At 38.6% G+C, this 72,089-nt stretch overlaps 1 protein-coding gene and 1 non-coding gene across 2 annotated transcripts; both read right to left on the bottom strand.

The window, feature by feature from the left end:
• Positions 1-22,638: 22,638 nt before the first annotated feature.
• Positions 22,639-22,746, bottom strand: LOC130953732 (small nucleolar RNA R71). Its single transcript, XR_009075893.1, has one exon. It is a non-coding gene; the product is annotated as a small nucleolar RNA R71 (small nucleolar RNA).
• Positions 22,747-45,294: 22,548 nt separating this feature from the next.
• On the bottom strand, positions 45,295-45,707 carry LOC130949788 (uncharacterized). The gene is made up of 2 exons (XM_057878419.1): positions 45,551-45,707; positions 45,295-45,497 (listed from the first exon to the last, which is right to left on the bottom strand). The coding sequence occupies exons 1-2, from the start codon at positions 45,705-45,707 to the stop codon at positions 45,295-45,297; spliced, it is 360 nt and encodes a 119-aa protein (XP_057734402.1).
• Between the last annotated feature and the right edge of the window lie 26,382 nt (positions 45,708-72,089).

The following is a 72,089-nucleotide window of genomic DNA, read 5'->3' as shown; positions in this document are numbered from 1 at the left end:
CCTGAATAGTTTTGGCATCTCACTCTCCTTTGAATCAGAAGAACGTTACTGTCATATGGAATTAGAATCCGGATAATATTATGAATTCTCTGATCTTTTGTAGCTCAATTTAATCCTTGAACACAACAATTTTTTTCTTTGGTGCTTTGCACCTTGAGCCTAGCCATGACTTTAAATGTTTTTTCTTAAGCTTTACTTGATACAGAAATACCACAAGCACATAACTGGGGAACTCTCTTTAAGTTCTAAATATTTTTATTTTTATTTTTATTTTTGTATTTTTATTTTTGTATTTTTGTATTTTTTTATTTTTTTAATTATCCCCAGACATTGGTGCTCAAAGCCTTTGGCATACTCTGCAATTGATCTCGACTCTAAATGTTTTGTCTCAAGGATTACTTGACACATGAACACCACAAGCATGTGACTAGGGAAATAACTCTTTGAGCTTTTAATCAAGTCTGACCTCCCTAGTCATTGATGCTCAGAGCCTTGGACCTTGCTTTTATTTTTCTTTTGCTACTTCTTTTGCTTCAACGATTAAACTTTTATTAATTTCAGAGAAATCATAATAATTCTCTGAATTCCTGTTCCTTATACATAAACATTCTTTGATTCAAATTTAAATATGCACTATTCATATCATGCATTCAGAATAACAGAAAATACCACCACATTTAAGTAAATAAGACTACTCATAAAATTAACTCAATTTCTCATGCAATACATTATTTCTGTATTTTTTATTTGAATTCAAGCTCAATGGGTAATACATGTGACATCTTTTCAGAATTAAAGCATTTAAGGGAAAACTAAACTAGACCTAGGATTCTTACTAATGAAGGATCATGCAACAGACAAAGCAAAATAGCAGAAAACCGGAACATAACATAGAAAAAGAGGGGAGGAATAAAAAATGAAAGGAACTCAACCACCTTAGTTATCCTCATTGTTTCATTCTTCAGGTTGTGCTCCTCAGTGAAGATGATTTGCCTCCCTTTTGGTGCCATAGGAATAAACAAAAAATCCTTAAGCGAAGCGTCAACACCAAACTGAAAGGTTTGCTTGCCCTCAAGCAAAGAAGAACTGAAAATAGAAAAAGACAAATATTATGAAGAAAGAAAAGGATAAAAGAACAAGAGAGAATTAGGATTGGGAGAGGGAGAAAGAAAATTAAAAAACTGGGTGGCGAACTAGTGGAGTTGTGTGGCGCACGCGACGCGTGGGGCACAAAATTTTCTTAATGACGCGTCAACGTCAGGCACATGTCCACGTGCCCTTGGTTTTGTGCGATTCGCGTGAAGTCAGCCGCGCGCACGCACAACTCACTGTTCGCGTGGCTTGGGAACCCATATTTTCAATCGACGCGTGCGCATCATACACGCGCACGTGTGGATGGCCATTTGTGCAAATGACGCGTACACGTGAACAAGTGTTGTGCTTCTAGAACACTTTCAGCTCTAAGCCAGCACAACTCTCTGGCCAACACATATTTACGTCGAAATTCAAGGTCACGCGTACGCGTCAGTGACGCGTACGCGTGGAGTGCCAAAATCACGAATGACGCACGCGCGTGGGGTACGCGTACGCGTGGGCTTGTTTGTGCAAAAGGCCTCATTCTGGCGCCACTCCCACGACACTCTCTGTTCATTTTAATTTTTTTACGCACACTCATTTGACGCATGCGCGTCAGCGACGCTTGCGCGTCATGTGCTTTTTGTTTTTTTTTTCGGTTCCTGTTCTAAAATAGCTGCATGATTAGAAAATTAGTAAGAACTAAATAAAAATCAAATAAGTAAGAAAACTACTACTACGAAAAATAACGAAGGATACGAAATTATTGGGTTGCCTCCCGACAAGCGCTTCTTTAACGTCACTAGCTTGAGTGGACCTCTGGCGATCAATCTCACCTCTAAGATAGTGCTTCAATCTCTGGCCATTCACTGTAAATTTTCTGTCAGAATTCTCTTCCTGTAGTTCCACATGACCATATGGTGAATCTCTGGTAACCACAAACGGTCCTGACCACCGAGATTTCAGCTTCCCAGGAAAGAATTTAGCCTTGAATTATACAGAAGCACTCTTTGTCCTGGCTCAAAGATTCTGATGGCAATCTTCTTGTCATGCAGTAGCTTGGTTCTCTCCTTATAGAGCTTGGCATTCTCATAGGCTGAATATCTGAATTCATCAAGCTCATTCAACTGAAGCATTCGCTTAATTCTTGCAGCTTCTGAATCAAGGTTCAGATACCTGATTGCCTAGTAAGCTTTATGCTCTAACTCAACTGGCAAGTGACAAGCTTTGCGATAGACCAACTGGTAAGGGGACATGCCAATGGGAGTCTTGTACGCTGTCCGGTATGCCCAGAGAGCATCATCAAGCTTCCTAGACCAGGCCTTTCTTGAAACACTGACGGTCTTCTCTAGAATCCTCTTAAGTTCCCTGATGGAAACTTCAACCTGTCCACTTGTCTGAGGGTGTGATGAGCGGATAATTTATACGCTTTTTAGCATTGTTTTTACATAGTTTTTAGTATGATTTAGTTAGTTTTTAGTATATTTTTATTAGTTTTTAAGAAAAATTCACATTTCTGGACTTTACTATGAGTTTGTGTATTTTTCTGTGATTTCAGGTATTTTCTGGCTGAAATTGAGGGACCTGAGCAAATATCTGATTTAGAGGCTGACAAAGGACTACTGATGCTGTTGGATTCTGACCTTCCTGCACTCGAAATGGAATTTTTGGAGCTACAGAAGTCCAAATAGCGCGCTCTTAATTGCGTTAGAAAATAGACATCCAGGGCTTTCCAGCAATATATAATAGTTCATACTTTGCCCGAGTTTAGATGACGCAAACTGGCGTTTAACACCAGCTTTCTGCCCTATTCTGGCGGTAAACGCTTAACTCCAAGGAAGACCTCTACACATGAAAGCTTCAATGCTCAGCCCAAGCACACACCCAGTAGGCCCGAAAGTGGATTTCTGCATCATTTACTCATTTCTGTAACCCTAGTAACTAGTTTAGTATAAATAGAACTTTTTACTATTGTATTAGGAGATCTTTGATCAGTTTTATGCTATCTTAGACTTTTATGGGGGCTGGCCATTCGGCCATGCCTGAACCATTATCACTTATGTATTTTTAACGTTGGAGTTTCTACACACCACAGATTAAGGTGTGGAGCTCTGTTGTTCCTCGAGTATTAATACAAAGTACTACTATTTTCTATTCAATTCATGCTTATTCTTATTCTAAGATATTCATTCGCACACAAGAACATGACGAATGTGATGATTATGTGACACTCATCACCATTCTTACTCATGAACGCGTGATTGACAACAACTTCCGTTCTACATGAAAACAAGCTTGAATGTGTATCTCTTGGATTCCTAGTCCATGCGTTTGATTGCCTCTCCTGACAATAGAGCCTTCAATTCCTTGCGATCAGAGTCTTCGTGGTATAATCTAGAACCCATTGGCAGCATTCTTGAGATCCAGAAAGTCTAAACCTTGTCTGTGGTATTCCGAGTTGGATCTGGGATGGGATGACTGTGACGAGCTTCAAACTTGCGACTGTAGGGCGTGGTGACAGACGCAAAAGGATAATAAATCCTATTCCTACACAATCGAGAACTGACAGATGATTAGCCCTACGTAACCCGTAGCTGGACCATTTTCATTGAGAGGATGGATGGTAGCCATTGATAACGATGATCCCCCTACAAACAGCTTGCCATAGAAAGGAGTATGAAGGATTGGATGAAAGCAATAGGAAAGTAGAGATTCAGAAGGAACTACGCATCTCTATACGCTTATCTGAAATTTCCACCAATGAATTACATAAGTATCTCTATCTTATTTTATGTTTTATTTATCTTTTAATTATCAAAACTTCAAAACCATTTGAATCCACCTGACTGAAATTTACAAGGTGACCATAGCTTGCTTCAAGCCGACAATCTCCATGGGATCAACCCTTACTCACGTAAGGTTTATTACTTGGATGACCAAATGTACTTGTTGGTTAGTTGTGCGAATTTGTGAAAAAGAGTGATATTACAATTGTGCGTACCAAGTTGTTGGCGCCATTGAGATCACAATTTCGTGCACCAAGTTTTTGGCGCCGTTACCGGGGACTGTTCGAGTTTGGATAACTGACGGTTCATCTTGTTGCTCAGATTAGGTAATTTTCTTCTTATTTTATTTTCAAAAAGTTTTCAAAATTCTTTCAAAAAAATTTCTTCTTTTTCGTTTTTCCAAAAAGATATTTTCGAAAAATCCAAAAAATTAATAAAATCATAAAATCAAAAATATTTTGTGTTTCTTGTTTGAGTCTAGAGTCAAGTTTTAAGTTTAGTGTCAATTGCATGTTTTAATTTTTCTAAAAATTTTCAAAAATTTCATGCATTGCATTCTTCATGATCTTCAAGTTGTTCTTGACAAGTCTTCTTGTTTGATCTTTACATTTTCTTGTTTTGTGTCTTTTCTTATTTTTCATATGCATTTTTGAATTCTTAGTGTCTAAATATTAAAAATTTCTAAGTTTGGTGTTTTGCATGTTTTCTTTTCTTGAAAATTTTTCAAAAATAAGTTCTTGATGTTCATCATGATCTTCAAAGTGTTCTTGGTGTTCATCTTGACATTCATAGTGTTCTTGCATGCATCATTTGTTTTAATCCAAAATTTTTATGTGTTGAGTCATATTTGTGTTTTTCTCTCTCCTCATTAAAAATTCAAAAATAAAAAATATATTTTCCTTATTTTACTCATAAATTTCGAAATCTTTGGGTTGACTTAGTCAAAATTTTTTAAAATAAGTTGTTTCTTGTTAGTCAAGTCAAGATTTCAATTTCAAAAATCCTATCTTTTCAAAATCTTTTTCAAAAATCAAATCTTTTTCATTTTTTTAATATTTTCGAAAATTTTAAAAAATTGATTTTCAAAATCTTTTTCTTAATTTTATTTCATAATTTTCGAAAACTTTACTAACAATTAATGTGATTGATTCAAAAATTGAAGTTTGTTACTTTCTTGTTAAGAAAGGTTCTATCTTTAATTTTTAAAATCATATCTTTTAGTTTCTTGTTAGTCAAGAAATCAAATTTAATTTTAAAAATCAAATCTTTTTAAATTTCTTTTTCAAATCTTTTCAAAATAAATTTCAATCATATCTTTGTAATCAAATCTTTTTCAATCATATCTTTTTAAATTTTAATTTCAAAATCTTTTCTAACTTCTCATCTTTTCAAATTTGGTTTTTAAATCTTTTTCAATTAACTAATTGACTTTTTGTTTATTTTACTATTTCTTATCTTTTTCAAAACCACCTAACTACTTTTCTCCCTCTAATTTTCGAAAATCACCTTCCTCTTTTTCAAAAATCTTTTAATTTAACTAATTGTTTAAAATTTTAATTTTAATTTTATTTCTTCTCTTAATTTTCGAATTCTTACTAAATTTTAAAATAAAAAATATTTTTCTTTTCTTTTCTTCTAATTTTCGAATTTCCCTCTCTCTCTTTCTATTTATTTTATTCATTTATTAACACTTCTCTTCTCAAAATTCAAACCACTCCCTTCTCTGTGTTCGAATTTTTCTTCCTCTTCCTTCATTCTTATTCTTCTACTCACATAAAGGAAACTCTATACTGTGACATAGAGGATTCCTCTTCCTTTTCTGTTCTCTTCTTTTTTATATGAGTAGGAGCAAGGACAAGGACATTCTTGTTGAAGCAGATCCTATACCTGAAAGGACTCAGAAGAAGAAGCTAAGAGAAGCTAAAGCACAACAATCCAGAGAAAACCTTACATAGAATCTCGAAAAAGAAGGAGACATGGCTGAACCCAACAACAATGCAAGGAAGATGCTCGGTGACTTTACTACACCAAATTCCAACTTCCATGGAAGAAGCATCTCAATCCTTGCCATTGGAGCAAACAACTTTGAGCTAAAGCCTCAATTAGTTTCTCTAATGCAACAGAATTGCAAGTTTCATGGACTTCCATCAAAAGATCTTTTTCAGTTCTTAACTGAATTCTTGCAGATCTGTGATACTGCTAAGACCAATGGAGTTGATCCTGAGGTCTATAAGCTTATGTTTTTCCCTTTTTCTGTAAGAGACAGAGCTAGAATATGGTTAGACTCTCAACCTAAAGATAGCCTGAACTCTTGGGATAAGCTGGTCACGACTTTTTTAGCCAAGTTCTTTCCTTCTCAAAAGCTGAGCAAGCTTAGAGTGGATGTTCAAACCTTCAGACAGAAAGAAGGTGAATCCTTTGATGAAGCTTGGGAGAGATACAAGCAACTGACCCAAATGTGTCCTTCTGACATGCTTTCAGAATGGACCATCCTGGATATATTCTATGATGGTCTGTCTGAGTTGTCTAAGATGTCATTGGACCATTCTGCAGGTGGATCTATTCACCTGAAGAAAATACCTGCAGAAGCTCAGGAACTCATTGACATGATTGCAAACAACCAATTCATGTACACTTCTGAAAGAAATCCTGTGAGTAATGGGATGCCTCAGAGGAAGAGAGTTCTTGAAATTGATGCTCTGAATGCCATATTGGCTCAGAACAAAATGTTGACTCAATAAGTCAATATGATTTCTCAGAGTCTGAATGGATTGTAAAATGCATCCAACAGTACTAAAAAAGCATCTTCTAAAGAAGAAGCTTATGATCCTGAGAACCCTGCAATGGCAGAGGTGAATTAAATGGGTGAAGCCTATGGAAATACCTATAATCCCTCATGGAGAAATCATCCAAATTTCTCATGGAATGATCAACAAAAGCCTCAATAAGGCTTTAATAATGGTGGAAAAAACAGGTTTAGCAATAGCAAGCCTTTTCCATCATCCTCTTAACAATAGACAGAGAATTTTGAGCAGAGCCCCTCTAGCTTAGCAAACATAGTCTCTGATCTATCTAAGGCCACTCTAAGTTTCATGAATGAAACAAGGTCCTCCATTAGAAATTTGGAGGCACAAGTGGGCCAGCTGAGTAAAAGAGTCACTAAAACTCCTCCTAGTACTCTCCCAAGTAATACAGAAGAGAATCCAAAAAGAGAGTGCAAGGCCATAACCTTACTTGGTGTGGCCGAACCTAGAGAGAAGGAGAAGGACGTGAAATCCAATGAGGAAGATCTCATGGGACGTCCTCTGGACAAAAAGGAGTTCCCAATTGAGGAACCTAAGGAATCTGAGGCTCATCTAGAGACCACAAAGATTCCATTGAACCTACTTCTGCCATTCATGAGCTCTGATGAGTACTCTTCCTCTGAAGAGGATGAGGATATCACTGAAGAGCAAGTTTCTAAATACCTTGGAGCAATCATGAAGCTAAATGCCAAGTTATTTGGTAATAAGACTTGGGAGAATGAACCTCCCTTGCTCACCAATGAACTGAATGACTTGGTTAGGCAGACATTACCTCAAAAGAAACAGGATCCTGGTAAATTCTTAATTCCTTGTACCATAGGCACCATGACCTTTGAGAAGGCTCTGTGTAACCTGGAGTTAGGCATAAACTTAATGTCATTCTCTGTAATGGAGAAACTGGGAATCTTTGAGGTACAGGTTGCCAAATTCTCATTATAGATGGCAGACAATTCCATGAAAAAGGCTTATAGACAGGTAGAAGACGTGCTAGTAAAGGTCAAAGGCCTTTACATCCCTGCTGATTTCATAATCCTAGACACTGGGAAGGATGATGATGAATCTATCATCCTTGGAAGACCCTTCCTAGCCATAGCAAAAGCTGTAATTGATGTGGACAGAGGAGAGTTGGTCCTTCAATTGAATGAGGACTACCTTATGTTTAAAACTCAAGGATCTCCCTCTGTAACCATGGAGAGGAAGCAAGAAAAGCTTCTCTCAATGCAGAGTCAAACAAAGCCCCCACAGTCAAACTCTAAGTTTGGTGTTGGGAGGCCACAACCAAACTCTAAGTGTGGTGTTGAACCCCCACATTCAAACTCTAAGTTTGGTGTTGGGAGGTCCCAACAATGCTCTGAACATCTGTGAAGCTCCATGAGAGCTTACTGTCAAGCTATTGACATTAAAGAAGTGCTTATTGGGAGGCAACCCAATTTTATTTATCTATGTTATTTTCTTTTTTTAGGTTGATGATCATGTGGAGTCACAAAAACAATTGCAAAAATCAAAGAAAAATAAAAAATAGCATTAAAAAATAGCACACTCTGGAAGAGCAACTTACTGGCATTTAAACGCTAGTAAGGATAGCAGAATGGGCATTTAACGCCCAGTCTGGCACCATTTTGGGCGTTAAACGCCAGAAATAAGCACCAGACTGGCATTAAACGCTAGAAAGAAGCAACAATCTGGCGTTAAACGCCAGAAACAGGTTGTAGCCTGGCATTTAACGCAAGGAAAGGAATAAAAGCTGGCGTTTAACGCTAGAAATAAGCAGCAATCTGGCGTTAAATGCCAGGATTGCACACTAAGGGCATTTACACGCCTAATTGGAGCAGGAATGACAAACCCTTAACCCCTTCGGATCTGTGGACCCCACAGGATCCCTACCTACCCCACCTCTCTCTCTCCCTCCATCTCCTCCATTCTCTTCTTCTCCCACTTCTTTCTCTCTTCTTTTGCTCGAGGACGAGCAAACCTTTTAAGTTTGGTGTGGTAAAAGCATTGCTTTTTGTTTTTCCATAACCATTTATGGCACCTAAGGCCGGAGAAATCTCTAGAAAAAGGAAAGGGAAGGCAAAAGCTTCCACCTCTGAGTCATGGAAGATGGAGAGATTCATCTGAAGGGTCCATAGCTCAGTAATAGAGCATTTGACTGCACATCAAGAGAGCCCACTCATGGACCTCAACAAGAGCATGAGGAATTCCCTCATCAAGAAATCCCTGAGATACCTCAGGGGATACATTTTCCTCCACACAGCTATTGGGAGCAACTAAGGATAGGAGCACCAAAAGCACTAGGGATGGAGCAACAAAGGCAAGGAATAGACATTGAGGAGCTCAAGCACTCCATAGGATCTTCAAAGAAGAAGAACTAGCCGCCATCACTAAGGTGGACCCGTTCTTTGATTTCCTTGTTCTTATTTTTCTGTTTTTCGACTTTATGCTTTATGTGTTATCTATGTTTGTGCCTTTATTACATGATCATTAGTGTCTAGTGTCTATGTCTTAAAGCTATGAATAATTCTATGAATCCTTCACCTCTCTTAAATGAAAAATGTGCCTAATTACAAAAGAACAAGAAGTTATTGGATTTCAAATTTTATCTTGAAATTAGTTTAATTATTTTGATGTGGTGGCAATACTTTTTGTTTTCTGAATGAATGCTTGAACAGTGCATATTTTTTATCTTGTTGTTTATGAATGTTAAAATTGTTGGCTCTTGAAAGAATGATGAACAAAGAGAAATGTTATTGATAATTTGAAAAATCATGAAATTGATTCTTGAAGCAAGAAAAAGCAATGAATAAGAAAGCTTGCGAAAAAAAAGTGGCGAAAATTAAAAGAAAAAGAAAGAAAAAGAAAAAGCAAGCAGAAAAAGCCAATAGCCCTTAAAACCAAAAGGCAAGGGTAAAAAGGATCCAAGGCTTTGAGCATTAATGGATAGGAAGGCCCAAGGAAATAAAATCCAGGCCTAAGCGGCTAAATCAAGCTGTCCCTAACCATGTGCTTGTGTCATGAAGGTCCAAGTGAAAAGCTTGAGACTGAGTGGTTAAAGTCGTGATCCAAAGCAAAAAGAGTGTGCTTAAGAACTCTGGACACCTCTAACTGGGGACTTTAGCAAAGCTAAGTCACAATCTGAAAAGGTTCACCCAGTTATGTGTCTGTGGCATTTGTGTATTTGGTGGTAATCTTGGAAAACAAAGTGCTTAGGACCACGGCCAAGACTCATAAAGTAGCTGTGTTCAAGAATCAACATACTGAACTAGGAAAATCAATAACACTATCTGAAATCTTGAGTTCCTATAGATGCCAATCATTCTAAATTTCAAAGGATAAAGTGAGATGCCAAAACTGTTCAGAAGTAAAAAGCTACTAGCTCCGCTCATCTAATTGGGACTAAGTTTCATTGATATTGTGAGATTCATTGTATATTCTCTTCTTTTTATCCTATTTTGTTTTCAGTTGCTTGGGGACAAGCAACAATTTAAGTTTGGTGTTGTGATGAGCAGATAATTTATATGCTTTTTGGCATTGTTTTTACATAGTTTTTAGTATGATTTAGTTAGTTTTTAGTATGTTTTTATTAGTTTTTAAGCAAAATTCATATTTCTGGACTTTACTATGAGTTTGTGTGTTTTTCTATGATTTTAGGTATTTTCTGGCTGAAATTGAGGGACCTGAGCAAATATCTGATTCAGAGGCTGACAAAGGACTGCTGATGTTGTTAGATTCTGGCCTCCCTGCCCTCGAAATGAAATTTTTAGAGCTACAGAAGTCCAAATGGCGCACTCTCAATTGCGTTGGAAAGTAAACATCCAGGGATTTCCAGCAATATATAATAGTCCATACTTTGCCCGAGTTTAGACGATGCAAACTGGCGTTTAACGCCAGCTTTCTGCCCTATTCTGGCGGTAAACGCCAGAAACAAGTTACAAACTGGCGTTTAACTCCAAGGAAGACCTCTACACGTGAAAGCTTCAATGCTCAGCCCAAGCACACACCCAGTAGGCCCGGAAGTGGATTTCTGCATCATTTACTCATTTATGTAACCCTAGTAACTAGTTTAGTATAAATAGAACTTTTTACTATTGTATTAGGAGATCTTTGATCAGTTTATGCTATCTTAGACTTTTATGGGGGCTGGCCATTCGGCCATGCCTGAACCATGATCACTTATGTATTTTCAACGGTGGAGTTTCTACACACCATAGATTAAGGTGTGGAGCTCTGCTGTTCCTCGAGTATTAATGCAAAGTACTACTGTTTTCTATTCAATTCATGCTTAGTCTTATTCTAAGATATTCATTCGCACACAAGAACATGATGAATGTGATGATTATGTGACACTTATCACCATTTTCACTCATGAACGCGTGATTGACAACCACTTCTGTTGTATATGAAAACAAGCTTGAATGTGTATCTCTTGGATTCCTGGTCCATGCATTTGATGGCCTCTCCTGACAACAGAGCCTTCAATTCCTTGCGATTAGAGTCTTTGTGGTATAAGCTAGAACCCATTGGCAGCATTCTTGAGATTCAGAAAGTCTAAACCTTATCTGTGGTATTCCGAGTAGGATCTGGGATGGGATGACTATGACGAGCTTCAAACTCGCGACTGTAGGGCGTGTTGACAGACGCAAAAGGATAGTAAATCCTATTCCTACACAATCGAGAACCGACAGATGATTAGCCCTACGTAACCCGTAGTTGGACCATTTTCACTGAGAGGATGGACGGTAGCCATTGACAACGGTGATCCCCCTACAAACAGCTTGCCATAGAAAGGAGTATGAAGGATTGGATGAAGGTAATAGGAAAGCAGAGATTCAGAAAGAACTACACATCTCCATACGCTTATCTGAAATTCCCACCAATGAATTACATAAGTATCTCTATCTTGTTTTATGTTTTATTTATCTTTTAATTATCAAAACTTTATAACCATTTGAATCCGCCTGACTGAGATTTACAAGGTGACCATAGCTTGCTTCAAGCTGACAATCTCCGTGGGATCGATCCTTACTCACGTAAGGTTTATTACTTGGACGACCCAGTACACTTGTTGGTTAGTTGTGCAAAGTTTTGAAAAAGAGTGATATTACAATTGTGCGTACCAAGTTATTGACACCATTGAGATCACAATTTTGTGCACCAGGGTGATAGGGGGTTGCCACTTTATGACGGACTCCATATCTCTGCAGAAGAGAGTCCAGCTGTCTGTTGTAGAAATGGCTTCCTCCATCACTAATGAGTGTCCTTGGGACACTAAACCGGCTAAAGATATATCTCTGAAGAAAGCTCATTACCACTTTGGCATTATTGGTGGGCAAAGCCACAACTTCCACCCACTTGGACACATAGTCAACTGCCACTAGAATATAGTTATTTGAATGTGAGGGTGGGAAAGATCCCATGAAATCAATACCCCACACATCAAACAACTTAACCTCAAGAATCCCCTACTGTGGCATTTCATGGTTGGCAGGGAGATTTGTGGTTTTTTCACATCTGTCACAGTGCTTTACAAATGCTCTTGAGTCCTTGAAGAGAGTCTGCCAGTAAAACCCGCTCTGAAGGACCTTTGTAGCTGTCTTTTCACCACCAAAGTGGCCTCCATACTCAGAACCATGACAGTGCCAAAGAATCTGCTATTTTTCTTCATCTGGGACACATCTCCGGATGATTCCATCTGAACACCTTTTAAAAAGGTATGATTCCTGCCAAATGTAGTACTTTGCATCAGTCAATAGCTTCTTCACTTGTTGCCTACTGTACTCCCTTGGGATAAAATTCATGGATGGTGCACGAAATTGTGATCTCTAATAATGGCATTCAACTTGGTATGTGCGTTTATAGCTCAGCACTTTCTTCACAACCTCGCACAACTAACCAGCAAGTGCATTGGGTTGTCCAAGTAATAAACCTTACGTGAGTAAGGGTCGATCCCACGGAGATTGTTGGTATAAAGCAAGCTATGGTCATCTTGTAAATCTCAGTTAGGCGGATAATATATGGTTATGGAGTTTTCGAATAGTAATAATAAATAAACAGAAAATAAAGATAGAAATACTTATGTAAATCATTGGTAGGAATTTCAGATAAGTATATGGAGATACTGTGTTCCTTTTTTGTCTCTGCAACATACTGTTTTCTTACTTTCAATCCTTCATACTCCTTTCCATGGCAAGCTGTATGTAGGGCCTCACCGTTGTCAATGGCTATGATGCCAGGGCATCTTGGCTAGTTTTACTAGCCATTTTTTGTATGCTTTAGGATGGTTTCATGCATTTTCTTAGGAAATAAGCAAGTATTTGGGTGAAAATGCAATCATACCATGATTCAAGCAAACATTGTGAATTTTGAATAATTTCATGAGAATTATGCATGAATTGAATGATAAATTGGATGATGCATGATCCCATGATTAAGAGCAAGACTTTGATGCACTTTGTTTGATTGATTTCAGGTAACAAGAAGCAGAGAAGAGCCACGTTAGTGGCTACGTTAGTGCCACTAACGTGGCCGTTAACGTGGAAGAAAAGAGAAGCCCCAACGTTAGTGAGAAAGTTAGTGGCATTAACTTTGAAGAAGGAGAGCATGGAACGTTAGTAGTAAAAGTGAACGCCACTAACATTTGCGAAGCAAAGAAGGCCTACGTTAGCTTCCACGTTAGTTACATTAACGTGGGAACTAACGTGGAAGGAAAGGAAAACGCCAACGTTAGTGGAAAAAGTGAGTGCCACTAACGTTTGCGAAGCAAAAAGACCCACGTTAATGGCCACGTTAACTATATTAACGTGGTAGTTAACGTGGAAGGAAAGGGAGATGCCAACGTTAGTGGAAAAGGTGATCTCTACTAACGTTTTCGAAGCAAAAAGACCCACGTTAACGGCCACGTTAACTACATTAACGTGGTAGTTAACGTGGGCAAAAGTCTCACCTGGCAGCCTGACCATGCTTTCTTCAAACAAGAATAACTTGAGCCACAAAGCTCCAAATGAGGTGATTCCAAAGGCATTGGAAAGTCGGATTCTAGAGCTTTCCAAGAATATATGGCATTACATGGTGGACACTGAATTTGAGGGAGAAAACATGCCCCGAAAGTGCAAAGATGGACATAGTATCAACCTGTAGTAAGGCCAGCTGACCTCTTCACCTTCCAAGAAGTGTAACTCGAGCTGTAGAGCTCCAAATGATGTGCTTCCAAAAGCGTTGGAAAGTAGACATCTAGAGATTTCCAACAATATATAATAGTATGGGGTGGACATTAAGTTTGAGCTCCAGAACCTTGCAATATTAAGCCCCTGATCGCTAGCGTTATTGTGACTCACGTTTTCCAGTAACGCTAGTGACTATGCCAGCGACCATGTCCACTTCAAAGGAGCATAACTTGAGTTACAGATGTCCAATTGAGGTGATTCCAGTTGCGATAGAAAGCTGACATTCATAGCTTACCAAAGATATATAATAGTCTATAGTGGGCATGAAATTGGAGCACAAAAAAGAGGCATCTTTTAAGCCCCAAAAACACCAATTGGTAACAAGTGCAACGTTAGCCACAATAACTTTGGCACTAACGCCACACTTGTAGCGTTAGTGTGGCTATCGGTAGCACTAACTTTAGCACCTAGACCTCAACTTGATTCACTTCTCTTTCAACGACCACCCAACCTCAAGGAAGCAAGCCCACAAGTGTCAACCAATCAAGGCCACAAGAAGCATCTAGAATAGGAATTTTCATTTAATTGTAATTTGCTTTTAATTTCATTTTGTAATTTAGGAGAGCCTATATAAAGGCCTTAGTTTGTACATTCAAGGGAGGCTGGAGATTGGGGATTGAAGAGGGGTCTTCGGACTCCCTCCCCTCACACACTTTTTCTTCTCTTTCTTTTCTTTGTACTTTTCATTTGTGAATTTGGAAGTTTCAATTTTAGTTTTAATCTTCATCTTTACTTTTCTGCATTTTCTTTTTTTTCTATTTTGGTAGAGCAATGATCAACTAACTCTTTTCATTGAGTTAGAGAGCTCTATTGTGATTCAATGGATCAATTGTAGTTTTTATTCTTCTTCTTCTTTCTTTTCTCTTGATTTTACTAGAGAGCTTTTGATCTTCATCCAATTGGGTAATTATCTTGGAAGAGAAATTGCTCATACTTGGATTTCCTCGGAACCTTGGAAGAGGAATGAGGAAATCAAGCTAGAAATGCTCTCTCACATTGGATTAGGTTGGGGGTTGGATGGATATTGTGACATTTAATCCTACCAATACTTTGATCTATGAATGTGTGTGGTATAATCAGTGACCAAACTTCATCTCTTCCCATGAGCAATTAAATCAAGGAATTGGGAAATTGTTCAAGCTTAGAGAGATTGGATTGCCAAGGAATTGGGATCCAATCACTTAAGATTGCAGAGGAGATCCATGAATGCATTGATTGAGGAAGAGATGAGAATGAACTTGATCCGGAGGATTCAATATCTCTTTTTTAGTTCTTACATTTACTTTTCTTGCCATTTTACTTTTCTGCACTTTATTGCTTTCTTTACTTTTATGCCATTTACATTTTTTTGTTACTTATCACTCCAATATGATTCGTCTAACTAGGATAATCAATTAACCATTGATTGCTTAATCCGTTAATCTCTGTGGGATTCGACCTCACTCTTTTGTGAGTTATTACTTGACGACAATTCGGTATACTTGCCGAAGGGAAATTTGTTGAGAGACAAGTTTTTATGCATCAGGCTACATCCCATTCTCTCAGTGAAAAAGGTCCAAATGCTCTATCATAGCACGGCTAATCATCTGTCAGTTCTCGATCATGGCGGAATAGAATCCATTGATTCTTTTGCGTTTGTCATCACGCCCAACAATCGCGAGTTTGAAGCTCGTCACAGTCATTCAATCCCTGAATCATACTTGGAATACCACAGACAAGGTTTAGACTTTCCAGATTCTCATGAATGCCGCCATCAATTCTAGCTTATACCATGAAGATTCTGATTAAGGAATCCAAGAGATATGCGTTCGGTCTAAGGTAGAACGAAAGTGGTTGTCAGTCACGCGTTCATAGGTGAGAATGATGATGAGTGTCACGGATCATCATATTCATCATGGTGAAGTGCAACAAATATCTTAGAACAGGAATAAACTGAATTGAATAGAAAATAGTAGTAATTGCATTAAAACTTGAGGTACAGCAGAGCTCCACACCCTTAATCTATGGTGTGTAGAAACTCCACCGTTGAAAATACATAAGTGATGAAGGTCCATGCATGGCCGAATGGCCAGCCCCCATGAATGATCAATAGTCTCCTAAGATGAATAATGGAATAAAACTGAGACCAAAGATGTCTAATACAATCGTAAAATGTCCTATTTATACTAGACTAGCTACTAAAGTTTACAGAAGTAAGTAATTGATGCAGAAATCCACTTCCCGGGCCCACTTGGTGTGTGCTTGGGCTGAGCTTGAGCTTTACATGTGCAGAGGCTTCTTTTGGAGTTGAACGCCAAGTTGTAACATGTTTTTGGCGTTCAACTCTGGTTCGTGACGTGTTTCTGGCGTTTGACTCCAGAATGCAGCATGGAACCGGCGTTGAGCGCCAGTTTATGTCGTCAAATCTCGAATAAAGTATAAACTATTATATATTGCTGGAAAGCTCTGAATGTCTACTTTCCAACGCCGTTGAGATCGTGCCATTTGGAGTTCTGTAGCTCTAGAAAATCTATTTCGAGTGCAAGGAGGTCAGAATCCGACAATATCAGCTGTCCTTTGTCAACCTTCTTATCAGAGATTTGTTCAGGTCCCTCAATTTCAGCCAGAAAATACCTGAAATCACAGAAAAACACACAAACTCATAGTAAAGTCCAGAAATGTGAATTTAGCATAAAAACTAATGAAAACATCCCTAAAAGTAGCTAGATCCTACTAAAAACTACCTAAAAACAATGCCAAAAAGCGTATAAATTATCTGCTCATTACAACACCAAACTTAAATTGTTGCTTGTCCCCAAGCAACTGAAAATAAATTAGGATAAAAAGAAGAGAATATACTATAAATCCCAAAATATCAATGAATATTGGTTCTAATTAGATGAGCGGGACTTGTAGCTTTTTGCTTCTGAACAGTTTTGGCATCTCACTTTATCCTTTGAAGTTTAGAATGATTGGCATCTCTAGGAACTTAGAATTTCAGATAGTGTTATTGATTCTCCTGGTTAAGTTTGTTGATTCTTGAACACAGCTACTTTTATGAGTCTTGGCCGTGGCCCTAAGCACTTTGTTTTCCAGTATTACCACCGGATACATAAATGCCACAGACACATGACTGGGTGAACCTTTTCAGATTGTGACTCAGCTTTGCTAGAGTCCCCTGTTAGAGGTGTCCAGAGCTCTTAAGCACACTCTTTTTGCTTTGGATCACGACTTTAACCACTCAGTCTCAAGCTTTTCACTTGGACCTTCATGCCACAAGCACATTGTTAGGGACAGCTTGATTTAGCTGTTTAGGCCTGGATTTTATTTCCTTGGGCCCTCCTATCCATTGATGCTCAAAGCCTTGGATCCTTTTTACCCTTGCCTTTTGGTTTTAAGGGCTATTGGCTTTTTCTGCTTGCTTTTTTTTTTCTTTCCATTATTATTTTTTTCGCCACTTTTTTTTTCGCAAGCTTTTGCTATTCACTGCTTTTTCTTGCTTCAAGAATCAATTTCATGATTTTTCAGATTATCAATAGCATTTCTCTTTGTTCATCATTCTTTCAAGAGCCAACAATTTTAACATTCATAAACAACAAGATAAAAAATATGCACTGTTCAAGCATTCATTCAGAAAACAAAAAGTATTGTCACCACATCAATATAATTAAACTAAATTCAAGGATAAATTCGAAACTCATGTACTTCTTGTTCTTTTTGTATTAAAACATTTTTCATTTAAGAGAAATGAAGGATTTATGGATTTATTCATAGCCTTAAAACATAGTTACTAAATACTAATGATCATGTAGGAAAGACACAAACATAAATAAACATTAAGCATAAAATCGAAAAACAGAGAATTAAGAACAAGGAAGTTAAGGAATGAGTCCACCTTAGTGAGGGTGGCACCTTCTTGAAGGACCAATGGTGCTTTTTGAGCTCCTCTATGTCTCTTCCTTGCATCTGTTGCTTGATCCCTAGTGATTTTGGTGCTCCTATCCTTAGTTGCTCCCAATAATTGTGTGGAGAAAAATGTATCCCCTGAGGTATCTCAGGAATTTCTTGATGAATTCCTCATGCTCTCTTGATGTGCAGTCAAATGCTCTTCTACTGAGCTATGGACCCTTGAGATGAATCTTTCCATCTCCCATGACTCAGAGGTGGAAGCAATTGTCTTCCCTTTTCTCTTTTTTTGAGGTTTCTCTAGCCTTAGGTGCCATCAATGGTTATGGAAAAACAAAAAAAGCTATGCTTTTACCACACCAAACTTAGAATGTTGCTCGTCCTCGAGCAAAGAAGAAAGAATGGAAAGAGAAGAAGATATAGAGGAGAGGGAGAGATGTGTATGTTTCAGCCATATGGGTGGGATTGGGTGGGGAAGAGATGGATGAATGTGAGTGGTGAAGAGGTGATGGGGAAGAGAGATTGAGGTGATTGGTGAAGAAGAGAGAATGTGAGTTTAGGTAGGTGGGGATCCTGTGGGGTCCACAGATCCTGAGGTGTCAAGGATTTAACATCCCTGCACCAATTAGGTGTGTAAAACGCCATCTGAGTGCAATCCTGGCGTTTAACGCCAGATTGATGCTTGTTTCTAGCGTTAAACGCCAGCTTTATGCTTATTCTGGGCGTTCAACGCCCATCTGCAGCATGTTTCTGGCGTTGAACGCTAGCTTTCCTCAGTGTGCAATCCTGGCATTTAAACGCCAGATTGCTGCATGTTTCTGGTGTTTAACACCAGATCCATGCTCTATTCTGGCGTTGAACGCCAGCCAGATGCTCTTTACTGGCATTTAAACGCCAGTAAGCCCTTCCTCCAGGGTGTGCTGTTTCTTCTGCTGTTTTTTATTCTGTTTTTAATTTTGGTATTTATTTTGTGACTCCACATGATCATGAACCTAATAAAACATAAAAGAACAATAAAATAAAAATAAAATTAGATAAATAAAAAATTGGGTTGCCTCCCAATAAGCGCTTCTTTAATGTTACTAGCTTGACAGTGGGCTCTCATGGAGCCACACAGGTGATCAGGTCAATGTTGTAGACTCCCAACACCAAACTTAGAGTTTGGATGTGGGAATTTGATGAGCGGATAATTTGTACGCTTTTTGGCATTGTTTTTAGTATGTTTTTAGTAGTTTTAGTTAAGTTTTTAGTATATTTTTATTAGTTTTTAGTTAAAATTCATTTTTCTGGACTTTACTATGAGTTTGTGTATTTTTCTGTGATTTCAGGTATTTTCTGGCTGAAATTGAGGGACCTGAGCAAAAATCTGATTCAGAGACTGAAAAGGACTGCAGATGCTGTTGGATTCTGACCTCCCTGCACTCGAAGTGGATTTTCTGGAGCTACAGAGGCCCAATTGGCGCGCTCTCAACGGCGTTGGAAAGTAGACATCCTGGGCTTTTCAGAAATATATGATAGTCCATACTTTGCCCAAGATTTGATGGCCCAAACCGGCGTTCAAAGTCACCCTCAGAATTCCCAGCGTTAAACGCCGGAACTGGCACCAAAATGGGAGTTAAACGCCCAAACTGGCACAAAAGCTGGCGTTTAACTCCAAGAAGAGTCTCTGCACGAAAATGCTTCAATGATCAGCCCAAGCACACACCAAGTGGGCCCGGAAGTGGATTTTTATGTCATTTACTCACCTTTGTAATTCTTAAGCTACTAGTTCCCTATAAATAGGACCTTTTACTATTGTATTTAGAATCTTTTGATCACTTTAGATCTCTAGATCATCTTTGGACATCTAGTTCTTAGATCATTGGAGGCTGGCCTCACGGCCATGCCTAGACCTTGTTCTTATGTATTTTCAACGGTGGAGTTTCTACACACCATAGATTAAGGTGTGGAGCTCTGCTGTACCTCGAGTATTAATGCAATTACTATTGTTCTTCTATTCAATTCCGCTTGTTCTTGTTCCAAGATATCACTTGTTCTTCAACTTGATGAATGTGATGATCCGTGAAACTCATCATCATTCTCACCTATGAACGTGTGACTGACAACCACCTCCGTTCTACCTTAGATTGGGTGAATATCTCTTGGATTCCTGATACACGATGCATGGTTGATCGCCTGACAACCGAGTGCTCGCCTGACAAACGAGCCAGCCATTCCGTGAGATCAGAGTCTTCGTGGTATAGGCAAGAACTGATGGCGGCATTCAAGAGAATCCAGAAGGTCTAACCTTGTCTGTGGTATTCTGAGTAGGATTCAATGATTGAATGACTGTGACGTGCTTCAAACTCCTGAGGGCGGGGCGTTAGTGACAGACGCAAAAGAATCACTGGATTCTATTCCGGCCTGATCGAGAACCGACAGATGGATAGCCGTGCCGTGACAGGGTGCGTTGAACATTTCCACTGAGAGGATGGGAGGTAGCCACTGACAACGGTGAAACCCTTGCATAAGCTTGCCATGGAAAGGAGTAAGAAGGATTGGATGAAGACAGTAGGAAAGCAGAGAGACGGAAGGAACAAGCATCTTCATACGCTTATCTGAAGCTCTCACCAATGATATACATAAGTATCTCTATCTTTATCTTTATGTTTTATTCATATATCACCCATACCCATTTGAGTCTGCCTGACTAAGATTTACAAGGTGACCATAGCTTGCTTCATACCAACAATCTCCGTGGGATCGACCCTTACTCGCGTAAGGTTTATTACTTGGACGACCCAGTGCACTTGCTGGTTAGTTGTGCGGAGTTGTGATAAAGAGTTGAGATTGCAATGAGCGTACCATGTTGATGGCGCCATTGATGATCACAATTCCGTGCACCAAGTTTTTGGCGCCGTTGCCGGGGATTGTTCGAGTATGGACAACTGACGGTTTTTCTTGTTGCTTAGATTAGGTATTTTTCTTCAGAGTTCTTAAGAATGAATTCTAGAGTTTCATGATGATCTGTTCAAATCTGGCTGGCTGAGAAGCCATGTCTAATCTTATTGGACCGAGATTTCAACTTATCATCACAAGAGCTTGTTGATCTCTATCAATCTTGCTATTGGAGCAATGATCTGCTAAGGCTTGGCTGGCCATTGGCCATGTCTAGTGTTTTGGACCGAAGCTTCCTTTGAAAGCTTGGCTGGCTGTGAAGCCATGTCTAATTCCTGGACCAAAGTCTTAGACTAGCATTGCAATGATTCCTGGAATCCAGATTGAGAATTCTGAAACCTTTATTTTCTATTTTCATATAATTTTCGAAAAAGCACAAAAAAATTACAAAATCATAAAAACCAAAAAAATATTTTATGTTTCTTGTTTGAGTTTAGTGTCTAATTTTAAGTTTGGTGTCTTGCATGCATTGTTTATTTGATCTTGGTTCTATTTTCAAGTCAATAGTACAAGGAACTGAAGATTCAGAACATGCAGCAGAGAAATTACACAGAAAAAGCTGGGCGTTCAAAACGCCCAGTGAAGAAGGACAGACTGGCGTTTAAACGCCAGCCAGGGTGCCTGGTTGGGTGTTTAACGCCCAAAAAGGTAGTGCATTGGGCGTTAAACGCCAGAATGTGCACCATTCTGGGCATTTAACGCCAGGATGGCACAAGAGGGAGGATTTTGTTTTCGAATCAGATTTTTTTCAAGTTTCCAAAGTTTTTTAAAATCAAATCTTTTTCAAATCAAATCTTTTCAATCAAATGTTTTCAAAATCAATTTATTTCCTTTTTTAAAGATACTTGCTAACAATTAGTGATTTGATTGAACAATTCAAGTATGTTGCCTTTTCTGTTGAGAAAGGTTTAATGTTTAAATCATATCTTTTCTTGTTAGGCAAGTCATTAATTTTTAAAATCAAATCTTTTTAAAATTGTTTTCAAATCATATCTTTTCAATCATATCTTTTTAAAACCATAATTTTTCAATCATATCTTTTTCAAAACAGTCTTTAATCATGTCTTTTTGATTTCTAATTTCAAAATCTTTTTCAAAAATTACTTGATCTCTTTCTCACTCTTGATTTTCGAAAATCAAATTAAAGTTTTTCAAAATGTTTTTAAAATCTTTTTAATTAAATTTCGAAAAAAAATCTCTTCCCCTCTTCTCACATCCTTCTATTTATGGAGTACCACTACTCCTCAATGCACAATTCGAACTCTATCTGACTAAGTTCGAATTCTTCTCCTTCTTCATTCTATTTTTCTGTTCCTCTGACACCTCAAGGAATCTCTATACTGTGACATAGAGGATTCCATATTTTCTTGTTCTCTTCTCTTTCATATGAGCAGGAACAAAGACAAAGGCATTCTTGTTAAAGCTGACCCTGAACCTGAAAGGACCTTGAAGCGAAAGCTAAAAGAAGCTAAGGCACAACTCTCTATAGAGGACCTGACAGAAACCTTCAAAGAAGAAGAGCCCATGGCAGCCGAAAACAACAACAACAATGCCAACAATGTAAGAAAGGTGCTGGGTGACTTTACTGCACCTACTCCCGACTTCTATGGGAGAAGCATCTCTATCCCTGCCATTGGAGCAAACAACTTTGAGCTTAAGCCTCAATTAGTTTCTATAATGCAGCAGAATTGCAAGTTCCATGGACTTCCATTGGAAGATCCTCATCAGTTCTTAGCTGAATTCTTGCAAATCTGTGACACTGTCAAGACTAATGGGGTTGACCCTGAGGTCTACAAACTTATGCTATTCCCTTTTGCTGTAAGAGACAGAGCTAGAATATGGTTGGACTTACAACCTAAAGAAAGCCTGGACTCATGGGAAAAGCTAGTCAATGCCTTCTTGGCAAAGTTCTTTCCACCTCAAAAATTGAGTAAGCTTAGAGTGGAAGTCCAAACCTTCAGACAGAAGGATGGAGAATCCCTCTATGAAGCTTGGGAAAGATACAAACAATTAATCAGAAAATGTCCTTCTGACATGCTTTCTGAATGGAGCATCATAGGTATTTTCTATGATGGTCTCTCTGAACTATCCAAGATGTCTTTGGATAGCTCTGCTGGAGGATCTCTTCATCTGAAGAAGACGCCTACAGAAGCTCAAGAACTAATTGAAATGGTTGCAAATAACCAATTTATGTACACTTCTGAAAGGAATCTTGTGAACAATGGGACTAATCAGAAGAAAGGAGTTCTTGAGATTGATACTCTGAATGCCATATTGGCTCAGAACAAGATATTGACTCAACAAGTCAATTTGATTTCTCAAAGTCTGTCTGGAATGCAAAATGCACCAAGCAGTACTAAGGATGCTTCATCTGAAGAAGAAGCTTATGATCCTGAGAACCCTTCAATGGAAGAGGTGAATTACCTAGGAGAACCCTATGGAAACACCTATAATTCTTCATGGAGAAATCATCCAAATCTCTCATGGAAGGATCAACAGAGACCTCAACAAGGTTTTAATAATGGTGGAAGAAATAGGTTTAGCAATGGCAAGCCTTTTCCATCATCTTCTCAGCAACAAACAGAGAATTCTAAGCAGAGCCACTCTGACTTAGCAACCATGGTCTCTGATCTAATCAAAACCACTCAAAGTTTCATGACTGAAACAAGGTCCTCCATTAGGAATTTGGAGGCACAAGTGGGACAGCTGAGTAAGAAAATTACTGAACTCCCTCCTAGTACTCTTCCAAGCAATACAGAAGAAAATCCAAAAGGAGAGTGCAAAGCCATTAACATGGCCGAATTTGGAGAGGAAGGAGAGGCAATGAACGCCACTGAGGAAGACCTCAATGGGCGTGCACTGACCTCCAATGAGTTCCCTAATGAGGAACCATGGGAATCTGAGGCTCAAAATGAGACCATAGAGATTCCATTGGATTTACTTCTGCCATTCATGAGCTCTGATGAGTATTCCTCCTCTGAAGAGGATGAGTATGTCACTGAAGAGCAAGTTGCTAAATACCTTGGAGCAATCATGAAGCTAAATAACAAGTTATTTGGTAATGAGACTTGGGAGAAAGAACCTCCTTTGCTCACCAAAGAACTGGATGACTTGTCTAGGCAGAAACTACCTCAAAAGAGACAAGATCCTGGGAAGTTTTTAATACCTTGTACCATAGGCACCATGACCTTCAAGAAGGCTCTGTGTGACTTAGGGTCAAGTGTAAACCTCATGCCTCTCTCTGTAATGGAGAAGCTAGGGATCTTTGAGGTACAAGCTGCAAGAATCTCATTAGAGATGGCAGACAACTCAAGAAAACAAGCTTATGGACTTGTAGAGGATGTTCTGGTAAAAGTTGAAGACCATTACATCCCTACTGATTTCATAGTCCTAGAGACTGGGAAATGCATGGATGAATCCATCATCCTTGGCAGACCCTTCCTAGCCACAGCAAAGGCTGTGATTGATGTTGACAGAGGTGAATTGATCATTCAAGTGAATGAAGAGTCCTTTGTGTTTAAGGCTCAAGGATATCCCTCTGTCACCATGGAGAAGAAGCATGAAGAGCTTCTCTCAAATCAGAGTCAAACAGAGCCCCCACAGTCAAACTCTAAGTTTGGTGTTGGGAGGCCACAACCAAACTCTAAGTTTGGTGTTGAACCCCCACATTCAAACTCTAAGTTTAGTGTTGGGAGGTTCCAACATTGCTCTGAGTATCTGTGAGGCTCCATGAGAGCCCTCTGTCAAGCTATTGACATTAAAGAAGCGCTTGTTGGGAGGCAACCCAATGTTATATTTTATCCATTTCCCTTTGTTATTTTATGTTTTTTGTAGGTTGATGATCATGAGAAGTCACAAATTCAATTGAAAAAGCAAAAACAGAATGAAAAACAGGAAGAAAAACAGCACACCCTGGAGGAAGAACCTACTGGCGTTTAAACGCTAGTAAGGCTAGCAGGTGGGCGTTTAACGCCCAGTCTGGCACCATTCTGGGCGTTTAACGCCAGAAAGGGGCACCAGACTGGCGTTAAACGCCAGAAAAGGGCAAGAACCTGGCGTTAAACGCCAGAAATGGGCACCAGCCCGGCGTTTAACGCCAGAATTGGCTCAAAATGCATTTCTGCATGCCATTTGGTGCAGGGATGACTTTTCCTTGACACCTCAGGATCTGTGGACCCCACAGGATCCCCACCTACCCCACCATCCTCTCTCTTCTTCTTCACCCATTCACCAATCACCTCAACACCTCTTCCCCAAAAACCCTTCACCTATCAAATCCCATCTTTCTCTTCACCACTCACATCCATCCTTCATAAAACCCCACCTACCTCACCATTCAAATTCAAACCACTTTCCCTCCCAAACCCACCCATACATGACCGAACCATGAGCTCCCCTCTCCTATATAAACCCTTCTTCACCCCTTCATTTTCACACAACCTAAACACCACTTCTCCCCCTCTTTGGCCGAACACAAAGCCATTCCCTTCTTCCTCATTTCTTCTTCTTCTACTCTCTTCTTTCTTCTTTTACTCGAGGACGACGAGCAAACCTTTTAAGTTTGGTGTGGTAAAAGCGTTGCTTTTCGTTTTTCCATAACCATTTATGGCATCCAAGGCCGGAGAAACCTCTAGAAAGAGGAAAGGGAAGGCAAAAGCTTCCACCTCCGAGTCATGGGAGATGGAGAGATTCATCTCAAGGGTGCATCAAGACCACTTCTATGAAGTTGTGGCCTTGAAGAAGGTGATCCCCGAGGTCCCTTTTTCACTCAAAAAGAAGTGAATATCCAGAGATCCGACATGAGATCCGAAGAAGAGGTTGGGAAGTTCTCACCAACCCCATTCAACAAGTCAGAATCTTAATGGTTCAAGAGTTCTATGCCAATGCATGGATCACCAAGAACCATGATCAAAGTGTGAACCCGGATCCAAAGAATTGGCTTACTATGGTTCGGGGGAAATACTTGGATTTTAGTCCGGAAAATGTGAGGTTGGCATTCAACTTGCCTATGATGCAAGGAGATGAACATCTTTACACTAGAAGGGTCAACTTTGATCAAAGGTTGGACCAAGTCCTCACTGACATTTGTGAAGAGGGCGCCCAATGGAAGAGAGATTCAAGAGGGAAGCCGGTTCAATTAAGAAGGCATGACCTCAAGCCTGTGGCTAGAGGATGGTTGGAGTTTATCCAACGCTCAATCATTCCCACTAGCAACCGGTCCGAAGTTACTCTAGACCGAGCCATCATGATTCATAGCATCATGATTGGAGAAGAAGTGGAAGTTCATGAGGTTATAGCCCAAGAACTCTATAAGGTGGCGGACAAGTCCTCTACCTTGGCAAGGTTAGCCTTTCCTCATCTCATTTGTCACCTCTGTTATTCAGTAGGAGTTGACATAGAAGGAGACATCCTCATTGATGAGGACAAGCCCATCACTAAGAAAAGGATGGAAACACAGAGACCCCTCTCATCATGAGATCCCTGAGATGCCTCAAGGGATGCACTTTCCTCCACAAGACTATTGGGAGCAACTGAACACCACCCTAGGAGAATTGAGTTCCAACATGGGACAACTAAGGGTGGAGCACCAAGAACATTCCATCCTCCTCCATGAAATTAGAGAAGATCAAAGAATCATGAGAGAGCAACAAAGACAAGGAAGACATTGAGGAGCTCAAGCACTCCATAGACCTTCAAGAGGAAGAACAAGCCGCCATCACTAAGGTGGACCCGTTCTTTAATCTCCTTGTTCTTTATTTTCTTGTTTTTCGAAAATTGTGCTTTATATTTGTCCATGTTTGTGTCTTATGATCATTAGTGTCTTAGTGTCTATGCCTTAAAGTTATGAATGTCCTATGAATCCATCACCTTTCTTAAATAAACAATGTTCTTAATTGAAAAAGGGAAGAATTGCATGAATTTTGAATTTTATAACAGTTTAATTATTTTGATGTGGTGGCAACACTTTTGTTTTCTGAATGCATGCTTAAACAGTGCATATATCTTTTGAATTTGTGGTTCATGAATGTTGGCTCTTGAAAGAATGATGAAAAAGGAGACATGTTACTGAGGATCTGAAAAATCATAAAAATGATTCTTGAAGCAAGAAAAAGCAGTGAATACAAAAAAAAAAGAGAAGAAGCGAGAAAAAAAAAGAGAGAAAAAGAACGAAAAAAAAAGAGGGAGAAAGAGAAAGAAAAAGAAAGAAATAAAGTTGTGATCCAAGGCAAAAAGAGTGTGCTTAAGAACCCTGGACACCTCTAATTGGGGACTCTAGCAAAGCTGAGTCACAATCTGAAAAGGTTCACCCAATTATGTGTCTGTGGCATGTATGTATCCGGTGGTAATACTGGAAGACAGAGTGCTTTGGGCCACGGCCAAGACTCATAAAGTAGTTGTGTTCAAGAATCATCATACTTAACTAGGAGAATCAATGACACTATCTGGATTCTGAGTTCCTAAAGAAGCCAATCATTCTGAATTTCAAAGGATAAAGTGAGATGCCAAAACTATTCAGAGGCAAAAAGCTAAAAGCCCCGCTCATCTAATTAATACTGATCTTCATAGATGTTTTTGGAGTTCATTGCATATTCTCTTCTTTTTATCCTATTTGATTTTCAGTTGCTTGAGGACAAGCAACAATTTAAGTTTGGTGTTGTGATGAGCGGATAATTTGTACGCTTTTTGGCATTGTTTTTAGTATGTTTTTAGTAATTTTAGTTAAGTTTTTAGTATATTTTTATTAGTTTTTAGTTAAAATTCACTTTTCTAGACTTTACTATGAGTTTGTGTGTTTTTCTGTGATTTCATATATTTTCTGGCTGAAATTGAGGGACCTGAGCAAAAATCTGATTCAGAGACTGAAAAGGACTGCAGATGCTGTTGGATTCTGACCTCTCTGCACTCGAAGTGGATTTTTTGGAGCTACAGAAGCCCAATTGGCGCGCTCTCAATGGCGTTGGAAGGTAGACATCCTGAGCTTTCCAGCAATATATGATAGTCCATACTTTGCCCAAGATATGATGGCCCAAACCGGCGTTCAAAGTCACCCTCAGAATTTCCAGCGTTAAACGCCAGAACTGGCACCAAAATGGGAGTTAAACGCCCAAACTGGCACAAAAGCTGGCGTTTAACTCCAAGAAGAGTCTCTGCACGAAAATGCTTCAATGCTCAGCCCAAGCACACACCAAGTGGGCCCGGAAGTGGATTTTTATGTCATTTACTCACCTTTGTAATTCTTAAGCTACTAGTTCCCTATAAATAGGACCTTTTACTATTGTATTTAGAATCTTTTAATCACTTTAGATCTCTAGATCATCTTTGGACATCTAGTTCTTAGATCATTGGAGGCTGGCCTCACGGCCATGCCTAGACCTTGTTCTTATGTATTTTCAACGGTGGAGTTTCTACACACCATAGATTAAGGTGTGGAGCTCTGCTGTACCTCGAGTATTAATGCAATTACTATTGTTCTTCTATTCAATTCCGCTTGTTCTTGTTCCAAGATATCACTTGTTCTTCAACTTGATGAATGTGATGATCCGTGACACTCATCGTCATTCTCACCTATGAACGTGTGACTGACAACCACCTCCGTTCTACCTTAGATTGGGTGAATATCTCTTGGATTCCTGATACACGATGCATGGTTGATCGCCTGACAACCGAGTGCTCGCCTGACAAACGAGCCAGCCATTCCGTGAGATCAGAGTCTTCGTGGTATAGGCAAGAACTGATGGCGGCATTCAAGAGAATCCGGAAGGTCTAACCTTGTCTGTGGTATTCTGAGTAGGATTCAATGATTGAATGACTGTGACGTGCTTCAAACTCCTGAGGGCGGGGCGTTAGTGACAGACGCAAAAGAATCACTGGATTCTATTCCGCCTGATCGAGAACCGACAGATGGATAGCCGTGCCGTGACAGGGTGCGTTGAACATTTCCACTGAGAGGATGGGAGGTAGCCACTGACAACGGTGAAACCCTTGCATAAGCTTGCCATGGAAAGGAGTAAGAAGGATTAGATGAAGACAGTAGGAAAGCAGAGAGACGGAAGGAACAAGCATCTTCATACGCTTATCTGAAGCTCTCACCAATGATATACATAAGTATCTCTATCTTTATCTTTATGTTTTATTCATATATCACCCATACCCATTTGAGTCTGCCTGACTAAGATTTACAAGGTGACCATAGCTTGCTTCATACCAACAATCTCCGTGGGATCGACCCTTACTCGCGTAAGGTTTATTACTTGGACGACCCAGTGCACTTGCTGGTTAGTTGTGCGGAGTTGTGATAAAGAGTTGAGATTGCAATGAGCGTACCATGTTGATAGCGCCATTGATGATCACAATTCCGTGCACCAGAATTCAACATGAAACTTAGTGTTTGGCTATGGCCTCCCAACACCAAACTTAGAATTTGATGGTGGGGGCTTCGTTTGACTCTGTACTGAGAGAAGCTTTTCATGCTTCCTCTCCATGTTTACAGAAGAACACCTTTGGGTCTTAAACACAAGGTAGTCCCCATTCAATTGAAGGACTAATTCTCCTATGTTAACATCTATCACAGCTCCTGCTGTGGCTAGAAAGGGTCTTCCAAGGATGATGCATTCATCCTCCTCCTTCCTAGTGTCTAAGATTATAAAATCAGCAGGGATGTAAAGGCCTTCAACCTTTACCAACATGTCCTCTACCAATCCATAAGCTTGTCTTACTGACTTGTCTGCCATTTGCAATGAAAATATGGCAGGATGTACCTCAATGATCCCCAGCTTCTCCATTACAGAGAGTGGCATAAGATTTATGCCTGACCCTAGGTCACACAGAGCCTTTTCAAAGCTCATGATGCCTATGTTACAGGGTATTAAGAATTTACCAGGATCTTGTTTCTTTTAAGGTAAAGTTTGCTGAACCCATGTATCTAGTTCACCAATGAGCAAGGGAGGTTCACCTTCCCAAGTCTCATTACCAAACAACTTGGCATTCAGCTTCATGATAGCTCCTAGATATTGAGCAACTTGCTCTCCAGTTACATCTTCATCCTCTTCAGAGGAAGAATAGTTTTCAGAGCTCATGAATGGCAGAAGGAGGTTTAATGGGATCTCTATGATCTCTATATGACCTTCAGATTCCTTTAAGTCCTCAATAAGGAACTCCTTCTTACTTGAGAGACGTCCCCTGAGGTCTTCCTCATTGGGATTCTCGTTGTAACGTATAGTTTCTAAACCAAACAATAATCCTTTCATACAAAAGTTGTTTGTCACTAGTACAACCCCTAAAATTTATAAACCGAAGTATTTAAACCTGGGTCGTTCTCCCTAGGATTTACAATAAGTGTCTTGTTATTGGTTGTGAATTTTTGGGGTTTTGGATAAGAAGCATGAAAAGTAAATGGTAAGGAAAATAAACTAACAACTAACAAAGCTCTTGGCAAGATGTGAGAACTAGAAATCCTATCCTAGTTACCTTTCTCAATTGTGATGAGAATGTTCATTACTACCACTTAGTTAACCTCTAACCTGGAGGAAAGTCAAGTGGATGAATCAATTTGATTCCTCAAGTCCTAATCAACTCCTAAAGGAATGACTAGCTTTAGAGCATTCAATCATTAGCAACTTCTAATTCATCAACAAAAGAATTAGATAACTCAAGAGTCCCTAATTACTCTACCTAGGCCAAGAGGAACCAAAACCTATACTAAAATCCAACCAAGCATTTCATCAAACACTTGGAAGGCAATAAAGGAAAAACATAGTAAATCACAACAGGAAAGAGTTCTAACAACAATTATTGGAAGAAATTAACAACAACAATCAAAAGAAACACATTTATTATGAATTACCTTTATTGAATTGAAAGAGAGTAGAAGGAACAATACTAAATCTATAACAAAATACAAGAACAACATAAGAGAGATTATAACAAAAGAATAGAAGAAGAATGAATGTAACTGCAAGGAATTGAGGTGTAGAAGTAGAAGAACATGAATCTAAATCTAGATATAAGAACTAAACCTAATCCTAATTCTAGAGAGAAGTGAGAGCTTCTCTCTCTAAACTAACCCTAAACTAATGGTAACTAACTAATTGTGATTCCTTGATGATATGATGATTCTGATACCTTCCCCTTAATCCTTCATCCTTTTATTCCTTTCCCTTAGCAATTGGCGCCAAAAATGGGTGCAGAAACCCTCTCAAATCGCTAGGCACGTGTTGCCTTAATGAGGTCATGTGCCGTGTTTCGCAATGTTTCGCAAATGTGCGCGCGAGCGCCTTGTGCGCGTGCGCGTGCATGGCCTGGATCAATTCTTTGGCTTTTTGTACTTTTCTCCACTTGCATGCTTCCTTCTTTGCTCCCTTGATCCATGCCTTACCTATTTCATCCTGGAATTACTAGCAAACACATCAAGGCATCTTATGGAATCAAAGAAGAACTAGAATTCATCAAAATATAAGGCTTAAAAAGCGTGTTTTTACACTTAGGCACAAATACGGGAGAGATAACAAAACCATGCTAATTTATGTGCTAAATGTGAGAAAAGGTTATCAAAATACCCTAAATTCAATACGAGATAAACCGTCAAATTTGGGTTTATCAGATTCACATCCTCTCCTTCCTCTCTAGGTTCGGCCATGTTGATTATGTCAATGGCCTTGCACTCTCTTTTTAGATTCTCTTCAGTATTGCTTGGGAGAGTACTAAGAGGAGTTTCAGTGACTTTCTTACTCAGCTGGCCCACTTGTGCCTCCAAATTTTTTATGGAGGACCTTGTTTCACTCATAAAACTTAAAGTGGCCTTAGACAGATCAGAGACTATGTTTGCTAAGTTAGAGGTGCTCTGCTCAGAAGTCTCTGTCTGTTACTGAGAAGATGATGGAAAAGGTTTGCTATTGCTAAACCTATTTCTTCTACCATTATTAAAGCCTTGTTGAGGTTTTTGTTGATCCTTCCATGAGAAATTTGGATGATTTCTCCATGAGGGATTATAGGTGTTGCCAAAGGCCTCCCCCATGTAATTTACCTCTGCCATTGCAGGGTTTTCAGGATCATAGACCTCTTCTTCAGAAGATGCCTCTTTAGTACTGTTGGATGCATTTTGCCATCTATTCAGACTTTGAGAAATCTTGTTGACTTGCTGAGTCAACATTTTGTTCTGAGCCAATATGGCATTCAGAGCATCAATTTCAAGAACTCCATTCCTCTGAGGCGTCCCATTATTCACGGAATTCCTCTCAGAAGTGTACATGAATTGGTTATTTGCAACCATTTCAATAAGTTCCTGAGCTTCTGCAGGCGTTTTCTTTAGGTGAATGGATCCACCTGCAGAATGGTCCAGTGACATCTTAGAGAACTCAGATAGACCATATTAGAATATATCTATCATGGTCCACTCTGAAAACATGTCAGAAGGACACTTTTTGGTCATTTGCTTGTATCTTTCCCAAGCTTCATAGAGGGATTCACCACTTTTTGCTTGAAGGTCTGAACATCTCTTACAACAAAGGGAAAAGCATGAGCCTGTAGACTTCAGGATCTACTCATTAGTCTTAACAGTCTCACAAATCTGCAAGAACTCAGTTAAAAATGGTAAGGATTTCATGGAAGTCCATGAAACTTGCAGTTCGTTGCATTAAAGCAACTAATGAGGTTTCAACTCAAAATTGTTTGCTCCAATGGCAGGAATTGAGATGCTTCTTCTATCAAACTTGGACGTGGGTTTAGTAAAATCACCAAGCATCCTCCTTGCATTATTGTTGTTGGGTTCGGCTGCCATCTCCTTCACTTGTTCGAAAATTTCAGAAAGGTTGCCTTTGGATTGTTGTAATTTAGCTTCTCTTAGTTTCCTCTTCAGAGTCCTTTCAGGTTCAGGATCAGCTTCAACAAGAGTGCCTTTTTCCTTGTTCCTGCTCATATGAAAGAGAAGAGAAAAAGAAAAGAAAGAGGAATCCTCTATGTCACAGTAAAGAGGATCCTTATTATTAGTAGAAGAAGAAAGGGGATAAGGATTAAGAAGAAGGAATAATCCAAACACAAGGGTAAGGATAGAGGAAGTGATTGGAGATGAAGAGAGGTGAAGAGAAGTGTTAGTAAATAAATAAATAAATAGAAGAAGATGAGGGAGAGAATTCGAAAATTAATTTTGAAAAGGAGTTAGTGATTTTCGAAAATTAAAGATGAGATAGAATTAAAATTAAAATTTAAAACAATCAATTAATTTAAAAAGAATTTGAAAAAGGATGAGATATTTTCGAAATTAGAGAGGGAGAAGTAGTTACGTGGTTTTAAAAAAGATAAGAAACAAACAAAAAGTTAATTAGTTAGCTGAAAAGATATTAAAATCAAATTTGAAAGATAAGAAGATAAGAGGTTAGATAAGATATTTAAAATCAAATTTTTGAAAAAGATAAAATTTTGAAAAAGATATGATATAAAAGATATGATAAAAGATATAAAAAAGATATGATTTTTAAGAAAAAGATATTTTGAAAAGATTAAATTTTTAAAATTAAAATTAATTACTTAACTAACAAGAAACTAAAAGATATGATTCTAGAATTTAAAGATTGAACCTTTCTTAACAAGAAAGTAACCAACTTCAAATTTTTGAATCAATCACATTAATTGTTAGTGTAATTTCGAAAATTTGAAATAAAATTAAAAAAAAGATTTTGAAAATAATTTTAAAATTTTCGAAATTAATAAGATAAAAATGAAAAAGATTTGATTTTTGAAAAATTTTTTTGAAAAGATAGGATTTTTAAAATTGAAAATTTGACTTGACTTATTAGAAACAACTAATTTTAAAAATTTTTGACTAAGTCAACTCAAATTTTCGAAAATTAGGAGAGAAATAAGGAAAATATATTTTTTTGATTTTTGAATTTTTAATGATGAGAGAGAAAAACAACAAAAATGACTCACAACATGAAAATTATGAATCAAAACTCATGATGCATGCAAGAACACTATGAATGTCAAGATGAACACCAAGAACACTTTGAAGATCATGATGAACATCAAGAACATATTTTTGAAAAAAATTTTATGCAAAGAAAACATGCAAGACACCAAACTTAGAATTCCTTAATGCATGGATACTATGAATGCAAAAATGCATATGAAAAACAATAAAAGACACGAAACAAGAAAACATCAAGATCAAACAAGAAGATTTACCAAGAACAACTTGAAGATCATGAAGAATACTATGAATGCATGAATTTTTCGAAAAATGCATAATAATTTTTAAAACATGCAATTGACACCAAACTTAAAAATTGACTCAAGACTCAAACAAGAAATAAAAAATATTTTTGATTTTTATGATTTTATGATTTTTTTTGTATTTTCTTAATAAATTTTTCGAAAATATTCTTCAGAAAAACGAAAATAAAGAAATTTTTTTTGAAAGATTTTTGAAAACTTTTTGAAAAGAAAATTACCTAATCTGAGCAACAGGATGAACCGTTAGTTGTCCAAACTCGAACAATCCCCGGCAACGGCGCCAAAAACTTGGTGGACGAAATTGTGATCATCAACAATGGCTCCAAAGACTTGGTGCTCTCAAACGTGAATCTCACTTTGCACAACTCCACACAACTAACCAGCAAGTGTACTGGGTCGTCCAAGTAATACCTTACGTGAGTAAGGGTCGATCCCACAGAGATTGTTGGTATGAAGCAAGCTATGGTCACCTTGTAAATCTCAGTCAGGCGGATTTAAATTGATAGTGGTTTTCGGAAAATATAAAGAGATACTTAATTAAATAATAAAGGATAGAAATACTTATGTAAATTCATTAGTGGAAATTTCAAATAGGTGTATGGAGATGCTGTGTTCCTTTTGAATCTCTGCTTTTCTACTGCTTTCCTTCAATCCTTCTTACTCCTTTCCATGGCAAGCTGTATGTAGGGCATCACTGTTGTCAATGGCTACATCCCATCCTCTCAGTGAAAATGGTCCAAATTCTCTATCACAGCATGACTAATTACTTGTCGGTTCTCGATCATGTTGGAATACAATCCCTTGATTCTTTTGCGTTTGTCATCACGCCCAACAATCGCGAGTTTAAAGCTCGTCATAGTCATTCAATTCTGTAATCCTACTCGGAATACCACAGACAAGGTTAGACTTTCCGGATTCCCATGAATGTTGCCATCAATTCTAGCTTATACCACGAAGATTCTGATTAAGGAATCCAAGAGATATGCGCCCGGCCTAAGGTAGAACGGAAGTGGTTGTCAGTCATGTGTTCATAGGTGAGAATGATGATGAGTGTCACGGATCATCACATTCATCATGTTGAAGTGCAACGAATATTTTAGAATAAGAATAAGTTGAATTGAATAGAAAATAGTAGTAATTGCATTAAAACTCGAGGTACAGCAGAGCTCCACACCCTTGATCTATGGTGTGTAGAAACTCCACCGTTGAAAATACATAAGTGATGAAGGTCCAGGTATGGCCGAATGGCCAGCCCCCAAAACGTGATCACAGGATCAAAAATATAATCCAGGATGAAAATACAATAGTAAAATGTCCTATTTATAATAAACTAGCTATTTAGGGTTTACAGAAGTAAGTAATTGATGCAGAAATCCACTTCCGGGGCCCACTTGGTGTGTGCTTGGGCTGAGCTTGAATGTTACACATGCAGAGGCTTTTATTGGAGTTGAACGCCAAGTTGTAACATGTTTCTGGCGTTCAACTCTGGTTTGTGACGTGTTTCTGGTGTTTGACTCCAGAATGCAGCATGGAACTGGCGTTGAGCGCCAATTTACGTTGTCAAATCTCGAATAAAGTATGAACTATTATACATTTCTGGAAAGCTCTGGATGTCTACTTTCCAACGCCGTTAAGAACGCGCCATTTGGAGTTTTGTAGCTCCAAAAAATCTATTTCGAGTGCAGAGAGGTCAGATTCCAACAGCATCAGCAGTCCTTTGTCAGCCTTCTTATCAGAGTTTTGCTCAGGTCCCTCAATTTCAGCCAGAAAATACCTGAAATCATAGAAAAACACACAAACTCATAGTAAAGTCCAAAAATGTGAATTTAACATAAAAACTAATGAAAACATCCCTAAAAATAGTTAGATCATACTAAAAACTACCTAAAAACAAAGCCAAAAAGCATATAAATTATCCGCTCATCAGTGTCACGGATCATCACATTCGTCATGGTGAAGTGCAACGAATATCTTAGAACAAGAATAAACTAAATTGAATAGAAAATAGTAGTAATTGCATTAAAACTTGAGGTACAGCAGAGCTCCACACCCTTAATCTATGGTGTGTAGAAACTCTACCGTTGAATATACATAAGTGATGAAGGTCCAGGCATGGCCGAATGGCCAGCCCCCATAAATGATCAATAGTCTCCTAAGATGAATAATGGAATAAAACTGAGACCAAAGATGTCTAATACAATAGTAAAATGTCCTATTTATACTAGACTAGCTACTAGGGTTTACAGAAGTAAGTAATTGATGCAGAAATCCACTTCCCAGGCCCAGTTGGTGTGTGCTTGGGCTGAGCTTGAGCTTTACACGTGCAGAGGCTTCTTTTAGAGTTGAACGCCAAGTTGTAACGTGTTTTTGGCGTTCAACTCTGGTTCGTGACGTGTTTCTGGCGTTTGACTCCAGAATACAGCATGGAACCGGCGTTGAGCGCCAGTTTACGTCATCAAATCTCGAATAAAGTATGGACTATTATATATTGCTGAAAAGCTCTGGATGTCTAATTTCTAACGCTGTTGAGAGCGCATCATTTGGAGTTCTGTAACTCCATAAAATCCATTTCGAGTGCAGGGAGGTCAGAATCCAACAACATTAGCTGTCCTTTGTCAACCTTCTTATCAGAGTTTTGCTCAGGTCCCTCAATTTCAGTCAGAAAATATCTCAAATTACAGAAAAACACACAAACTCATAGTAAAGTCCAGAAATATGAATTTAGCATAAAAACTAATGAAAACATCCCTAAAAGTAGCTAGATCCTACTAAAAACTACCTAAAAACAATGCCAAAAAATGTATAAATTAACCGCTCATCAATGGCCTTATAATTTGCAATGTCTGCAAACCATGGTGCCTGCTGAATGAGGAAAAATTGCTCATCCAAAAATGTCTCAGTCACAGCTGTGGATGGTTGTACTCCTGCTTCAAGCTCAATTCTGGAAAGATGGTCAGCTACTTGATTCTCTGACCCTTTCCTGTCTTTTATCTCAATATCAAACTCCTGAAGGAGCAACACCCATCTGATTAATCTTGGTTTAGAATCCTATTTGGTTAGAAGCTACTTCAAAGCAGCATGATTAGTATAAATAATAACCTTAGAACCAAGTAAATAGGACCTAAACTTATCAACAGCATACACAACAGCTAATAATTCCTTTTCTGTAGTTGTGTAATTTTTTTGGGCATCATTTAACACACGATTGGCATAGTAAATGACATGTGCAAGCTTACCATGCCTCTATCCTAAAATAGCTCCTATAGCAAAGTCACTAGTATCACACATTAATTCAAATGGTAGATCCCAGTCAGGGGGAGCTATAATGGGAGCAGAGGTAAGGTTTGCTTTCAGAGTTTCAAAAGCATGCAAACAATCAGAATTAAAGACAAAAGGAACATCAGCAACCAACAGGTTGCTTAGAGATTTTGCAATTTTAGAAAAATCCTTTATAAATCTTCTATAAAATCCTGCATGACCCAAGAAACTCCTGACTGCCTTAACATTAGTAGGTGGTGGTAATTTTTCAATTACCTCCACCTTTGCTCTATCAACCTCAATTCCCTTACTTGAAATTCGGTGTCCAAGAACAATACCTTCTGTAACCATAAAATGACATTTTTCCCAATTTAAAACAAGGTTTGATTTTTGACACCGTTTCAAGACAAGAGACAAATGCTTAAGGCAGGATTCAAAAGAATTACCAAAAACAGAAAAGTCATCCATAAATACCTCAATAAACCTTTCAACCATATCAGAAAAAATTGAAAGCATACACCTCTGAAAAGTTGCTGGAGCATTGCAAAGTCCAAAAGGCATTCTTCTGTAGGCAAATACTCCAAAGGGGCATGTGAATGCTGTCTTCTCTTGATCTTGAGGGTCCACTGTAATTTGGTTATATCCAGAGTATCCATCTAGAAAGCAATAAAATGCATGACCAGCTAACCTCTCAAGCATTTGATCAATGAAAGGCAGGGGGAAATGATCCTTCCTTGTAGCAGTGTTGAGCCTCCTGTAGTCTATACACCTTCTCCATCCTGTGACTGTTCTTGTGAGAATAAGCTCATTCTTTTCATTCTTGATCACTGTCATTCCTCTTTTCTTGGGAACTACCTGCACAGGACTTACCCAAGGACTTTCAGAAATAGGATAAATAATTCCTACTTCCCATAGTTTTATTACCTCTTTTTGGACCTCCTCTTTCATGGTTGGATTGAGTCTCCTTTGTGGTTGCACAACTGGTTTAGCATCATCTTCAAGGAGGATCTTGTGCATACACTTGGTTGGACTAATCCCCTTCAAGTCACTAATGGTCCACCCAAGAGTTGTTTTATGGCTCTTGAGCACTGAAATAAGCGCGTCTTCCTCTTCAGGCTTCAGGGAAGAGCTAATAATCACTGGATATGAGTCATTCTCACCCAAGAACACATATTTCAGAGAAGGAGGTAAGGATTTAAGCTCAAGTTTGGGGGCTTCTTCCTCTGCTTTAGGCGTGTGAACCATAGCCTTTTGGGGTGGTGAATTATCAATTTCAACTAATTCATACTCATAGATAGGATCCAGAATGTCATCAAGCACCTCAGCTTTCAGTACCTCTTGAACAAGTGGTTCAATAACATCTATTTTCATACACCCTTCAGAATTATTAGGGTGCTTGAGAGCTTCAAAAACATGAAGGACCACCTGTTCTTCATTGACCTTCAGGGTCAATTCACCGTTTTGTACATCAATCAGAGCTCTACCTGTAGATAAAAAGGGTCTACCAAGTATAATAGAGGATTTTACCTCCTCTTCCATGTCTAATATAACAAAATCAACAGGAAAGATGAATAGTCCTACTTTAACAAGTAAATCCTCAATAACACCCACAAGTAATTTAATAGAAAGATCAGCAAGTTGAAGAGAAATACGAGTGGGTTTTACCTCCTCAATTTGAAGCTTTTTCATCACTGAAAGTGGCATGAGATTGATGCTAGCTCCAAGGTCACATAAAGATCTCTGAATGGTGACATCTCCAATGGTGCAAGGAATTACAAAGCTCCCTGGATCTGGCATCTTCTCAGAAAGGTTGTGTTGAATAATGGCACTGCATTCCTTGGTTAACACCACTGTTTCTTGTTCCTTCCAATTTCTCTTGTGGGTCAACAGTTCTTTCATAAATTTAGCATAGAGAGGCATTTGCTCAAGATCCTCTGCAAAGGGAATGTTGATCTGTAGCTTCTTGAAGACATCTAAAAATTTAGAGAACTGCTTTTCTTTGGAAGCCTTCTGAAGTCTCTGAGGATATGTCATTTTTGGCTTGTATTCAGGAGCCTTTGGCAATGCAGGATACGTGTCTAAAGAGTCAGGGAACAGGTTGTCTGCATGCTTTGGAGGGGCGTGCTCCATTTTTTCCTTTTTCTCCTCTGGAGCTTTCTTTTCAACTAGCTCTTCATTGGTCCTTGTCTCAGAGCCAGTTGTTTTACCACTTCTCAATTGAATAACCTTGCAGTCTTCTCTTGGGTTCACCACTGTATCACCTGGAAATGTACTTGCAAACCTCTCAAGTATTTGCTTGCTCAGCTGGCCTATTTGCACTTCCAAGTTTCTAATGGAGGCTCTGGTTTCCTGCATAAAACTCCTCATCATCTCTCAATTAGAATCTTCCTTGGATTTAGAGTTAGCCTGCTGAGGCTGAGATTGGCAGTTATTGTAATTGTTCTGTTGGAAGCCGCCCTAAGAATTATTGTTGAAATTCTGAGGCCTTTGAGGTTGGTCTCTCCACCCAAAATTTGGGTGACTTCTCTATCCTTGATTGTATGTCTGAGAATATGGGTCATTATTGGGATTTCTAGATCCACTCCCCATGTAATTGACCTGTTCGGAAGAGGATTGAGCATAATCATAGTTATCCTTTTGTACTAAATTTCTTGCCATATCATAAGAGACCTCTTGAGGTGGATTTTGGGTGTTGACAGCTGAGACTTGCATGCCACTCATGTGTTGAGCAAGTAGATTTATTTGCTGAGACATAAGCTTGTTCTGAGCAAGAATAGCATTAAGAGCTTCTACTTCCATGACACCCTTCTTCTGAGGAGCCTCAGAGTTCACATGATTCCTATTAGATGAGTATAAATATTGGTTGCTAGCAACCAATTCAATAAGCTCAATAGTCTCCTCCGGTATCTTCTTCTTGTGCAATGAACCTCCTGCAGAATTGTCTAAGCACATCTTGGACATTTCACCCAAGCCTTCATAAAAGATATCTAGTTGAGTCCATTTAGAGAACATGTCCGGAGGGCATTGCCTCGTCAGTAGCTTGTATCTCTCCCAAGCTTCATACAGAGTTTCACCATCCTTCTGCCTGAAGGTATGAACCTCCACCCTAAGCTTAGTCAGCTTCTTTGGTGGGAAAAATTTAGTGAGAAACTCAGTAACCACCTTGTTCCAAGTATTCAAACTCTCCTTGGGTTGAGAATCTAGCCATAGCTTTGCTCCATCCCTCAGAGAAAACGGGAAGAGCATGAGTTTGTACACCTCTGGGTTCACTCCAGTTGTCTTCACAATATCACAAATCTTCAGAAAATTGAAAATAAATTTATTTGGGTCTTTGTGGGGAAGACCATGATACTGGCAGTTTTGTTGCACAAGGGTGACTAGTTGTGGCTTCAACTCAAAGTTGTTCGCAGCTATAGGAGGCACCACAATGCTTTTTCCATACAGATCTGTTGTAGGAATGGAAAAAGAGCCAAGTACTCTCTTTTATTGTTCATTCCTATTCGGGTTTGCCACATTGGCATTATCAGCATCATTAGGATCCATAGTGAATTCTGCAACCTTGTAGCGTCTTGCTTGTTGTAAACGCCACCTGAAAATCCTTTCAGGTTCAGGATCAAAGTCTAAGAGATGTTCTTTGTCTCTGTTCCTGCGCATAAACAAACAGAAAATAAGAAAGAATGGGAATCTCTACGTCAGAGTGCAGAGAATTCCCAATGAGGTAACTTGTGTAAAAAAATAAAATAAAAAATACTAATTAAAATAAATAAATTAATTTCAAAAATAAGAGTGTAATTAAAGAAAAAAATTGAAAATAACAAGAAAAAAATTAAATAGAAAAAAATAAAATAAAAACAACTAGGTAACACCAAACTTAAATTCAGAAATTAAGAAAAAATATTAGTGCTATATTTTTATTTATTAAATATTTTTTTTGAAAATTTTTTTAATAAAATTAAAACTAAAATGCCTAATGTAAGCATTCAAACAACTGATAGTTGTTAATCACCGTCAATCCCCGGCAACAGTGCCAAAAACTTGGTGCGGTGTTTTACAACCCACAAACTAACCGGCAGGTGCACCGAGTCGTACTAAGTAATACCTTACGTGAGTAAGGGTCGATCCACGAGGATTGATGGATCAAGCAACAATGATTGATTGATTGGCTTAGTTAGGCAAGCAGAAAAGGGTTTTGAGATATTCAAAAGGTTTAAGTGCGAACTCAGAATATCAAAAGGATAGAATATTAATTAAGTTGGGAATAAAATATGGAGAAAACAGTTAAGGCTTCAAAGTTATCTATTTTTTCGGATTGATTTTTCTTACTAACCAATTTAATCATGCAAGATTTAATTCATGGCAAACTATATGTGACTAGACCCTAATTCCTTAGACCTTCCTAGTCTCCTATAAAATTCATTAACTGCCAATTCCTTGTTCAATTAATTTCAATTAGAAGGTGATTATCAAATTCCAGTTTATATGCCACAAGAATCCTAATTATCCAAAAAGAAGGGGATTATATGTCACGTATTCCGTTAAATACAAACAATTAGAAATTCAGGATAATATGTTTTCAAGTTGTTGTTCAAGTAATGAGCTTTTCCAAGTTATACAAGAACTCAATTAGAACATGGGTCATATTTCCGTTTCACCCAAGTTCATAAAATAAAGAACAAAAACAATTATTGAAATATAAATCAAAACATGAATTAAATTAGAAAGAGGAAATGAATCAATCCATACAAATAGACAAAGCTTCTAAGCTTAACAATGAAGGATTAGTTGCTCATGGTTCAGACTAGAAAAACTAGGATTGTAAATTGGAATGGAATGGGATAATGTTCCCTAATGGAATCCGCTTTTTATAACTAATCCTAATTAATTTAAAATCTAATTATCTAAAATTAAAAATAATATCTTTTCCTAAAAATAATATTTGAATTTAAATTTGAATTTAATTGACAAGTCTTCAGTTGATGGGTGGGGACCACATGTTTTGTCCATTCTGCAGCTTCTAATCTGTGTTTTCTGGGCTGAAAACTGAGTTAAAACAACCCAGAAATTGCCCCCAGCATTTTTCTACGTTTTCTGTATGTGGCGTATGTCACGCGTACGCGTCAGTCACGCGTACGCGTCGATGGTCTTTTCGCAAGTCACGCAGACGCGTCGGTCACGCGCATGCGTCGCTATGCAAATCTTCAAATCACGCGTACGCGTCAGTTACGCGCACGCATCACCATGAAAAGCTCCAAATCACGCGTACGCATCAGTCACGCATACGCGTCCCTCCTTGCTGCCATCTCCTTTGATTCTTGTGCTGCAGAAACTCCATCAAATCCAGCCGAATGCTATCTAAAATAAACAAAATTGCACAAGACTCAAAGTAGCATCCATATTGGCTAAAAGATAATTAATTCTTTATTAAACTCAATAAATTAGATGCAAATTCACTAGGAAAAGATAGGAAAGATGCTCAAGCATCAGCTGGCTATTCATACATAGTCGATCCAAAATCTCAAGCAAACAACAATAATTCAACATAAACTTAATCAAACTCAAACATTAATCAATCAAACCAACATTCACTCATCTAATTTACTTTTAATTATTATAAAAGTACCAAATCCTACTTTCGTAAGAAATCAAAACAACAAAAACTCCGGAGAAGCTTTTTGATCGAGCTGCTGAAGAAGAAAACGTCAGAAATCGCCTGTACCTCCTAGAACTTCAATTGGCCGAACTCAAGGAGAAGGGGAGCTAAGTCACCGTCAAATTTTACCGAACAAATGTGATGCCAATGTGTAGAGGAGGAAGATACAAATATTTTTATTGGATTAGATTTTTTATTAGAGTTACGGATCGCAAAAAATCGAAGTCGGAAGCTCTTGGAGGTGCCATGGATTCTCTTTCTCACTCACAGTCCATTTCTCTCTCTTTTCTTTCTTCTTGTAATGTTAAAGAGAGATTATGAGACATTAATGGTGATGATTAATGAATGAAATTGGGTTAGGTGTCAAGTTATAAATATCTTAAATGGATAACTATGAAAGCTGGATATATTAAAACACAAGTAATAATATATATAGGGATAAATATATGTGAGTTACTAATATAAATGACATTAGTAACCTAAAATGAAAGATATTTGATGAAGTATTAGCAAAGCTAAACTCACCAAAAAGTACCAATATTTACTCATATCGGCGGATTGGAACTCAATAATAATAATATTAACTAAACTCTATCTTTAAATTAAAAATATCAATTACTAAAATTAAAATATACATTTGGATGGGCAATTGGTGCAGCACATCGACACGTACGCGTCGGCCACGCACAGGCATGGGTAGTGAAAACGACGCGTACGCGTCGGTCACGCCTACGCGTGGGAGTGCGTTTTGCCAAAATTTTTACAAAGTTAAAAGCTGCACACAGTTTCAAACCCCAATCTTTCGACGGGCATAACTTATTCGTTTCAAATCATTTTTCGTCCGTTCTTCAAACGGCATAAACACACTGGATCCAATTTCATTTCTAAATAAGTTTGGTACAAAACGGGGATCTAGAGTCTAAGTTATGATCCGTCAAAGTATGCCCAAAAATCACTTTTCATACAAAACCACAAAGTGCCATTTTCGAAACAAACCAATTCCAACCCTTTTTAAAATCAACCAAAACATACCAGAAATCAACCTCAAGCCTGCTCAACTTATACATTCACATTTCTACCAAAATTCACAAAACCACCATCCCACCGTTTTAACTCACCTCAATCAAATAACTCAATACCAAACACAATATCATGTCATATATTCTTCCTCATCCCAATTTCCAACAACACCATTTCCAATCAACCATCATTACACATGATCAATATCATACTCACCATCAACATGGTTTCACCCACAATTCAACCTTAATCAATCATCAAGCATATATCACAACATGCATATTTCTCATGCATCATACCATCAAGGCATCAATATTCATAATCACATATATGACCACACAATATATCTCAACCATTCAACAACATCAACAATTCAATTCCTATCTTAGGGCCTCTAGCCTAAGTTTTCACACCACATTACATTTTAGATATAGGAAACCAAGACCATACCTTAGCCAATTTACCCGCTCAACACGGAGCGCTTCCAAATCACTTTTTCACAAGCTCTCCAAGCTTTAACACCTCCAAAAATAGATTTCTATCACACCAAAGCCCTTTTTCCAAGCTTTCTCAAATCTCAATCAATCTTCAATATTCACATACACACTACCTAAGCCACAATTATCATATCCAAACACAACAACTCAATGCCCAACATCATAAACCAACAAATTGCACTAGGGTTGAGAATCCTTCCATATCCAAGGATCAAGGAGACAAGATTAATCTTCTCCTTCAAGCTAGTTGGACCCTATAACATCAAAAAGCCCAAAATCTCAACACTTTTCACCCAAAATTCAAAATTAAGGGATGAAGAACTGAGATAGAATCGTCACTTATCTCAAGAATAAAGTAGTAGGTTTTGTAGAGCTTGTTATGGTGAACGCGTGGCCAAAAACGGTGCGGAAATCGGAGCTCCAGATCAAAAGTTATGGTGGTTTGAAGATCAAGTGAGAGATAGAAATTCGGAAGGGTGTTCTTCTCCTCCCATTTCCTTTTTCAGCGTGAATGAGTGACTAAAGAGAAGAGAGAATGCTGAAAATTAGGGTTTTTTAGGTCTAGTTAGGTTGGGTCAAGGACCCAATAAGGGTCCGGTTGGTCCGGTTTGGCCCGTTCGGTCCAATCTTGGGCCGATTTCTATAAAATTGGTATCAAAATTCTTGTTTCAATCTCCTCTATCAAATTAAGCCATAAAAATCACATTTTTGGCTTTCAAGAATAAATTCTCATTTATGGGTTAATTAGTCATTAATTAACTGGATTTTACATTCTACCCAGCTAATTGGGACTTTTGCCTACAAAATTCGAATTCAATTACCTGAGAAAAAGTGCGTGTAATCGGTTCGCATTTCCGACTCAAGTTTCCATGTGTGCTCCTCAACACCGACTCGACTCCATGCCTCTTTGACTAATGAAACCTCTTTTCCACACAATCATTTGATACTCGTATCATCACTTCTGACCGGAGCCACTAGAAGCGACAAATCTTCTTTTAACTGAACATATTCAAGTTCTAACACATGGCTAGCATCAGGAGTTTCCTTCGATGCTGCGACACGTGAAATGTGTCGTGCAGGTTTGAAAGGTGGGGTGGTAGAGCCATCCGATACGCCACCGGTCCAACTCTCTCCAGGATCTGAAACGGACCAATGTACCAAGGATTCAGCTTCTTCACTTTAATTGCCCTACCTACTCCTGTGGTTAGAGTAACCTTAAGGAAAACATGGTCTCCTTCCTCAAATTCCAAGGGCCTCCGCCTCTGATCGGCGTAACTCTTCTGATGACTTTGCGCAGTAAGCATCCCATCTCGAAGTTTCTTGACCTGTTCAGTGGTCTTAGCTATCATCTCCGGCCCCAACAAGCCTTTCTCCCCAGCTTCATACTAGCATAGCAGAGATTGACATTTCCTCCCGTACAGAGCCTTATACGGAGCCATTCCAATGCTCGCATGGTAGCTATTATTGTACGCAAACTCCACTAACGGCATATATCGATTCGAGCTCGCCGACTGATCCAGAACACAAGCCCTCAACATATCTTCTAAGGTTTGGATCGTCCTCTCGGATTGACCATCTATTGATGGTAATCTGTGCTCAAGCTTAATCGGGTCCCGAAAGCTTTCTGAAATGCACCCTAAAATCTCGAAGTGAAATGAGGATCTTTGTCAGAGATTATAGTAGCAGGTAAACCATGAAGTCTCACAATCTCCTTTATGTATAATCGTGCTAGCTCCTCAAGGGTGTAAGTCATCCAAATGAGTAAAAAGTGAGCTGACTTCGTCAGTCGGTCCACAATCACCTAGACAGCATCAGAACCGGCCCTAGTTCTTAGCAATCCCGACACAAATTCCATCGCAATGATTTCCCACTTCCATTGTGCAACCTCTAAAGGTTGCAACGTCCCGGCAGGTCTCTGGTGTTCGATCTTTACCTTCTGACAGGTTAAACACTTTGAAACATATTCTGTTACATCATTCTTCATACCCGGCCACCAAAACATCGCCTTTAGATCATGGTACATCTTATTACTCCCCGGGTGAATAGAGAATCCGCTTTTGTGTGCTTCATTTAAGATATCTTGCCGCAATGTGCCAACATCTGGCACAATGATCCTACCCTTGAATCTCCATAACCCATCTTGATCCTTCGACACTCTCCACTGCTTCCCTTGCTCAATAGCTAGTAACATCTTCGATAACGCGTCATCATTTTCATGAGCCTTTAGAAGTTCGGATTTAAAATCACTTGAGATCTGTAATGGACTCAAACACAGAGTTCCAGACGCTTCTTGTACACCAATCTTTAGACTCTCGAATTCCTTGAGCAACTCCTCCTCTCGAAGCATCATCCAAGCAGCATACAACAACTTCTGACTTTACGCATCTGTCACTACATTCGCCTTCCCTGGATGGTAATTCAACTCAAAGTCATAGTCTTTCAGTAATTCCATCGACCCCTCTGTCTCATATTAAGCTCTTTCTGATCAAAGAGATATTTCAAGCTCTTGTGATCAGAGAAAACTTGGAACTTAACCCCATAGAGGTAATGCCTCCACACTTTTAGTGCAAACACAACCGCAGAAAGCTCCAAATCATGCGTAGGATAATTAACTTCGTGAGGTCTCAATTAACGTGAGGCATACGCCGCCACATTACGATACTGCATCAGCACGCACCCTAGATCCTTCAGTGAGGCATCACAGTACACCTCGAATGACTCATTTGGCTCAGGTAACACCAACACAGGCGTGGTAGTCAACTTTTGCTTCAACGCCTAAAAACTCTCCTCACACTCAAGAGTCCAAACAAATGGCGCGTCTTTGCGGGTTAACCTTGTCAATGGCAAAGCTATTTGCGAAAAGCCTTTGATGAATCTTCGGTAGTAGCCAGCTAAGCCCAGAAAACTCCTTATCTCAATTACGGAGGTTGGTCGCCCCCAATCCATTACTGCCTCTACCTTAGATGGGTCTACTGCTATTCCCTATTTACTCACCACGTGGCCTAGAAACTTCACCTCGCTTTTCCATAATTCACATTTAGACAGTATCGCATAGAGTTTTTTTTTTCCTTTAGTATCTGCAACATGATTCTTAAGTGTTCTACATGCTTTTCTTCAGTTTTGAAGTAAATTAGTATGTCGTCGATGAAGACAACAACGAATTTATCCAAAAACGGATGGAAGACTCTGTTCATATAATCTATAAACACTGCAGGAGCATTTGTTAATCCAAAAGACATTACAGTGTACTCGTAATGACCATAACGAGTCCTGAAACCTGTCTTAGGGATATTCTCACCCCTCACCCTTATCTGGTGATAACCGGATCGCAAATTAATCTTAGAGAAAACCCCGACTCCTTGTAACTGATCCATGAGATCATCAATCCTCGGTAATGGGTACTGATTCTTTATTGTGACCTTGTTCAGCTGCCTGTAATCCATACAGAGCCGCATACTCCCGTCTTTCTTCTTTACTAGTAACACTGGCGTGCCCCACGTGGAAACACTTGGTCGGATAAAGTTCTTACCCAACAGATCCTCTAACTGAGACTTTAGCTCGGCAATTTCTAGTGGTGACATCCTATAAGGAGCACTCAAGATTGGTCCAGCCCCAGGCACCAACTCAATAGTAAACTCAACCTCCTGGTTAGGTGAAAATTCATCAATATCGTCCGAAAACACCTCCGGAAACTCACACACAACTGGAATTTGTTACAATCTTTCATCATCACCCGAAACACCCGCAGTTAACAACAAAATGCCCTGACATTCGGTTCCAGAACAATTCACCATCATAGAATTCAAATAATAACTATTCAGTACAACCGGTCCTTCGGTATCTTCCGGCAAAAAAATGCATCGATTTTGCAGAACAATCGAGCAGAACATGGTTCTCAGAAAACCAGTACAATCCCAAGATAAGGTCAAGACCGATCATCGGCAAGCAGATAAAATTATGAACAAAGTCACGTTACTTGACCCTAAATGCAACTTGCGGGCATCCTAGCCTAGTTACCATGGCTTCATGGGTGGCATTATACACCTTTAGGTCATAACCTAAAACTACAATCTTTAATCCTAACTCACTAGCTTTTTCGAATGCAATGAATGAATATGTTACTCCCGAATCAAATAAGGCATTTAAAGTTTGACCAGCCATTTCACAGTTACCTTGGATAAGTGTCTTGGATTTCTTGGCACCTATAGCTGAGGTAGTAAACACCCGACCATACTGTTGTGCTCTCCCTGCACCTTGCTTCTGCTTCTCCAAACTGTTTGCGGCTTTATGCCCCGCCTTACCACAAGAATAGTACAAGCCTCACCTGGCCTTACACGGGGCTCCCAGATGGTGACTTTCGCACCTAGTACAAGCTTGTTTGTTCTGTGGCTGCTTCCCAAATCTCTTCCCCTGGGAGTTGTTGTTATTGTCCCTCTTGAAATTGTTCTGGCCCTGAGTCTGGTGTGATCCAGAACCTCCCCGCTTGAAAGGCGGATCTCTAGGAGCAAAGCTCTTCCCTCGATTCTGTGGGAATGATCCCTTATGACTTCCTCTCTCTGCAACTACCTTCTTCACACTCTCTTCAACAATCCTACTCTTGTTCACCAACTCTGAGAAAGTTCTGATCTCTATTGGTCCCACTGAGCTGAAGATATCTTTCTGAAGTCCTCCTTCATACTTAATGCACTTTCATTCCTCATAGTCTCCTAGGGTTCCCTGACACATACGGGAGAACCTGAACAGCTCTTCAAACTTGTCAATATACTCAGATATGGACATAGATCCCTGCTTCAGCTGCAGTAACTCGAGCTCCTCGGCCGTTCTGACAAAATTTGGAAAGTACTTTTTATAGAACTCCTCCCGGAAGACATCCCAGGTGATATGGTCATCACCCTGCTGCAAGAGACGTTGGACTCCTTGCCACCAATGCGATGCTTTCCCAGTGAGCAAATAGGTAGCAAATTCAATACACTATCCTTTAGGTACCATCTGCGCTTGTAGTGCCCGCTCCATAACCTGAAACCAGGTATCGGCTTCAGTCGGGCTAGTGGTTCCCTTGAACTTAGGTGGATTAACCTTCAAGAAGGTTGCCAGTGTCATCGGACCCTGAGCTCTACTTCCTTCATTGCCATGGTTGTTCATCTGTTGCCCAAGAGCCTCTGCAGTGGCCTGCAAAGCAGCAGCCATGTTCTCCAATGCCGCCATAAAGTCTACCGGGTTATTTGGGTTAGCTCCCGGCCCCTGAGTACTAGTACGACCTCTATCACGACCTCGATTACGTCCATGGTGGACGAAATTGTGATCAACAATATTGGCTCTTTAGTATGTACACAAAAACTATTGTGAGAGAAATCATTATTATGGCACTGGTTGAATTCACAACTCCGTTCAACTAACCAGCAAGTGTACTGGGTCGTCCAAGTAATAAACCTTACGTGAGTAAGGGTCGATCCCACAGAGATTGTTGGTATGAAGCAAGCTATGGTCACCTTGCAAATCTCAGTTAGGCAGATTAAAATTGTTTATGGGTTCGAAAATAAGAAAATAGATGATATATAATAAAAGGGATAGAATACTTATGCAGATTCATTGGTGCGGATTTCAGATAAGCGCATGGAGATGCTGTATGGCTCAAGGATGCCTGCCCTCCTACTGCTTCTACTCAATCCTTCTTAATCCTTTCCATGGCAAGCTGTGTATAGGGGTTCACCATCAGCGGTGGCTACTTTCAATCCTCTCGGGAAAATGGTCCTCTGCGGCTGTCACTCGCATGGCTAATCGTCTGGAGGCATCACCCATGGTTGATGGCTACATCCCATCCTCGCAGTGAAAACTACGCTCACGCATTCTGTCACAGCACGGCTAATCACTGGTTGGTTCCTGCGCCTACTGGAATAGAATCCCTTGATTCTTTTGCGTCTGTCACTAACGCCCAGCACTTGCAAGTCTGAAGCACGTCACAGTCATTCATTACCGGAATCCTACTCGGAATACCACAGACAAGGTTAGACTTTCCGGATTCCCAGGATCCTACTCGGAATACCACAGACAAGGTAATACTTTCCGGTTCCTCATAAATGCCGCCATCTATCTAGCTTATACCACGAAGATTCTGTTGGGGAATCTAAGAGATACACATTCAAGCCCGGTTGCATGTAGAACGGAAGTGGTTGTCAATCACGCGCGTTCATAATTGAGAATGATAATGAGGGTTATCTAATCATCACATTCATCATGTTCTTGGGTACGAATGAATATCTTGGAATAAGAATAAGAGAGAATTGAATAAAAGAAAATAGAATTGCATTAATACTTGAGGTACAGCAGAGCTCCACACCCTTAATCTATGGTGTGCAGAAACTCCACCGTTGAAAATACATAAGTGAAAGGTTCAGGCATGGCCGAGAGGCCAGCCCCCAAAACGTGATCACTAGATTCAAAATACAATCCAGGATGATAATATGATAGTAAAAAGTTTTATTTATAATAAACTAGCTCCTAGGGTTTACATGAGTAAGTAATTGATGCAAAAATCCACTTCCGGGGCCCACTTGGTGTATGTTTGGGCTGAGCTTGATCAATCCACGAGCTGAGGCTTCTCTTGGAGTTGAACTCCGAGTTATGACGTGTTTTGGGCGTTCAACTCCGGATCATGACGTTTTTCTGGCGTTTAACTCCAGACAGCAGCATGTACTTGGCGTTCAACGCCAAGTTACGTCGTCAATTTCCGAATAAAGTATGGACTATTATATATTGCTGGAAAGCTCTGAATGTCTACTTTCCAACGCCGTTAAGAGCGCGCCAATTGGAGTTCTGTAGCTCCAGAAAATCCATTTCGAGTGCAGGGAGGTCAGATTCCAACAGCATCAGCAGTCCTTTTGTCAGCCTTTTTCAGAGTTTTGCTCAAGTCCCTCAATTTCAGTCAGAATTTACCTGAAATCACAGAAAAACACACAAACTCATAGTAAAGTCCAGAAATGTGAATTTAACATAAAAACTAATGAAAACATCCCTAAAAGTAGCTGAAACTTACTAAAAACTACCTAAAAACAATGCCAAAAAGCGTATAAATTATCCGCTCATCACAACACCAAACTTAAATTGTTGCTTGTCCCCAAGCAACTGAAAATCAAATAGGATAAAAAGAAGAGAATATACTATAAATTCCAGAATATCACTGAATATTAATTATAATTAGATGAGCGGGACTTGTAGCTTTTTGCTTCTGAACAGTTTTGGCATCTCACTTTTTCCTTTGAAGTTTAGAGTGATTGGCGTCTCTGGGGAACTTAGAATTTGGGATAGTGTTATTGACTTTCCTAGTTAAGCATGTTGATTCTTGAACACAGCTACTTATGAGTCTTGGCCGTGGCCCTAAGCACTTTGTTTTCCAGTATTACCACCGGATACATAAATGCCACAGACACATAACTGGGTGAACCTTTTCAGATTGTGACTTAGCTTTGCTAAAGTCCCCAGTTAGTGGTGTCCAGAGCTCTTAAGCACACTCTTTTGCCTTGGATCACGACTTTAACCACTTAGTCTCAAGCTTTACTTGGACCTTCACATGGTTAGGGACAGCTTGATTTAGCCGCTTAGGCCTGGATTTAATTTCCTTGGGCCCTCTTTCCATTGATGCTCAAAGCCTTGGATCCTTTTACCTTTGCCTAGGGTCATGGCTTTTTCTATTGCCCTCCTTTTTTTTTTTTTTTTTGAAATTTTTCGCAAGCTTTCTTTTTCACTGCTTTCTTGCTTCAAGAATCAATTTCATGATTTTTCAGATCCTTAATAAATTTCTCTTGTTCATCATTCTTTCAAGAACCAACAATTTTAACACTCATAAACAACAATATCAAAAGACATATGCACTGTTCAATCATTCATTCAGAAAACAAAAAGTATTGTCAACCATCAAATAATTAAATTAAATTCAATAATAAATTCGAAATTTATGCACTTCTTGTTCTTTTGAATTAAAACATTTTCATTTAAGAGAGGTGAAGGACTAATGGATTTATTTATAGCTTTAAGGCATGGTTACACACTAATGATCATGAAGTAGAGACACAAAAACATAGATAAACACAATACTAAAAACCGAAAACAGAAAGAAATAAAGAACAAGGAATGAATCCACCCTAATGGCGTCTCTTCTTGAAGGACCAATGATGTTCTTCAGCTCTTCTATGTCCCTTCCTTGCCTTTGCTGCTCCTCCTCATTGCTCTTTAATCTTTCTTATTCTTGGAGAATGATGGAGTGCTCATGATGTTCCACCCTTAATTGTCCTACATTGTGGCTCAATCTTCTAAGGAGGTATTGAGTTGCTCCCAAAGTTGTTGGGAGGAAAGTGCATTCCCTGAGGCATCTCAGGAATTTGTTGATGATGAGCTTCCTCATGCACTTCTTGAGGGCCGTGAGGAGCTTCTCTAGCTTGCTCCATCTTTTCTTGGTGATGGGCTTGTCTTCTTCATGGAGACATCTCCTTCTATGATAACTCCAGCTGAGTAACATAGATGGCAAAAAGGGTGAGGGAAGGCTAGCCGTGCCATGGGTGAAGGCTTGTCGGCTATTTTGTAGAGTTCATGGAGATGACCTCATGAACTTCAGATCGGTTACTTGTAGGGATGATGATCTTTGGATGAACTCCAACCATCCTCTAGCTACAGGCTTGAGGTCCAGTCTTCTTAGTTGGACGGTTTGCCTTTGGGTCTATTCTCCATTGGGCGCCTTCCACATATGTCCATTAGGACTTGGTCTAACCTTTGATTAAAGTTGACCCTTCTTGTGTAGGGGCGTTCATCACCTTGCATCATGGGTAGTGAAACGCCAACCTCACATTTTCCGGACTAAAATCTAAGTATTCCCCCTACATTGTGAGATAGTTCTTTGGATTCGGGTTCATACTTGATCATGATTCCTAGTGATCCATGCATTGGCATAGAATTCTTGAACCATCAATATTCCGACTTGTTGCATGGGGGTTGATTAAGACCCAACCTCTTCTTGAACTTCATGTCGGATCTCCGGATACTCATTCTTTTGAGCTTGAAAGGGACCTCAGGGATCACCTTCTTCTTTGCCACAACATCATAGAAGTGGTCTTGATGGCTCTTGGAGATGAATCTTTCCATCTCCCATGACTCGGAGGTGGAAGCTTTGCTTTCCCTTTCCCTTTCTGAGGAAAACTCCGGCCTTAGGTGCCATTGGTATGGAAAAAAACAAAAAAGCTTATGCTTTTACCACACCAAACTTAAAATTTGCTCGTCCTCGAGCAAGAAAGAAAAGAATAGTAGAAGAAGAAGAAGAGAATATGGTAGAGAGGGAGAGAAGTAGGTTCGGCTATATGGGAGAAGAAGGGGTTTGTGTTGTGTGAAAATGAAGAAGAATGGAAGGTTATTTATAGGGAGAGGGAGGGTGGGAGTTCGGCCATTTTGGGTGGGAATGGGTGGGAAATTGAATTTGAATTTTATGAGGGTAGGTGGGGTTTATGGGGAAGAGGAGGTTGATGTGAATGGTGAAGGTTTTTGGGAAGTGTGATATGGGGAAGAGTGAAATGAGATTTGGATTAGGAGAGTGTGATTAGGATTAAAAGGTAAGGTGGGAATATGTTAGGTGGGGATCCTGTGGGGTCCACAGATCCTGAGGTGATAAGAAATACCATTCCTTCACCCCTATAGGCATGTAAAATGCCTACATGCATCATTCTGGCGTTCAAACGCCCATTGGTGCATGTTCTGGGCGTTCAACGCCCATGTAATGCATGTTTCTGGCGTTGAACGCCAGTTTCATGCTTGTTTCTGGCGTTCAGCGCCAGTTTGTCCTCTCTGTGCACGTTCCTGGCGTTTAACGCCAGGTTGTTGCTTGTTTCTGGCGTTCAGCGCCAGAATGGTGCTCTGTTTTGGCGTTGAACGCCGGCCAGATGCACCTTACTGGCGTTGAACGCCAGTCTGAGCTACCTCCAGGGTGAAAATTTTTTTCTTCTGTTTTTTTTTACTCTGTTTTTAATTTTTTTGATTTTTTTCGTGACTCCTCATGATCATGTACCTAATAAAACACAAAAATAACAAAGAAACAAAAATAAAATAAAATTAGATAAATAAAATTGGGTTGCCTCCCAACAAGCGCTTCTTTAATGTCAATAGCTTGACAGTGGCTCTCATGGAGCCACAAGGTGATCAGGTCAATTTAAGTGTGGTCCCAACACCAAACTTAGAGTTTGGATATGGGGTCTTAACACCAAACTTAGAGTTTGGTTGTGGCCTCACAACACCAAACTTAGAGTTTGACTGTGGAGGCTCTTCTTGACTCTGTACTGAGAGAAGCTCTTCATGCTTACTCTCTTTTGTCACAGAGGGATGGCCATGTGCCTTAAACACAAGGTAGTCCCCATTCAATTGAAGGACTAACTCACCTCTGTTGACATCTATCACAGCTCCTGCTGTGGCTAGGAAAGGTCTTCCAAGGATGATGCAATCATCCTCTTCCTTCCTAGTGTCTAAGATTATGAAATCAGCAGGGATGTAAAGGCCTTCAACCTTTACTAGCACGTCCTCTACTATTCCATAAGCTTGTCTCATGGACTTGTCTGCCAATTGTAATGAGAACAAGGCAGGTTGTACCTCAATGATCCCCAGCTTCTCCATTACAGAGAGTGGCATAAGATTTATCCCTGACCCCAGGTCACATAGAGCTTTTTCAAAGCTCATGGTGCCTATGGTACAAGGTATTAGAAACTTGCCAGGATCTTGTCTCTTTTGAGGTAGAATTTTCTGAATCCAAGTGTCCAGTTCATTAATGAGCAAGGGAGGTTCACTTTCCCAGGTCTCATTACCAAACAACTTGGCATTCAGCTTCATGATAGCTCCTAAATATTGAGCAACTTGCTCTCCAGTTACATCTTCATCCTCCTCAGAGGATGAATAGTCTTCAGAGCTCATGAATGGCAGAAGGAAATTTAATGGAATCTCTATGGTCTCTGTATGAGCCTCAGATTCCTTTGGATCCTTAATAGGAAACTCCTTCTTGCTTGAGGGATGTCCCAGGAGGTCTTTCTCACTAGGATTTTCGTCCTCCTCCTCCCTTGTGCATTCGGCCATATTACTATGTCAATGGCCTTGCACTCTCCTTTTGGATTTTCTTCTGTATTGCTTGGGAGAATACTGGGAGGAGTTTCAATGACTTTCTTACTCAGCTGGCCCACTTGTGCCTCCAAATTTCTAATGGAGGATCTTGTTTCATTCATGAAACTGAAAGTGGCCTTTGACAGATCAGAGACTACATTGGCTAAATTAGAAGTGTTTTGTTCAGAATTCTCTGTCTGTTGCTGAGAAGATGATGGATATGGCTTGCTATTGCCTAGCCTATTACGTCCACCATTGTTAAAGCCTTGTTGAGGCTTTTGTTGATCCTTCCATGAGAAATTTGGATGATTTCTCCATGATGAGTTATAGGTGTTTCCATAAGGTTCACCCATGTAATTAACCTCTGCCATGGCAGGGTTCTCAGGATCATAAGCTTCTTCAGAAGCTGCTTCTCTAGTACTGTTGGATGCATGTTGCAATCCATTCAGATTTTGAGAGATCATGTTGACCTGTTGAGTCAACACTTTGTTCTGAGCCAATATGGCATTCAGAGTATCAATTTCAAGAACTCCTTTCTTCTGAGATATCTCATTGTTCACGAAATTCCTCTCAGAGGTGTACATGAACTGGTTATTTGCAACCATGTCAATGAGCTCTTGAGCCTCTTCAGGCGTTTTCTTCAGGTGAATAGATCCACCTGCAGAATGGTCCAATGACATTTTTGAAAATTCAGAGAGACCATAATAGAATATATCTAATATGGTCCATTCTGAAAACATGTCAGATGGACATCTTTTGGTCGAGGAGGAAAGAATTTATCCAGGAAGGCAGTGACCAGCTTATCCCATGAGTCCAGGCTATCTGGGTTGGGAATCCAACCATATTCTAGCTCTGTCTCTTACAGCAAAAGGGAAAAGCATGAGTCTGTAGACTTCAGGATCAACTCCATTCGTCTTTACAGTCTCACAGATCTGCAAGAACTCAGTTAAAAACTGATAAGGATCTTCAGGGAAGTCCATAAAACTTGCAGTTTTGTTGCATTAAAGCAACTAGTTGAGGTTTCAGCTCAAAGTTATTGGCTCCAATGGCAGGAATGGAGATGCTTCTTCCATCAAACTTGGACGTTGGCTTTGTGAAGTCACCAAGCATTCTTGCATTATTATTATTTCGGCTGCCATCTCCTTCTCTTGTTCGAAAATTTCTGAAAGGTTGTTTCTGGATTGTTGTAATTTAGCTTAGGAATGGAGATGCTTCTTCCATCAAACTTGGACGTTGGCTTTGTGAAGTCACCAAGCATTCTCCTGCATTATATATTTTCGGCTGCCATCTCCTTCTCTTGTTCGAAAATTTCTGAAAGGTGTTTCTGGATTGTTGTAATTTACTCTTAATTTTCTCTTCAGAGTCCTTTCAGGTTCTGGATCAATTTCAACAAGAGTGCCTTTATCCTTGTTCCTGCTCATATGAAAGAGAAGAAAACAAGAAAAGAAGAGGAATCCTCTATGTCACAGTATAGAGATTCCTTTATGTTAGTAGAAAAGAAAGGAGTAGAAGAATGAAGAGGAGGTTCAGATTTTTGGATGAAGAGAGGTGAAGAGAAGTGTTAGTATTAAATAATTAAATAGAAGAAAAGAGAAGGGAATTTTCGAAATTAATTTAAAAAGGGGTTAGTGATTTTTGAAAATTAGAGAAATTGTAATTAAAATTAAAACATGAAACAATTAGTTAATTAAAAGAATTTTTGAAAAAAGAGAGAGATATTTCGAAAATAGAGAGGGAAAAGCAGTTAGGTGGTTTTGAAAAAGATAAGAAACAAACAAAAGTTAGTTAGTTGATTGAAAAGATTTGAAATCAAATTTGAAAAAGATATGAAGAAGAGGTTAGATAAGATATTTTGAAATCAAATTTTGAAAAGATAAAATTTAAAAAAAAAAAGATCAAATAAAAGATAAAAAGATTTAATTCAAAAATTTTGAAATTACTTACTTCACTAACAAGAAACTACAAGATAAGATTCTAGAACTTAAAGATTGAACTTTCTTAACAAGAAAGTAACAAACTTCAAATTTTTGAACCAATCACATTAATTATTAGTGAATTTTCGAAATTACATATAAAGATAAGAAAAAGATTTTGAAATAATTGAAAAAGATTTTGAATTTTCGAAAATAGAAAAAATGAAAAAGATATGATTTTTGAAAAAAAAAAAATTTGAAAAGATAAGATTTTTAAAATTGAAATTTTGACTTGACTGTAAGAAATAACTTTGAAAATTTTTGACCAAGTCAACCCCAAAATTTCGAAAATTTGGAGGGAAATAAGGAAAAGATATTTTTTATTTTGAATTTTTAATTATGAGAGAGAAAAACAACAAAAATACTTTATGCATGAAATTTTGGATCAAAACAATGAATGCATGCAAGAATGCTATGAATGTCAAGAGAACACCAAGAACACTTTGAGATCATGATGAACATCAGAACATAATTTTGAAAAATTTTTAATGCAAAGAAAACATGCAAGACACCAAACTTAGAAATCTTTAATGCATGGAAAATATGAATGCAAAAATGCACATGAAAAACAACAAACAACACAAAACAAGAAAACATCAAGATCAAACAAGAGGACTTATCAAGAACAACTTGAAGATCATGAAGAACACTATGAATGCATGGGATTTTCGAAAAATGCAAGAAAAATTTTTAAAGCATGCAATTGACACCAAACTTAAAATTTGACTCAAGACTCAAACAAGAAACACAAAATAATTTTTGTTTTTTATGATTTTCTATTTTTTTTTTTGGATTTTTATTAATTTTTTCGAAAATAAAGTTAAGAAAAACGAAAAAGAAAAGAGAAAATTTTTGAAAAAGATTTTTGAAAAGAAAATTACCTAATCTGAGCAACAAGATGAACCGTCAGTTGTCCATACTCGAACAATCCCCGGCAACGGCGCCAAAAACTTGGTGGACGAAATTGTGATCAACAATATTGGCTCTTTAGTATGTACACAAAAACTATTGTGAGAGAAATCATTATTATGGCACTGGTTGAATTCACAACTCCGTTCAACTAACCAGCAAGTGTACTGGGTCGTCCAAGTAATAAACCTTACGTGAGTAAGGGTCGATCCCACAGAGATTGTTGGTATGAAGCAAGCTATGGTCACCTTGCAAATCTCAGTTAGGCAGATTAAAATTGTTTATGGGTTCGAAAATAAGAAAATAGATGATATATAATAAAAGGGATAGAATACTTATGCAGATTCATTGGTGCGGATTTCAGATAAGCGCATGGAGATGCTGTATGGCTCAAGGATGCCTGCCCTCCTACTGCTTCTACTCAATCCTTCTTAATCCTTTCCATGGCAAGCTGTGTATAGGGGTTCACCATCAGCGGTGGCTACTTTCAATCCTCTCGGGAAAATGGGTCTGCGGCTGTCACTCGCATGGCTAATCGTCTGGAGGCATCACCCATGGTTGATGGCTACATCCCATCCTCGCAGTGAAAACTACGCTCACGCACTCTGTCACAGCAGGCTAATCACTGGTTGGTTCCTGCCTACTGGAATAGAATCCCTTGATTCTTTTGCGTCTGTCACTAACGCCCAGCACTTGCAAGTCTGAAGCACGTCACAGTCATTCATTACCGGAATCCTACTCGGAATACCACAGACAAGGTTAGACTTTTCGGATTCCCAGGATCCTACTCGGAATACCACAGACAAGGTAAGACTTTCCGGTTCCTCATAATGCCCATCTATCTAGCTTATACCACGAAGATTCTGTTGGGGAATCTAAGAGATACACATTCAAGCTCGGTTGCATGTAGAACGGAAGTGGTTGTCAATCACGCGCGTTCATAATTGAGAATGATAATGAGGGTTATCTAATCATCACATTCATCATGTTCTTGGGTACGAATGAATATCTTGGAATAAGAATAAGAGAGAATTGAATAAAAGAAAATAGAATTGCATTAATACTTGAGGTACAGCAGAGCTCCACACCCTTAATCTATGGTATGCAGAAACTCCACCGTTGAAATACAGTGAAAGGTTCAGGCATGGAGAGGCCAGCCCCCAAAACGTGATCACTAGATTCAAAATACAATCCAGGATGATAATATGATAGTAAAAAGTTTTATTTATAATAAACTAGCTCCTAGGGTTTACATGAGTAAGTAATTGATGCAAAAATCCACTTCCGGGGCCCACTTGGTGTATGTTTGGGCTGAGCTTGATCAATCCACGAGCTGAGGCTTCTCTTGGAGTTGAACTCCGAGTTATGACGTGTTTTGGGCGTTCAACTCCGGATCATGACGTTTTTCTGGCGTTTAACTCCAGACAGCAGCATATACTTGGCGTTCAACGCCAAGTTACGTCGTCAATTTCCGAATAAAGTATGGACTATTATATATTGCTGGAAAGCTCTGGATGTCTACTTTCCAACGCCGTTGAGAGCGCGCCAATTGGAGTTCTATAGCTCCAGAAAATCCATTTCGAGTGCAGGGAGGTCAGATTCCAACAGCATCAGCAGTCCTTTTGTCAGCCTTTTTCAGAGTTTTGCTCAAGTCCCTCAATTTCAGTCAGAATTTACCTGAAATCACAGAAAAACACACAAACTCATAGTAAAGTCCAGAAATGTGAATTTAACATAAAAACTAATGAAAACATCCCTAAAAGTAGCTGAAACTTACTAAAAACTACCTAAAAACAATGCCAAAAAGCGTATAAATTATCCGCTCATCAGTCCACGAGGCGCCATCTGGTTCTTATACACTCCAAACAATCAATATCAAGTTGATCAGTCTCAATATCGGAAGTTTAGTGCTTCAAAGTCCCAAATGTATGCTCATGAACGTTTATGCCAGTTATATCAAGCAGATATCCTAATAGCACATAACACACACACAAAGAGAATACACAGAAGCATAGTCAGTCCGTCCCTCAGGCTCTATAGGAACGAACTGCTCTGATACCATAATGTAACACCCTACCATACAGAGTCTTATGCTTAAGTCATAAAACAGAGATGACAAGGTATTACGACCTCTAAAATAAAATTTAGTACGTATAGTAGTGTGAATAATGATTATAACTAGGAGCCTTTGAAGAAAAAGGGGTACAACAAAATCGTAAATTGAACAACGCAACACTCCGATCGATAACCTAACGGACAAAGGAATAAGCAAAAGCAAGACTATATATATACAAAAGAATGCCAAAAACACGAATATCAAAACTCAAGACCCGGTTGTGAAGATAACCGGTTTGAGCATAGAAATATATACATGTAAATATATAAAGCAAGGAACCCAAAGGGACAAAAATACAGAAAATCTATTCTCCAAAACCACCTCTAAGAGGAGTCATCACAGTATGTATTATTTAGTGGAGATAACAAGTATCTAAGTAAAAACATAAACCAACATAAAGTCCCGAGAACCAAGGATCTTCTCTAGTCCAGAAGTCTCTAGCATGCTTCAGTGAGAAGCCTCACGTCCTGCATCTGAAAAATCACAAAATCCGCATGGGTGAGAACCGGAGGTTCTCAGTATGGTAACAGTGCCCACATATCTAACATGTAATGTCCTGGAAAAGCCGAAGACAATCCTAGAACTTCCAACAGATAATTCAAAGCTTATAAACAGACTAAACCATAAATGGCAACTGACTAAAGATCTTCATCTAACTAATACTTCCCTTTCCAATTCCTTCAGACCTCCCAACTGCCAGCAGTAATATAATATGGCAAACACAATTATATCAGACAAGGAGATATACCAATAGGAAGCAGATATGACATTTAGACAATTAACAAGTAATATGCAGTCAATTAGGCAATTCCAAACAATTCACATAATATGCATATGATGTATGACTGTCCTAATGGCTGATGAGTCTCATCTGTTGGTTATAAAGCCAACCCGACAAGTCCTGGTAGCTAACCATTGGACTGTCCCTCTAACGTGCATCCCCAACTCGAGTTATACTCAATATAATTCATAATTCATATCCAACACCCTCACTAATGTATATTCACGGGGGCGAGCTCATCCAGAACTTTTACAGTGTCTGGCCACACTTACGACATAAGGTCAGCAGAGTATTGAGTCTCTACCTGGAGCACATGGTGGCTAGCCACTGCTTTCTCCCAAGGAAACCCGTATCTCAAATAGTGGAAGTGCAACATTCACATTTCATTCAATAAGCATATATGCAATTATACTCAGCTATAATTCAATAATGGCTCCGCCGTAACTCGGCAATAACTCAGCCATCCGACTCATAATTCAATCCATAACCAGCCAATTTATTAACAAATACAGCCCTTTGGCTCATGGCACATAAAGCACTTCCACCGCCATACTCCGTATCTCATACAATCATCTTTAATCATCATTGATCATTAATTCTCACTTTTCTTCATTCACAAGTTACCACATTCCCTAGCTTCTTTTCCATTGCAAGGCATATCATAATAATTTAAGACATAAGGGGTGAGATCGGAGGCTTAGAAGTATGAAATTTGGCTATTAAAACTCAAAAATCAACCTTGGGGTGAAAACAGGGTCACGCGTGCGCATCGCCCACGCGCATGCGTGGAAAGGCCAAAAGTATAGGGACGCGTATGCATCGCCTATGCGCACGCGTGGATGGGAGAAAAGCCAAGTGATGCCCGCGCGTTAGCCACGCGTATGCGTGGGTGTGGTTTGTGCCCCACGCACAAAACAAGCAATATTCTCGCACAACTCTCGGGCATTTGGCTGGGCAATTGGTGCAGCACAGAAACGCGTACGCGTCGGTCATGCCTGCGCGTTGTTCACGCCTACGCGTGGGAGTGCGTTCTACCAAAATTTTTACTAAGTTAAAAGCTGCAGGATTCACAATTTCAAACCCCAATCTTCCGACAGGCATAACTTCTCCGTTTCAAATCATTTTTCGTCCGTTCTTCGAACGGCATAAATACACCATATCCAATCTTATTTCTAAATAAGTTTGGCACAAAACAGGGATCTAGAGTCCAAGTTATGATCTGTTAAAGTATGCCCAAAAATCACATTTTCATACAAAACCACAAAGTGCCATTTTCGAAACAAATCAATTCTAACCCTTTTTAAAATCAACCAAAACATACCAGAAATCAACCTCAATCCTCCTCAACTCATACATTCACATTTCTACCAAAATTCACAAAACCACCATCCCACCATTTTAACTCACCTCAATCAAATAACTCAATACCAAACACACTATCATGTCATATATCATACTCACCATCATTACACATAATCAATATCATACTCACCATTTACATGGTTTCACCCACAATTCAACCTCAATAAATTATCAAGCATATATCACAACCTGCATATTTCTCATGCATCATACGATCAAGGAATCAATATTCATAATCACATATATGACCACACAATATATCTCAACATTCAACAACATCAATAATTCAATTCCTATCTTAGGGCCTCTAGCCTAAGTTTTCACACCACATTACATTTTAGATACAGGAAACCGAGACTATACCTTAGCCAATTTCCCTGCTCAACACGAAGCGCTTCTAAATAACTTTTTCACAAGCTCTCAAGGCTTTAACACCTCCAAAAACATATTTTTATCACACCAAAGTTCTTTTCCAAGCTTTCCAAAATCTCAATCAATCTTTAATATTCACATACATACTACCTAAGCCACAATTATCATATCCAAACACAACAACTCAATGCCTAACATCATAAACCAACAAATTCTACTTGGATTGAGAATCTTTCCACACCCAAGGATCAAGGAGACATGATTAATATTTTCCTTCAAGCTAGTTGGACCCTATAACATCAAAGAGCCCAAAATCTCAACACTTTTCATCCAAAATTCAAAATTAAGGGATGAAGAACTTAGATAGAATCGTTGCTTATCTTAAGAATAAATTAGTACGTTTTGTAGAGCTTATCACAGTGAACACATGGCCGCAAACGGTGCGACAATCGGAGCTCCGGATCAAAAGTTATGGTAGTTTGAAGATCAAGTGAGAGATAGAAATTTGGAAGAGTGTTCTTCTCCTCTCATTTCCTTTTTCAGCGTGAATGAGTGACTAGAGAGGAGAGAGAATGCTGAAAATTAGGGTTTTTAGGTTTAGTTAGGTTGGGGCAAGGGCCTAATATGGGTCCGGTTAGCCCGGTTTGACCTGTTCGGTCTAATCTTGGGTCGATTTCTATAAAATTGGTATCGAAATTCTCGTTTCAATCTCCTCTATCATATTAAGCTATAAAAATAATATTTTTAGCTTTCAAGAATAAATTCTCATTTATGGGTTAATTAGTCATTAATTAACTGGGTTTTTATAGTTCTTCCCGAGGAAGTGACTAGGACTTGTGAATCAGAGTTAGTGCTTCTTACTTGACTTTCCTTCATTAGTTAGAGGATAACTAAGTGGAAGTAATAACCTTTAACTATTATACTCAGGAAAATCAACAAGGATAGAAACTCTAATTTTCACTTCCAGCCAAGGCCTTTTATTCCAAATACACAACTCCTCTTATTATTATTTATTACTTTAATTGATAGTCATTTATTTTTCCGTTTTCTACTTCAAAAATTTCTCAGAAAACTCCTAACTAATAAATCACACATTTTGTTAACTCTTTGGAAAACAAACTGGGAACTCTACTCCGGGTTATTCAATTTTAATTGTGACACACTTTTAAATTGATAGTGGGACTTTCGTTTGTTAAGACTGTACTTGCAACGCTGCTTTTATTAAAATTTCTTACCGACATTTTTCCACCCATCAGTGCAAAATTCACATTTTTGGATTCTTCCTTAAGTTTGTGTGTTTTTATGTAATTTCAGATATTTTCTGGCTAAAATTGAGGAGCTGGAGCAAAAGTCTGACTCAGAGATAGAGAAAGCACTGCAGATGCTGTCCAAATCTGACTTCCTTACACTCAAAAGAAATTTTTTGGAGCTACAGAAGTCCAAATAGAGCGTTCTAAACGGCTATGGAAAGCTAACATTCAGAGCTTTCCAGCAATGTATAATAGTTTTTATTTTATTTCAGAATTGAAGGCTCAAAATTGGCGTCCAACGCCAGTTTCCAGCCCTATTTTGGCGTCCAACGCCCAAAGGAGAAGAGACTAGTGTCCAACGCCCAAGAAGGACTCCCTAGGCAGCGTTCAACGCCCTAGAGGCCTACTAGCACGTGGATCTCAATCAAGCTCAGCCCAAACACTCACCAAGTGGGCCTCAGAAGTGGATTTTAACACTAAAAGGCTATTTTACCCTTCTTATGTAATCCTTAGTCATTAGCCTAGTATTTATTTGAGAACTTTTACACTTTTCAAGGAACTTCCACCACTTTACACGTTTATTATTGTATTTTCTATCATTATGAGTTTCTAAACCTCCTAGGTTGAGGGGAGGAGCTCTGCTGAGTTTTATGGATTAATAAAGTACTACTGTTCTATCTCAATACGTGTTTGATTCTCTATTCTAAGATGTATATCCGTTCTTCATCCTTATGAATGTGTTGAACCGGCACAAGGTCATCTTATTCTACATGGATACAGAGTGAGTCTATCATTGGACAATGATGAACCACTAGTTTGATTTTACATCTTTTAGACGGCTAATCCACAACTTCTTTGGGGACTTCTCGAGACACCAGTTCAGCCGAGGTACGGGGAGATTAAAGTCTTTGTGGTAGAGGCTAGAACCAAAAGCACAGCTTTCTCTGATCTGGAAGATTTGACCTTTTCTGTGGCGTTTTGAATAGGATCACTAAAGAGAATGAACTGTAGGAGCTTCACCCTTACTCAGACTGGATCCGCACTAACCTTGAGGTTCAGATCTGGAGGAGTATTGTGATCTCTAAAGAAGGGCATTGATCACATACAGCCTGCCATAGAAGAAATCATTCACAGTTGGAGAAGACACTAAGACGGGATTGATCCAGAAGAACAAAGCATCTCCAAGCCTTAACCATCTTCATATCATTGCATTCACCATCAACTGAGTAATGTTTTATTTATTTTTCTTTTATGTGAATTAAACCAACAAACAACTCTTCTATCCGCCTGACTAAGATCTAAAAGATAACCATAGCTTGCTTCAAATCACAATCCTCGTGGGATTGACCCTGACTCACTCAGGTATTACTTGGATGACCCAGTGCACTTGCTGGTTCAGTTGTGCGAAGTGTAATTCCACGCACCAAGTTTTTGGTGCCGTTGTCGGGGATTGTTCGAGTTTGGACAACTAACGGATTATCCTATTACTTAGATTAGGTATTGTCTTTATTTTTTGTTTGAGGCTTTTATTTTCTTCTTTTTCGAAAAATTAAAAATTTTTCCAAAAAAAAACCTTTTCTTTTCTTTAATCTTTATTTTTTGTTTGAGTATTTGTTCTTGTTCTTGTTTGAGTCTTTTTCAAATTTCCTGAGTCCTTTTCCAAAAAAAATTTCAAAAATAGTGTCTTTTGTTTGAGTCTTGTGTCAATCTTTAAGTTTGGTGTCTTCTTTGAGTCCTTTTCTTTAAAATTTTCAAAAGTAGTGTCCTTGATTTTCAAAATTTTTAAGTTTGGTGTCCTTTGCATGTTCTTATTTTCTTTGAATTCTTCGAGTTGTGTTCTTGGTGTTCTTCTTGATCTTCAAAGTATTCTTGTTTTTCTCCTTGTTTTAATCTTAAATTTTTTAAGTTTGGTGTCTCTTTGTGTTTTTCTTTGCAATTTTCAAAATTTAATGCTCTTTGTTCTAAAAATTTTAAGTTTGATGTCTTTTAGTTATTTTTCTCTTTCTTTATTAATTCAAAAATAAATAAATAAAATATCTTTTCTATCTTTTTACCTTAATTTTTGAAAATTTCAAAATTTTTTTTCAAGTTTTAATTTCAAATTATTATCTTATCTTATCTTAATTTCAAATTTCAAATTTCAAATCTTATCTTTTTATATCTTATCATATCTTTCTTTTAATTTGATTCTATTTTATCTTATCTTTCTTTTAAAATTTAAAATTCAAAACTTTTCAAATCTTTATCTTATCTTTTGTTATCTTTCGTTTAATTTCAAATTATTATCTTATCTTATCTTAAATTTGAATTTCAAAATCAAATCTTTTCAAAAATCATATCTTTTTCATATCACTATCTTATCTTTCTATCTTTCGTTAACTTTCAAAAACTTATCTTATCTTATTTTAAATTTCAAAATCAAATCTTTTTCAAAAATCAAATTTTAAATCTTATCTTCTTCAACCTCTTTTCAAATTTTTTCTTTTAAAATTTGATTCTTTCTTATCTCATCTTTCTTTTAAAATTTAAATTTTAAATCTTTTTAAATTAGAAACTAATTTTTTTATTTTGATTTCAAATCTTTTTTATTTAAAACTTATCTTTTCTTAATTTCCTTATCTTATCTTGCTTTCCTAACTTATCTTCTTTTTAATTTAAAATCTTTTCTATCTTATCTTCTTTTAAATTTTAATTTCAAAATATTTTTTAAATCTTTTCAATTCTTATCTTATCCTGTTTCAATTTCAATTTCAAAATCAAATCTTTTCTAATCGTCTATCTTATTTTATTTTCAAATCTTTTTTAATTAGTTATTTGTTTTCTCTTTCTTCTTTTTCAAAACTTTCTAACTAATTCTTCTCTCTTCTATTTTGAAAATTCTCCACTTATTTCTCTCTCTTCTTTTTCGATTTTCATACTTTAATTTTCAAAACTTTTAAATTCAATTAATAAATAAAAATAAAAATAAAAATATTTTAATTCTAGTTTCTAATTTTGCTTCTAAACTTTCAAATTCTTCTTTTCTTCTATTCGAATTCTTCTTCTCTTCTCTCCATTTTCATTCTTCTTCTTCACATCTCATAGGGAGTTCTCTATACTCTGACATAGAGACTCCCATTTTTCTTTGTCTCTTATTTATGTATGCAGAGACACCAGAGTCACTATGGTTCCAAAGGGAAATGCACGAATTGGGAGACCTTTGGGCTCCTATACATTTGACACTCCTATTGAATCATATGAATTTAAGGTCAACCTAGACCAAGTCCTACTATTACAGCAAAAATGCCAGTTTTATGGATACCCACAAGAAGACCTTAGTAAGTTCATCTCTGAATTCCTGCAGTTCTGTGACACTGTAGGGGCCAATGGAGTAAACCCTGAAGTCCCAGGATAAAACTCATCCCATTTGCTCTGAATGATCAAGCAAATGAATGGTAGCATATAGAACTTAGAGAAATTGTGAACACCTGGGATAAGGTTATTAACAAATTCCTGAACAGGTTCTCTCCCTCACAGAGATTAACTAAGCTGGTGACATATGTTCAAATCTTCAGGCAGAAGGAGAACGAGTCTCTCTATGATACTTGGGAGAGGTACAAGATGATGTTCAGGAATTGCCCTCCCCATATGTTCTCAGGATGGAGCAAGACTATCATCTTCTATGAAGTCATCTCTGAAGTAGCCAAAAAGACGGTAGATCACTTTGCAGGTGGTTCTCTGTACTTTATAGAGACACATGAAGAGGCAGATAAGCTCATTGAGATAGCTGCCAATAACCAGCACCTATACTCCTGTGAGGAGACATCAGGTAGGATAGAAGTCCTAGACATAGAGACCTTAAAAGAAGGTGAGACAATAGTCTTCACCAAAGAGGCCAAACCTTAGGAGTCTGCTACTGAAGGATTGAAGGCAATCAAGAACCAGGAGGATCCTGAGAATTCCATTGAGCATGGCCCTACAGAGGAGAAAGAACCTCGAGTTGAATCTTCTCCGGGTGTGCAAGAGGAGCCTGTGATTACCACAGAGCACCCCTTTGCAGAGGTAAAAGAGCCTCAAGAGCTATCTTTTCTTAGCATGCAGAAAGAACCGGTAGATGAGCAGTTGGCTAATTTTTCAACAACCCTTAAGGAGCTGCAAGTCAATATCTCTGTTGCAAAGGTATTAGGAAAAAAGACCCCCTATATGACCTGTCTAAAAGACATTCTTTTTGAAAAGAATGACCTAAGGGGAGATGAAATAGAGGTACTTACTAAGAAGTACAGTATCCTAATTCAGAATGAGCTACTAAGGAAGATGCCAGATCTTGGGAGCTTTCAGATCCTATGGACTACTGGAAAACTCACTTTTGACAAAGCCCTGTATGATCTTGCCTTAAGTTTAAATCTGATACCTTCATATGTAATGAAGAAGTTGGGAATCCAAGAGGCACAAGAAATAAGGATTACCTTGCATAAGGACTGGATGGTGTTCAATGTTCTTGACCCTCTATTACCCACTGACAAGGGAGGCACTTGCATAAAGGATTCAGCATTCAAGCCTCCTCCCTTGGATGAAACCAATTCAATCCCTCCTAAGACCAAACATAAGTTTAGGGTTGGATTTACAATCCACAAAGGAGAAAGGCCTCAAAAAGAAGATGCCTAGGGGCTGGAAAAATAAAAATATCCCTACTGAAGGCTTTTCACCATGGAAGATGGTAGTAATCACTTATCTCATCATGGTAATCACCATGGAAGAGGGAATTGGCAAAAAGGGACACCAGCATATTGCTGCAAGCCCAACCCTGCCTCAAGCAGTGAACAGGATCCTATCTCTTGAGCGTATTACGCTACTCCATGAGAGCATAGGAAGGACGCTCTCAGTAAGGAATAAGGATTTATTCCTCTATGACTATCTTCCTCCTTGAAAAGAGCTGTCTGTCAAGCTAATGATATTAAAGAAGCGCTTATTGGGAGGCAACCCAACCATGATTAGAGTATTTCTATTCTTATTTCTTTTGTTTATTTTCATTTGGGTTTATTTTAGTTTATTTTTAGAGTTTTTCCTTGCATTTTAATGTTTGTGATCATGTGCAGTAGTTAGAAAAGAAACAGAAACAGTTAAAGTAGGAAACAGATCACCCTGGATGAAGGACCTTGCTGGCGTTGGACAAGGGCTAGAGTGGGCATTCAACGCCTACTAGGGGCAGCAATGTTGGGTGTTCAACGCCCAAAATGGCAGCATAGCTGGCATTGAACGCCAGCCAAGGGCAGAGGCTGGGTGTTCAACGACCAAAGAAGCAGAAGACCTGGCGTTGAACGCCAGGAAGGAAGTCCCTCCTGGGCATTTAACGCCACAAATGGGAGGCTAGCTGGCGTTCAACACCAGCTATGGAGCATGAGCTGGGCGTTCAATGCCCATAAGGAGGGCAAAGAATTCAAATTCCCTAGCCTCTCAGGACTAATAGGTCCCACAGAATCTCCACCTACTCCACCTTCTTCTACTCTATTTTTTCTCATTGTTCATATTTGCTCGAGGACAAGCAAAACTCTTAAGTTTGGTGTTGCAAAAGCTTTACTTTTTGACTTCTACCACTACTAAGTATGGCACCAAAGACTGGTGAAACCTCGAGGAAGAGGAAGGGAAAGGCACTTGCCTCCACTTCCCTCACCTCATTTGTCACCTATGCAATTCAGATGGAATTATCATAGAAGAGTACAAGCCCATTGATAAATCACTATTTTATCATTTATTTTGTTTAATTGAGTGGATTTTATCCATTATTCTCACACTTATGCATATAATTCGCATGTTTTACATTTTCCTTCCAAATTTTGTGCTATGATTGAAAACATGCTTCTTTGGCCTTAAATTTGCTAGTTTTAATCCTTTCTTCTTATCATTCGATGCCGTGATATATTTGTTAAGTGTTTTCAGGGTTTGTAGAGCAGGAATGGCTTAGAGGATGGAAAAGAAGCATGCAAAAGTGGAATGAACACAAGAATTCAAGTATTTCAGAATCTGGTAGCGACGCGCACACGTGGGTGACGCGTACGCGTGACTGGTGCAGAAGACAACTGACTCGCACACGTGGATGACGCATACGCATGACTAGGAATTCGTTCAGCGTGGCTGACGCGTACGCGTGACAATGCGTCACGTGCTGCAATTTACAGAAAATACTGGGGGCGATTTTTGGGTTGCTTTTGACCCAGTTTCAGGCCCGAAAATACAGATTAGAGGCTACAGAGTGGAGCTGAAAGGGAGACTAACATTCATTCACACAATTTTATATTTTAGATGTAGAATTCTAGAGAAAGGCTCTCTCCTCTCTCTAGGTTTTAGGGTTTTTATCTTGTTCCTTCTCAAATTCAGATTTCTACCTTACTTTAATTTAGTTTTCTTCTACTTTTATTTGTTCTAGTACTATAGTTCATCTACTTCTCTTGTTGATTTCTTTATTTTCCTAATTAAGTTTATGAACCCTTATTGTTAGATTCAATTTCCTTTTAATGCAATTTGAGGTATTTCATGTTTATTGCTTCTTCATTAATTGTTGTTATTGATTCCTTGCAATTGTTAGTCTTAGATTTTACATTCTCTTATTACTTTTCTATGCTTTTAATTTGTACCTTCCAAGTGTTTGGTAAAATGCTTGAGTGGATTTTAATTTAGATTTTTATGTTCTTGACCTGGATTGATTAATTAGAGACTCTTGAGTTATCAAAAATCTTTTGTTAATTGGTAATTGAAGATTGCCGGTTAGCTTGAACTTCACTGAATCTAGTTTCTCACTATGAGTTGACTAGGACTTATGAACTCAAGTGGATTGTATGCACTTGACCTTCCTCCATTGGTTAGAGGTTAACTAAATGAAGGAAATTCACATTTACCATCACAATTGACGATGATAATGAGGATAGAACTTTTAATTCTCAATCATGTCCATCACTAAAAGAGGGATGGAACATGTTAGAGAGCCAGCACATGGACTATAGCAAGAGCATGTGGAGCCGCCTCAATAGAAATCTCTGAGATGCCTCAAGGGATGTATGTTCCTCCCCAAAATTTTTTGGGATCAACTGAATACCTATCTGAGAGAGTGGAGCTCAAACGTGGAGCAACTGAGGTTGGAACAACAAGAGCACTCCACCATCCTCCATGAAATAGATAAGATCAAAGAGCTATGAGGGAAGAACAACAAAGACAAGGGCGTGACATTGAAGAGATCAAGCACTACATTGGATTCTCAAGGAAGAGTAATAGCTGCCATCACTAAGGTGGATTCGTTCTTTTAATTCCCTTTTCTCATGTTACTTTTTTTTGTTTTCTATTATGTTTTATTGTCTGTTCTCTTGTTCTTGTTGCATGATCATCTATGACTTAAGGCTATAAAATGTTCCATATATCCCTCACCTTGCTTAAAAGAAAATTTTTAATTGAAAAAGAATTGAGAGATACATGAATTTTGAGTTATATAATAAGAATAGTCAATTATTTTGATGTGGTGGCATTGCTTTTGTTTTCTTAATGTATGAATGAACAGTGCATATTTGAAGTTGGAGTTTAAGAATGTTGGCTCTTGAAAGAATGATGAAAAAGGAAAAGTATTATTGGTAATTTAAAAAATCTCAAAAATTGATTCTTGAAGCAAGAAAAAGCAGCAAAAAGCAAGATGCAATAAAAAGAAAAAAAAATTGCATGCGAAAAAAATGGCAAAAAATAGAAAAAGAAAGAAATATAGAAAAAGCCAATAGCTCTTTAAATCAAAAGGCAAGAGCAAGGATCCAAGGTTTTGAGTATCAATGGTTAAGAGGGCCTAAAAGAAACAAAATCTTGGCCTAAGCGGCTCAAACAAGCTGTCCCTA

The sequence above is a fragment of the Arachis stenosperma genome, chromosome 9 (genome assembly GCF_014773155.1).
Source record: "Arachis stenosperma cultivar V10309 chromosome 9, arast.V10309.gnm1.PFL2, whole genome shotgun sequence".
Taxonomy (NCBI): domain Eukaryota; kingdom Viridiplantae; phylum Streptophyta; class Magnoliopsida; order Fabales; family Fabaceae; genus Arachis; species Arachis stenosperma.
Note: the sequence above shows the minus strand (reverse complement) of the source record. Positions and strands in the feature narration are given on the sequence as shown.

Bases quoted from the DNA above. Each gene is read 5' to 3' on its own strand.
- LOC130949788 (XM_057878419.1), bottom strand. From the start codon at position 45,707: ATGATAGCTAAGACCACTGAACAGGTCAAGAAACTTCGAGATGGGATG. The intron at 45,498-45,550 runs GTAGGGCAATTA...GGTCCGTTTCAG, and splicing joins TACTCTAACCACAGGAGTAG to ATCCTGGAGAGAGTTGGACC.